We start from the raw sequence: 72089 nt of genomic DNA, 5'->3' as shown, positions 1-72089 counted from the left end.
GAGAAAGTATTTGACAAAACAAACCTTCATGATGAAAACTAAGCAAATTGAGTTCAGAAGGAACATTCTTCAGCACAATCAAGGCAATTTATGACAAACACATGGCCAACATTATATTGAATGGGGAAAAGTTGGAAGTATTCCCACGAAGCAAGAAAAAGAAATCAAAGGGATACAAATTGGGAATGAGGAAGTCAAACTATCACCATTTAAAGATGACATGATTCTATATATAGCAGATCCAAAAGAATCCATTAAGAGACTATTAGAACTCATAGTTTGGTAAAGTATCAGGATATAATGTCAACACACTAAAATCAACAGCCTTTGTATACAGATAATGCCATGGCTGAGAAAGATCTTCTAAGATCAATCCCATTCACAATAGCTACAAAAAATCAAATACCTTGGAATAAATTTATCCAAGGATATCAAAGATATCTATAATGATAATTATAAAACATTGAAGAAAGAAATAGAAAAATATACAAACAAATGGAAAAATCTTCCATATTCATGTATTGGATGAATCATCATCAAAATGTCCATTCTTCCTAAAACAATTTACAGATTCAACACAATGCCAACCAAAATACCAAAGATATTCTCAGATCTGGAAAAAATGATGGTGAAATTCATATGAAGGCTCTAGAGACCTTGAATAACTAAGGCAATCTTACCCAACAAAAATAAAAATAGAGGCACCACAATACCAGGTTTCAAGACATATTACAAGGCAGTTATTATCAAAACAGCCAGATACTGTTATAAAAACAGATGACTAGACCAATGGAACAGAAGAAAAACACCAGAAATCAATCCAATCATCTACAACCAACTCATTTTTGACAAAGGAGATAAAACCAATGCCTGGATCAAGGATAGTCTCTTCAATAAATGATGCTGGGAAAACTGGTTTTCCACATGTAGAAGTATGAATCAAGACCCCTACCTTACACCTTATACAAACTTTCACTCAACATGGATTAAAGATCTAAATCTTATACCTGGCACCATCAAAATAATTTACAACATTGAGGATAACCTACAAGACATTGTCACAGGCAGAGTTCTTGGAAAAGACCCCAGAGGCTTAGGCATAGGCCAAAATTTACAAATGTGACTACTTAAAATTAAGAAGCTTCTGTACTGCAAGATAAACAGTCAGGAAAGTGAAGAGGCAATCATGGAATGAGAGAAATTATTTGCAAACAATACAAGTGATAAAGGATTAAAAACCAGAATCTACAAAGAGATCAAGAAACCCCACAACAACAAAACAAACAACCCAGTTAAGAGATGGGCAAAGAACTTAAAAGACATTTTTCAAAAAAGGAAATCCAAATGGGCAACAGACACATTAAAAAAACGTTCAGGATCACTAGCTGTGAGGGGAATGCAAATCTAAACCACAATGAGATTTCACCTCATCCTAGTTAGAATGGCTCTTATACAGAAATCAACAACAAATGATGGCGAGGATGTGGGAGAAAAGGTATCCTAATCCACTGTTGGTAGGAATGCAAACTGGTAAAAACACTATGGAAGACAATATGGAGATGCATCAAAAATCTGAATATGGACTTACCATATGACCCAGCCATTCCACTCCTGGGAACTTACCCAAGGGAAATGAAACCTCCAGATTTATTGCAGCTCAATTCACAATAGCTAAGATGTGGAATAAACCTAAATGCCCATCAATAGAAGACTAAAGAAACTATGGGATATGTGCACTATGGAATATTATGCAGCATTAAAAAAAGAAATATGGTCATTTGTGACAAAATGGATCAATCTACAAAACTTCATACTTAGTGAAATAAGCCAGTCCAAAGGGACAAATATTATATTCTCTCCCTGATATATGAAAACTAATAGGACACCTAAAATGAAAGCTGTAGCTGTAGAAGTGAAATTGATACTTTGAAAAGCAATGACTTGAACAGCCCTCATCTTGACTGTCAAGGAACAAGTTTTTTTTTTTTTTTCTTTTCTTCATACTATGTGTTGAACTCTTTATATCAAAAAATTAATCATATGTATATAAAGTTAATTGAAAGTAGATCTCAGTAAAAAATAAGAGGAAGAATAAGAGAGGGAGGAGCTAAGTTTGTAATTATAAAGCTTTCTGGTTCTGCATACAGTCCTATAGACTTACTTCTAAGGGTACATTTTAAAAACTTGTCATGGGACTCCAAATCCCATAAAAATTTGTGGTAAAATGCTAGCTTAATTTCTAAAATGATCATATTAAGTTTTAAAGTGAGCACAGGATTAAGTGTTAAAAAGATCATATAAATAGTACCATGTACCTGGTTATAATAGACAAAATGAAAAAGCATCAAATGTCCAACATGTGAAGCAGTCCACACAGCAGACTCATAGAATGGCAATCTCTTTAAGTAACTCTGACCTCAGGATCAGTCCTTAGGCATTCGGATGCAGCTGAAAAATCTATGAGAGCATTTCAAGCATGGAAAGCCAAGATACTGTGGCAGAAGAATATCATACATCTCTGTGAGTGAGACTTCAGTGCAAAGAAGGAACAATCAAAAAAGGACGTACTTTTCTCTGAAGGGAGGAGAGAACTTCCACTTATCTTATGGCCTTGTCTAAATACTGATACAGTTTATGGTCACAAAAGGCTTCCACAACCTTAGCAGCTCATGACAAGAGCCTCAGGTGATCACTGATGTCATAAATAAAGGTGTAAAGGTGTTACTTGTTAAATTAACAACAGAATCACTGTGTCCTTTCTCCCATATAGGACCTCTGTCCTTAATGAGTTGTACTATGAGAATTAACTGCAAAACTTGTTCTCAAACAGTATTTTATATGTTGTGTGAGTGTGCGGGTACAAGCTGTTGAAATCTTTACATAGTACAGAGTTTGTCTTCTGAATATAAAGTTAATTAAAAATGAATCTTAATGAAGAATGGGATGGGAGAGTGAGTAGGAGGTAGGATGGGAGAAGAGGTGGGAGGTTAGGTATGGGGGAAAGAACCACTATATTCCTAAAGTTGTACCTATGAAATTGGCATTAATTAAATAAAAGCTTTAAAATAGATTAATTTTAAATGTGTCAAAAACATCAAACTACAAAATTTCAAACAAGATGAAGGGGAAAAATAAAATCAAAGAAATTGATTTCATAATTCAAAATGTTTTAAAATATACATTTCTAGATACAGATGGCTAATAAATTTGTGGAAAAATTATCTGTGAAATTAAGAAAGAATTACTCATACTTTTCAAAGCTTTACAATTTTAGTTCTCTGCTGATTTGCTCCCCGAATGTCCACATAAGATGGGTTGATCCAGGCAAAAATTAGGATCCAGGAACTCAAAATTCAATCTGGGTCTCCCAGGTGGATCCAATTTCTTGAGCTGTCACCTGCTGTCTTCCAGGATATGCATAATCAGGAAGCTAGAATTGGAATCTGAACTTGAATTCAAACCCGACACTCCAATATGATTTTCAGACATCTCAATGTGCATCTTTATTACCATACAAGATGCCCTCCTTGAATTATCACAAAATATTAACAACCTGTTCCAGGAAACCAAAAATCAGAGAATAATATCCAACCCATTTTAAAAGATTGGTATGACCCTGAAAAATAGCTCTTATAAATCTAAGTGCAAAACACTCAAGGGAATATTAGCACACAAAATCCAAAAATTGTCAATAATAATTATGCACTATTACCATGAGATTTATTTCCGATTTCAAGATTGTTGAATATTTGAAAGTCAAATAATGTTGTATGTTATCCATCACATCAAAAAGCTAAAAAAGGAAATTGTTCAGATTAAACTTCAAAAACCAAACTCACATAGGATAAAACTCTTAAAAGAGTAAAAATTGGGGTAAAGGGAGTCTCCAACTTGATAGGGTGTATCTACATAAAATCTTTAATATTATAATAAATGGTTAAAGACTCATTTATATCCTTATAAGATGCAGAACCAGGCTAGAATGTTTATCTTAAAACTCATATTCAGTGTAGTCTAAATGTTCTAACCAGTTTCAATAAAGCAATAAAAAATAAAATACCAATTGAAATGGGAAATTAAAGTATTGCTTATTTACAAATGTCATGTTAGAAAATTATTATAAGTCTATCAAAAGGAGAAAGATCAAATAAACCAACCACTTTTAGAATAATATGTAAGTTCATTAAGGTTACATGATTCAATATTAATATAAAAAATCAAACATATTTCTATAACGTAATATTCTTGTGTACTGCATGTATGGAGCATGTACATGAGTACAGAATATATATTTATGAAGAGATATGTACTCAGAAAATAGAATTGCCTTATGTGATCACTGCCATATTGGGAATCCAAACAGCAGGACAGAGTGCTCTGCGGGATACCAAAGAGCAGGACAGACTGCTCCGTGGGATACTGAAGAAATAAAAGTTGCTTCTATCTTTAGAGACATATTTTTCTTCTTAGGAAAACTTCAATATTGTTTTCAAGTATTTTAACTGATTGGATGATGCCTATTTTGGAGAGTAATTCACATTATTTAAAGTCAAATGACTGTAGATAAAACGCCTCCACATCACTATTTGCATTAATGTAAGACTAAGTAGTTAGGTACTGTAGCCTAATCAAATAGAGACACAAACAACTGCTTTCTCCCTTGGGCAACTTGGAATTTTACCACCGATTTATATTTCCTTAACAATATTTAGTTTCCAAATAAAAATAAAAATGTCATCTTTGCATGATACTCTGTAGGTGATGCTCACTTTAGTGTGTGTTACAATTCCCACAGAAGCAAAACCAATAGTGTGTGTGTAATATATATGTATATATAACATTATGTTACATATTATAATATATGTATATATACATATAAAATATCTATCAGTTCACAATTGATCACACTGATAGGTCTAAGAGTCAAAGGGATCACACAAACAAGACTAGTGCTGCTAATACTAACTGATAGAATCAAAAAGGGAGAGAACGATCCAACATGGGAAGTGGGATACATAGCAGACTCTTAGAATGGCAGATGTCCTAAACAGCACTCTGGCCTCAGAATCAGCCCTTAAGGCACTCGGACCTGGCTGAAGAGCCCATGAGAGTATTTTAGGCTAGGAAAGCCAAAACACTCTGAAAAAAAAAAAAAAAAAAAAAAAAAAAAACAAAACTAAATGAAAGGTCTCTGCGAGTGAGATCCCAGTGGAAAGAACCTGGCCATCAAAGCAGGAGGTACCTTTCTGTGAAGGGAGGAGAGAACTTCCACTTTACTATGACCTTGTCTAAATAAGATCGAAGCCAGCGAACTCAAGAGGCTTCCATAGCCTTGGAAACTCATGACTAGAGCCTAGGGAGATTTCTGACACCATAAACAAGAGTGTCAAATTGTTAAGTCAACAACAGGAGTCACTGTGTACTTACTCCTCATGTGGGATCTCTGTCCTTAACGTGTTGTCCAATGTGAATTAATGCTATAACTAGTACTGAAACAGTATTTTGCACTTTATGTTCTGTGTGGGTGCAAACTGATGAAATCTTTACTTAATATATACTAAATTGATCTTCTGTATATAAAGATAATTGAAAATGAATCGATGTGAATAGGAGAGGGAGTGGGAGATGGGAGGGGTGTGGGTGGGAGGGAATTTATGGGGGGAAAATGCCATTGTAATCCATAAACTGTACTTTGTTTTTTTTTTTTTATCTTTTATTTAAAGAATATAAATTTCCAAAGTACGACTCATGTGTTACAATGGCTTCCCCCCCATACCGTCCCTCCCACCCACAACCCTCCCCTTTCCCACTCCCTCTCCCCTTCCATTAACATCAAGATTCATTTTCGATTATCTTAATATACAGAAGATCAGCTTAGTATACCTTAAGTAAGTATTTCAACAGTTTGCTCCCACACAGAAACATAAAGTGAAAAATAATAGATGATTTTTTTTAAATGATGATGAAATCAGATCAGACCTATTGTCATGTTTAATCCCAGTGAGAGTCAAGTTGGGAATTGATAATTTCTTTTTTTTTTTACAGAAGATCAGTTTAGTGTACATTAAGTAAAGATTTCAGTCGTTTGCACCCCCATAGAAACACAAAGTGAAATATACTGTTTGAGTACTCGTTATAGCATTAAGCCTCAGTGTACAGCACGTTAAGGACAGAGATCCTACATGAGGAGTAAGTGCACAGTGACTCCTGTTGTTGACTTTACCAATTGACACTCCTGTCTATGGCATCAGTAATCTCCCTATGCACCAGTTATGAGTTTCCAAGGCTATGGAAGCCCCTTGAGTTCTCCGACTCTTATCTTGTTTAGACACGGTCATAGTCAAAGTGGAGGTTCTCTCCTCCCTTCAGAGAAAGGCACCTCCCTCTTTGAAGACCTGTTCTTTCCACTGGGATCTTACTCACAGAGATCTTTTTGCCAGAGTGTCTTGGCTTTCCATGCCTGAAATACTCTCATGGGCTTTTCAGCCAGATCCGAGTGCCTTTAGGGCTGATTCTGAGGCCAGAGTGCTATTTAGGACATCCGCCATTCTATGAGTCTGCTGAGTATCTCACTTCCCATGTTGGATCACTCTCCCCTTTATTTATTCTATCGGTTGGTGTTAGCAGATACTAGACTTGTTTATGTGCTCCCTTTGACTCTTAGTCCTTTCATTATGATCAATTGTGAACTGAAATTGATCACTTGGAGTAGTGAGATGGCATTGGCACATGCCACCTTGATGGGATTGAATTGGAATCCCCTGGTATGTTTCCAACTCTACCAATTGGGGCAAGTCAGCCCGAGCATGCCCCAAATTATACATCTCTTCCCTCTCTTATTCCCACTCTTATGTTTAACAGGGATCACATTTCAGTTAATTTTCAACACTTAAGAATAACTGTGTGATAATTACAGAATTAAACCAGTCATATTAAGTAGAACAGACAAAAAAAAATACTATGAGGGATAATGTATTAAGTTGTCCATTAGCAGTCAGGGCTATGCTGATCAAGTCACCATTTCTCATAGTGTCCATTTCACTTCAGGAGGTTTCCTTTTTGGTGTTCAGTCAGTTGTCACCGATCAGGGAGAACATATGGTATTTTTCCCTTTGGGACTGGCTTACTTCACTCAGCATGATGTGTTCCAGATTCCTCCATTTTGTTGCAAATGACTGGATTTCGTTGTTTCTTACTGCGGTATACTACTCTAAAGAATACATATCCCATAATTTCTTTATCCAGTCTACCGTTGATGGGCATTTAGGTTGGTTCCAGGTCTTGGCTATTGTGAATTGTGTGCAATAAACATTAGGGTGCAGACTGCTTTTTTGTTTATCAGTTTAAACTCCTTTGGGTAAATTCCAAGGAGTGGGATGACTGGGTTGAATGGTAGGTTTATATTCAGGTTTCTGAGGAATCTCCAGACTGATTTCCATAGTGGCTTGACCAGTTTGCATTCCCACCAACAGTGGGTTAGTGTCCCTTTTTCCCCACATCCTCGCCAGCATCTGTTGTTGGTAGATTTCTGTATGTGAGCCATTCTAACCGGGGTGAGGTGAAACCTCATTGTGCTTTTGATTTGCATTTCCCTGATTGCTAGTGACCTTGAACATTTTTTCATGTGCCTGTTGGCCATTTGGATTTCCTCTTTTGAAAAATGTCTATTGAAGTCCTTGGCCCATCTCTTAAGTTGGTTGTTGGTTTTGTTTTTGTGGAGTTTCTTGATCTCTTTGTAGATTCTGGTTATTAACCCTTTATCTGTTGCATAGTTTGTAAATATTTTTTCCCATTCTGTCGGTTGTCTCTTCACTCTCCTGACTGTTTCTTTTGCAGTACAGAAACTTCTCAATTTGATGCAATCCCAATAGTTGATTTTGGCTTTGACTGTCTGTGCCTCCCGGGTCTTTTCCAGAAATTCTTTGCCTGTGCCAATATCTTGAACGGTTTCTCCAATGTTCTCTAATAACTTAATGGTGTCAGGACGTAGATTTAGGTCTTTAATCCACGTTGAGTGGATTTTTGTGTAAGGTGTAAGGTAGGGGTCTTGCTTCATGCTTCTGCACGTGGAAATCCAGTTTTCCCAGCACCATTTATTGAATAGACTGTCCTTTCTCCAGGAATTAGTTTTAGATCCTTGATCAAATATAAGTTGGCTGTAGATGTTTGGGTTGATTTCTGGTGTTTCAATTCTGTTCCATTGGTCTATCCATCTGTTTCTGTACCAGTACCATGCTGTTTTGATTACAACTGCCCTGTAGTATGTCCTGAAGTCTGGTATTGTGATGCCTCCGGCTTTGTTTTTGTTGTACAAGATTGCTTTAGCTATTCGAGGTCTCCTGCGTCTCCATATGAATTTCAGCATCATTTTTTCTAGATCTGCGAAGAATGTCTTTGGTATCTTGATTGGGATTGCATTGAATCTATAAATTGCTTTTGGGAGAATGGACATTTTGATGATGTTGATTCTTCCAATCCATGAGCATGGAAGATTTTTCCATTTTTTGGTATCCTCTTCTATTTCTTTCTTTAAGGTTTTGTAATTTTCATCGTAGAGATCTTGAACGTCCTTGGTTAAGTTTATTCCAAGGTATTTGATTGTTTTTGTAGCTATTGTGAATGGGATTGATCTTAGCAGCTCTTTCTCAGTCATGGCATTGCTTGTGTATACAAAGGCTGTTGATTTTTGTGCATTGATTTTATATCCTGCCACTTTGCCAAACTCCTCTATGAGTTCCAATAGTCTCTTAGTAGAGTTCTTTGGATCCTCTAAGTACAGAATCATATCGTCTGCAAAGAGGGATAGTTTGACTTCTTCCTTCTTGATTTGTATTCCTTTGATTTCTTTTTCTTGTCTGATGGCTCTGGCTAAAACTTCCAGAACTATGTTAAATAGCAGTGGTGAGAGTGGGCATCCCTGCCTGGTGCCAGATTTCAGTGGAAATGCTTCCAACTTTTCAATTTCTGTTTGCTATGAAAGGTCTTTATTTCACCTTCATTCACAAATGAGAGCTTGGCAGGATATAATATTCTGGGCTGGCAATTTTTCTCTCTTAGCACCTGTGCTATGTCTCGCCATTCCCTCCTAGCTTGTAGGGTTTCTGATGAGAAGTCAGCTGTGAGTCTGATTGGAGATCCTCTGAGAGTAATCTGACGTTTCTCTCTTGCACATTTTAGGATCTTTTCTTTATGTTTCACTGTGGTAAGTTTAATTACCATGTGTCGTGGTGAGGAAAAATTATATTTACTAAATAAAAGTTTTTAAAAAATCTATCTGTATCTAAAACTCTCCTTATATATCTATAATATCTCACATGTAGACATGTAAGAAATATTATGTAAACTAGTTTGTGTTATAATGGAAGCTAGAGTGCTTGATATGCCATCTAGATAGAAAAGGATCAGGGAACCCAGTGGTGTAATGCCATTCAAGATCAAAGGCCTGAGAAACAGCAAAACCAATGATGTAAGTAAGTCTCAAGTCTAAGGTCTGAGAGCCAGAATAGGAAATGGAGAGGGTGATACTGGTATAAATTCCAGAGTTTGAAGGTCCAAGTACCAGGATATCTGACATGCAAAGGCAGAAAAAAAAAAATTCACCTGCTCAAAAAGGGGGAGAGAAAATTTGTTCCTCCTTTGCTTTTTTGTTCTATGCAGTCCCTCAATGAATTGAAGAGTACCCAGGCATATGGGAGAGAGATCATCTTTACTCAGTCTGATTCAGATGTTAATACCTTTCAGAAATTCCATTACAGCTATTTAAGAAAATAATGTTTTACCATCTAAGTTTATCCTAGGCCAATCAAGTTGATGTATAAAATTGACCATCAGACAATATGTGGGAAATCTGAGGACTTTCCATTCAATTTTGATGTAAATCAAGACTTATATATGCACATACATACACATATAATATATATATATAAGTGAATCACCAGGAGTAAAACCTACTGGTTCCATCCCTGTGAACATAGTCCCATTCCACACTTTATTTGCCATGAAATGAGTTCCTTTACCAAACTAACGCTGTGTGCATTACCATAATTAACAGGCATTCTACAAAAACACTGATGAGAGTTTAGGCAAAAGCCTTGAATGCATGACAGAAGTTGTCTGATATAATTTATCTGCCACAGAATTGCCAGATAATCAATCCAAGGAATTATGTTATACAAGAACCATATATATTTGTTGCCAGTATATTTGGCATTCAATAATGTCTGTAGCTAAATTGTCATTGACAACGTGATGTCCACATTGCTGAGCACATGCATTATCTCCATCCCCCATGATAGCTACTTGATTTATGATCTCATTCGTTGATGGCATATAGGGATGACTGGTGAAAAGACGTTCAATGGAATCCACAGAATGTATCCTACTATCCACTTGGTAATTGAAATTAGTTTTTGCTAAGGACACTCCATTTGGTGAGTTTTCATGTGAGACACAAATATTTTTGTCTATCCAGAGTTCTATCCACATACTTTTTCTTATATCCTTTTTTCTCCAGTTTTCTAATCATATCCTTTCCAAAACATGATACATTCAACTATATAACTGACTGTAACCTCTGAGTTCATATAGACTTGTATTTCTGGCTATTTCCATTCCAGCAAAATAAACCACATCTATTTCATGTTCTGTGTACTGGGAAGATTTCTTTTCACCACATCCTTCAGAAAAAGAAAGGGGCTATAGCTCCTCAGCCATCTACCTCAAAATAAGTTTACAAATGACATTACATGATTTGAAGGCACATACCCAAGTGTTTTCTACCTTAATCAGCCAATTTTAGTGAGTTCCAAATGAGGTCTTTAATTGTGGACTGGAAGAGAGCAGATAATGGAGCCAAAGCAGGCATGGACATTTGGACCAATTCCTTACATACTTCATTTGTGCTTTCAAAGTCTGTTATTGAACAAGCTCATTTTTACTGCTTCCATTTGACAATGCAATGATGCTGTACATCTCCAACTTCATGGCTTAGTGGGTCACACAACAAGTTTATGATGGATAGCTCAGCTACATGGTGGCCCATGATTAAGTGTTCAGTCTCTACTAAGACCCAATAACAAACAAAAAGCTTTTACTCAAAGGAGATTAGCTATCCAAAGAGGATGGTAGGGATTTACTCCAAAATTCTCAGAATCAACACTGCTAATGCCCCTCTAGGATTGGCCAGATGATCAAACAGCAACTTTCTCTTTCATTGACACTTCAAGCCCCCTTGAATATTCTGCATCATTTAGCCTTTGTGACAGAGGAGTTTGCACAGCAGCTTGGATCTATTGCAGGGACCTCTGTTAATGTGGACCTAAGTAAAGACCAACAGCTTTTTAAACCACTTGGTAAGCAAGCCAGAGTTACCTATCTAAATAAGGAATGTATTACCTCCAAAATAAAATAAGGTCACTAAATATAATGCCTCTTTATTTAGCAGAAAAAGATGCCAGCTGCATTACTTTATCTTAAAAGGAACATCTTTGTCGTGCCCCCACATAAGTAGATTCTAAGAAATTTCACTAAATTTCAAGGCCTCTGAATTTTTGTCATTTTTAATTCAAACAATCTGACAATATTGTTAGTAACTCTAGAATAATTGCTATTACTTGCTCCCTAGGTAGAATAAGCATAATTTAATGCCATGCATATGATAGACCAGTGTCGCTCCCCCTCTTCGTGGAGAAACGACACAGGACCCTGCGTTGTTCTTTCGTCTGCTCGGCCCTCCCCGGGTCTGCTGCTGGTTCTTCCCGGGTTGGCTACCGTCCCTTCCACCTCCGTGGAAGGGCAGTTCCCCCTGGCCGCTTTCCCCACTTCCGCGGGGGAGCAGCACACCGCTGGCCGGCTCTCTCGGGGGCTGCTCAGGTGTTCCTTCAGATAGATGTTCCTGGTGCATGTTGTCTCTCTCCTCCTTTATAGTCCTCTTCCACCAATCCCAACTCTGCTACCCACACGCCGAGTACACTGCTCTCCTCCAATCAGGAGCAGGTCCTGCTGTTTATTGGTTGAACTGGAGGCAGCTGTGTAGAAGCTGTTTCCTCCTCTCCCAGCGCCATATTGTGGGAGAGCAGATACATAGAATAAGTCTTAATTCGAGTAACAGTCTAGTCCGAGTTGCTCCCCACAGACCAGTATCATATCTTGTGAAATGGAAAGAAGAGATCAAATTTCCTGAAGACTAAATTATGACATAGAGCTGGATAGTTGATATGCAGTCAAAGAATGAAAATGTAGATGTTATGCAGGCTTTGAATTACTTCTAGTGGTGTTTATCAACAGCTATTGAGGAAAAAAATGGATACATTAGTAGTTATATACAAGATAGTAGGTGATGTGTTCATTTGCTTTAGCAATAAAACTACATCTGTGACAGTAGTTACAATGAGAGCTGGTCTGCAAGTTTAATTTATAGTTTCCCATGGTCATTCTCCAAGTTTCATATTTTCTATGGACAGGTAAAATAAGATGAATGTGGATAGACAGAATTCTGCTATGGTGACTCAAGTTGTATTTGCATTTGCTTTATGTGGAAATCTTGTTTGCAAATATAAAGTAAAAGTGTAGTAGACTGTCAACATATTTTTCTTCTTGGGACAACATGTTCAACTGGCCAAAGACTTAGGTCTCTGCAAGTGAGACCATTCTGATCACTGCTGACCTTCAGTCCATTACGGTAACAATACTACTTTGAATTTGCCAATCATAAACCATCACTTGTTCCTGTCAACCTAGAATCCAATTATATGCATTGATTTAACAAACTATTCTGCAGAAACATTTGCCATGGCAACTTCTAATCTACAGAAAAGATTTTAGGGCTGTCTGCAGAAATTTTTCTCACATGTGAAAGGTGAGAAATGTCCTTTAGATGCCACAAAATGGGTAACAAGGTTTTCCATGATAATTCCACTCAAACATTCCAATCCCTAATTCATTGGACCCCTTGTTTTATAGTGCATGAAGGCTGATTTGGCATTTCAACTTGGGTCCATGTTTCCCTCAACCAATTTACCAAATTAATAGAGGACCTTCTAACACTTCAAGCTGTACTATTGGATCAGGATTCTCTCCTTAGTGGTCTTATATCAATAAACTATCTTCAGCAACATTTTTCCCTGTAACTGATATATTACACCCTTAAAACCAATTCCCACACATATTCCTCAGATTTATGTCCATACACTTAGGAATCATCTTACGAATCTTCTAGTTTATGGTCCATATCACTGCCTAGGGTACAAACTTAATGCTCACCATTCTGATCCTGCTGGATCCTGAGTCTAGATACAGGTGTAGAAAAAGGAGGGGGGGCAGTAAGGATAAGTCTTTTGCAGAATTAGCCATCTTTCAAAGCAACGTTTTCAAAGCATGCAATTATGGCTTCTTCAGGCAAATTAGAGTTAAACTACCCTGAAGTGAATTAAGTTAGTCAGACAGGGATTTCATATTATTTTTTCAAAGAAGATTCAGCAGCATTTAGAGGGCTGATTTATGGGGATATACTCATTAAATCCCCATCCAAATATTTAGGACCCCATTTTTCCCAATCAGTTTAATAGAAGTCTGGCAAAGAGGCTAAGATTTCAGTTGGTGTTATTAATCAGTTACAACAGAATGAGAATCTAGGTTTAGTTATCAGACATCTCAGACTTACAACTGTAGGAGAGTAGTTTCTTTTAGGGAAGACCAGGAAGCTTTCAAACATTTACACCAAGTTTAGGCTGAACCTTGAATCTTGAGTTTGTCCTATTGGTTCCCTACTATTGCCTGAAGTCTGGAACAACCAGCCAGTATCATTAGATCCATTACTTAGCAAAAGAAATTTTCAAAGTTATACAATGCATAACCACTTAGCAGCTTGCCTTTTTGAATATCAAAGAAGATAAGCTGTGATATTTTGCACATCTCTACTGACACATCATACCATGTACCATCAGCAAACTTCTCACTGGATAAAGGTCATTACCTTTAAAATCTATTCAGATTACAGAGTTAAATTTAAAAAAAAAATCACCAATAATCAAGTTAGGATTTTTACCTTTTAAAATTCTTTCTATAGATCCAGTATAAGTACCAATATCCAATTAAGTCCTTGCTCTCCAGAGAAACCCAACTATTAGGGGATATTAGCATATTTATCTTAAGGAATTTGCTTTGTAACCAACAATGTAAGATTTAGGCAATAAGGAGCCCTGATAAACAAGCAGTTAATCTGCCAGTGTTTACACACTGGAGCTTCCTTTTCTGAGGATGTTCCAGAAAGCTTATCTCTGAATGCTGTACTTGGAGGAGACCAGGCCACAACTAAGACGGAAGGCTTAATACCATAAGCTACCAGTTTGAGTTGGAGTTTCAATATACCAAGTACAACTGAAACAAACTGAAGACACCCAACTGTCTGCTCCACATTTTCTATGTTCTGGTTACTACCCTTACTCTTTTATAAAAGCCCTGGCATGGGCAGCCCTGTGGCACAGTAGGCTAAGCCTGTGCCTATGGCACCGGCATCCCATATGGGCACCTACTCATCCTGGCTGTTCCTCTTCCATTACAGCTCCATACTAATGGCCAGGGAAAGCAGAATATGGCCCAAGTACTTGGGCCCTTGCACCCATGTTGCAGATCTGGATGAAGCTCCAGGCTTCTGGCTTCAGATTGGGCCAGCTACTGCCATTGCAGTCATTTGGGCAGTGAACCAGTGGAATGGAAGACCATTCTCTCTCTCTGACTGTAAATCTACTTTTCAAAATAAATATATGTTTTCAAAAATAAAATAAAAGCCTTGGCAAACTGCTTCTCAGGGAAACAGATTAGTTCCAATGAACTATAACTTCCCATTGTTCCCTTTCCTTGTCCCAGGTAAATACAAGTTTCCTCTGAGCAACTTACTGCTTGAGGCTGATTATTTGGTGTCACCCTAAGCAAACAGACCCTTATGTCCTCTCACAGCTTCAGGACTGTGGGAGGTGGCAATCCCAAATCAGTGGGTCAAGCTGGTTGGGTAGAGACTCTTAGGCAAGTTTTGAGGCTGCAATTTTGAGAGAATTTCCTTTTATAGAAGTCTTGGTTTTGTTTTAAGGCCTTTTAACTGATTGTACCAGGCATCCTCACATTTTTCAAGAACATTCTTTAGAACTACTGATTATACATATTACCCACATCTAAGGAATTCTGTGGCAGAGACCCTTCCAAAATAAAAGAAAATGACACATTAAACTGTCAAGGAGGACTGGCTAGGGGCAGATATGATAGGGAGCTTCCAGAATGGACTGTCCAGGAATGAGTGCAAAGGGGATTCTGAGAAAAACCATCTTGCAACCCAGGCTGTTTTGATATACACATATGCTGCCTTGTAACAATTATGTAAGCAGGACAATAGCTCTAAAATATCTAATCAAATATGTGTAATCAAATATGTAAAGAAAAACTTACAGTTATTTGTGCTAGGGTATATAAGACAAGTCCTGTTTTGTTTGGGGTCCAGACTTTGGACAAAACATGCTCTGGGCCTGCCAGCATAAAGAATAAAGCTGCTTCCTGTTAAAAGCTTTGGTTTCCAACTCTGAGAATCCTGTTTTAATATTGTCACAGTAAAATGCAGTTTGATGAAATAACTGGGTACAGTAAAAGTCAAGTTGACACATAAAACTAATTATCACGTCTTAGAACTCAAAAATTCTTGTCATGTACCCAACATATTTGGAATGTATATCCATACACAACTTTATGCATAAATATTCATATTATGTATAATAGCAAAAAAGTAGAAATAACTCCAATGTCTATCAACTGAGAGAATAAATATGGAATATTCAAATACAGTGGTGTATTATTTGGCCTTAAAAATGAATTAAGTACCAATACAAGCAGCATTTGGATAATCATTGAAAACGTAACACAGTTGAGTAAAGTGCTACATAGAAAGCCATGCATTATATAATTTTATTAATATGAAATGTTCAGAATATAGAGACCAAAAAAAGTGAATTATTACTCGCCAAAGAGTAACTGAGGTGGGAAAAGACAGTGACTGCCAATGAGTATAATATTTCTTTCACTATTTTTAAAAAATGTTCTGTAATTAGTAAGTGGTGGTTACTGAAAACTGACACTGAATTTTTATAAATAATCATAGAATAATCTAATAAATGGTTAGTGTACAATTACTTTTTTTCATGAAATAAAAGATGGTGAAATTTGAAAACTGACACCTTCAAATATCTTATTTTAGCCTACAAAATACAGATATATATTTGACAATTTTATGAAGATTGAATAGCTTTCTATTGATGGAAACTAATATCTTTTTTCCATAATCCTAATGTAGATGCTCTTCCTGATTATAAAATTTTTAAGGCAGAGCAAGTATCTAGAGATACTTGCTAATAATTTAGGCCATAATTCTGTGAAATTAGTTTTTCCCTAATTTGTTATATCATTTTCCAAACTAAAGACTATTACTATTATGGCTCATTTTCTTAAGTTCCTGTAAAAATGCTTAACTTGATTTTAATATAAATAACTATTTTTAATCATGTTTAATCAGTTTATATCCTAATGAATGAAGTTGTATAATTAAATTGCAAGTTCAAGTAGGCATAAAGAATGAACATATGCAAAAGTGGCAAGAGAAACCCAGGAGTATTAATCACTACTTGTTAAGATACAGAAAGTATATTTAACTTAGTGAACTGGTTAAAGTAAATCAGTTCAACAAATTCCACCATACACATTTCATTTATTTACTTAGCGTTGGTAATACATCTGATTCCAAGAAGTCAAAGATGACTAACATAACTGAATAGATTGGCAGTTCTTCTACTTTGAGTTCTAAAGTTAGACTGTTGAATTCTGTTCTTCCCCTTACCAGCTACATAATTTTCATAAACTTTGTTTCATTACTTATAAAATGGTGTAAATTACACACTCATATTTCTATGAGAATTAAATAATTCGGTATATGTGCTGCCAAAGCAAGCACGAGAATTAAATAATTTGGTAAGAAAATTACATAAAACATTTGATAAATCCCCAGAAATCCAGGGAAATTGAAGAAAAACAAGACAGAATCTCTGTTTTCAGGAGGTTCTAAATACTCAAATGGAGAACTGAAAAAGTACTTGAAGAGTAAATAAGGCCACAACCAGAGACAAAGTGAGAAAAACAAGGCCCTTGAGAATAGGAGATATCCTAATCTCTGTTTTACGTAATCCCCTGTTCAAGTTCCCCATAGGTACAGGCTCAAAGTACTCATTCAACGGCCATAGTCAAGCAGGATGCAATCAAACCCACCAATGCTATAACGTTTAAGGCATAATGCTGATAAACCTATAAATATTTTAAGAAACCTGGGTTCTAGGCTCAGTCTTGCCAAGTGATTCCACTGTGCCTGTAAATCTTATAAACTGCTTCTGATCCTAAACAGCCTTGGTGCCTTTTTGAACAAAGGGAATTTCTTCCCCAATCCAGTATCCTGTAACATACTGAGACTCTGCTCTACTTTTTAACAGTTTGTTCATTACCAAATTATATCACCAAGTAGGACCTTGTGGGGTAATCTAAAACATTGGTCATGACAAAGAAGTATATCTTGCTGATAATTTTTATTGCTAACTCATACAGACAAAACATGTAGTTCCCATTCACTCTTCTTAAACACTAAGGACTGCACTTCATCCACTGTGGTAAACATTATTGGTATAGCAAATGAATCACCAATTTGTTTCATAGAAACACTATCCTGCATAGTAGGGCACACTTCCAGTTGCATCTACCATAAACAATATGAAATATTTTTAGAATACACAAAGAAAATATATATTATGAAAATCTATGTAAAATTTTAAAGAGTTATACCACAATAAAGTTACATTTTAATTCTCCCCACAAACTTTTCAAAATATCCATATACACATAGTGTTCCTGCAGGTAAGACTAACACTCAACAAAGTGAAAAGGCCACCAATAGAATGGGAGAAAATATTTGTAGACTCTAACTGATAAATTATTAATATCCAGGGTCTATAAATAGCTCAAAAACTCAACAAAACCATCTAGTTAATAGGAACAGTATATGAATAGGCAGTTTTAAAAGGATAAAATTCAAATGGCCAACATAAACATGCAAAAGTACTCAGGATCTCTATCCATCAGGGAAATGCTAATCAAATCCACAATGAGGTTTCACCCCTCCCCAGTTAGAATGACTATTATCCAAAAATAAAAAAATAAAATAAGTGCTCACAATGATGTGAGAGAAAAGAATACACTGTTGGTTGCTGGGGATGTGAACTAGCGTAAACATTATGGAAGGTAGTATGGAGATTCCTCAGAAATCTGAAAATAGATCTACCAAATGACCCAGCCATTTCACTCCCGGTAATTTACCAAAAAGAATGAAATCAACCAATGAGAGAATTATCTTTATCCTGATGTTTATTGCAGCCCAACTCACAATAGCTAAGCTATGGAATCAATCCAGAAGTCCATCAGTGATGACTGGATAAAGAAATTCAGTACATATACACCATGTAATACTACTCAGCTATTATAAAAAATGAAATCCTGTCTTCTGCAACAAAATGGATGCAACTAGAAAGCCTTAGTGAAATAAGCCAGACCCAAAAATACAAATATATGTTTTCCCCGATTTGTGGTAACTAATATAGAGAGCATAAAAAAAAAGAAACATGTGAGCAAAACTGACCTTTGAGATTTCATTATTTTTATAGCCCTTGTCTATACTTTTGAGAAACAGTGGATTTTCTGCTCATTTCTTGTTGAACTCTTTATCTAATGGAGGTTTAAGGTTGTGATTATAAAATAAACTGAACATTGTCATTCCATACATTAAAAGAAAAATTAAGAAATGAAGGTGGACTGATGTTGGAAGTATGGATGGGAGGGATGGAAAGGATGTGAAGTATTATTATGCTCTTAAATTTGTATTTACAAAATATATGAAATTTGTTCACCTTATATAACTAAATTTAAAAAATTTAAGAACTCTAAATTGTTGCCAAAAATAGATTAGAACACTTAAAAATGAGAAAAAAGGCTGCCTTGCCTCCTGATTGTTCTCTAGATCCCAAGGCTCTTGAAGTAAATACTGTACTTACAATCCTTTCTATTTTACTTATTACTGATTCTCCCTTTTCCCTTAACACTGCTGAGATCAAATTTTGTTACCAACCAAAAGTCCTTATTAACCAAAAGTGCTTTGACCAAGAATAGTCCATTGTTTCACATACAGGAAGTGGTTAAGTTAGTAACTCCCATTGGCTAGGCCTCTTCCATCAAGTACAAAGGAAATGAAATTATTTGGAAAATTCCATCAAATTAACTAATTAGGCTACATACCAAATATAATCTTCTCAGAGGATCCCAATTCATAAAAATACCTGCAATCAGAAGCCATTAGAAGTATTGTGAAGTTTATTCTGTATTCAGAAAAGACCATGTTTGTAGTTAAGCAAAACTCTTCCTGATGATGAAAAAAATTTACAATCAATAAGACTGTATGGATACTCAGATAACTCACTAAAGAGTAGTTGATATTGACAGACATGTACCTTCCACCTCTGAGCCTTCAGTATTCCCCAGAATGCAAGAGGCACTCTATTACATATGGGTTCCTGTCACGTATTACTGAATCTACATTTCTCAAACCTACATTGGCTTTCTCAGGGATGGACAGTCCTGTCGCCAAATCCCTCAAATATCTTAGTGATCTTCCAAGTTCAAATACTGGTTTTGCTCCTTCTTACATCATGGATTTCTCAAGTACTCTTTTTTGTAAAGATTTATTTATTTGAGAGGCAGAGATTCAGAGAGGGGAGGTGGGGGACAGAAATAGAGGTCTTGTATTGGCTGGTTCACACCCCAAATGACCACAACAGCCAGAGCTGGAATGATCCGAAGCTAGGATCCAGGAGCCTCCTCCAGGTCTCCCACACTGGTGCAGGGGTCCAAGTACTTGGGCAATCCTCCACTGCTTTCCTAGGCCATAAGTAGAGAACTGGATCAGAAAAGGAGAAGCTGGGATGCAAACCAGTGCCCATATGCGATGCCAGGGCTGCAGACTGAAGCTTAACACACTATGCCACAGCATCGGCTCCTAAGTTCTCTTTCATTCATTCCACAATTATTTACTGAGCAACCTCCATGTGGCTACTTCAGAGCTAGGTCTCTAAGAGGCAGGTATGGTACAGAGTCTTGGCTCCAGGAGTTTGAGTCAAGGAAAGACAATAACTGCTATAAAATGTGATGATATATGCGAATTTGGGGGCGTTATCCAAAAAGATCATTTACCTCATCTTATGTTAGGTGGGGGAAAGAGACTGAAAGTTTCCTGGAAATGATCACATTTTGGTCTTTATGTTTGGATTGAGAACTCCTTCCCAAAAGAGTAAGCAACATGTGAGCCCTGCCATGGTTGGTGAACAAACACAGCATGGAGTTGTTGGCCTGGAACAGAGAAGGATTTGAAGGCAGGAATGAGGATCAGAAGGGGGTTATGAACATGCTGAAGAATTAAAGTTTGTGGGGTTGTCATTCTGGCATAGTGGGTAAAGATGTTGCCTGTGACAATGGCATCCCACATGGGCACCAGTTCATGCCTCAATTGCTCCATTTCCAATCCATGTCCACATTAAGGACCTAGGAAAAGTGGCAGAAAATGGCCCAGTGTGTGCACCCGTGCCACGCATGTTGGAAACATGAACTTGGGACTGGTCCCGTGCTGGTCATTGTGGCCATCTGGGGAGTAAATCAGGAGACTGAAGATCTGTCTCTTCCTTTCTCTAACTTTCAAAAGGCAGAGTTACAGAGAAGCACAGGCAGAGAGAAAGAGAGAGAAAGTATACCACCTGCTGGTTCACCCATAAATGGCTGCAACAGCTGGGACCGAGCAGATCTGAACCCAGGGACCCAGGAGATTCTATATGGTGCAGGGGACCACAAAGACCTGGGCCATCTTCTACCGCTTTCCTAGCCCATAGCAGAGAGCTGGGTCAGAAGTGGGGCAGCCAGGACTTAAACTGTCCCCCATATGGGATGCCTGCACTGCAGGCAGTGGTTTTACCTGCTACACCACACCACTATGACACAGGGCCACCCCCTAAATAAATCTTTTCAAAAAGAGAATTAATATTTTTGGAGGAAAGTCATTGAACATACAGCGAAGAGTGATAAGAGAAATTACATGCTCAGATCTCATATACAGTATGTGTTTATATTAATTATCAAAAATGGCTACCATTTATTGAACATCTAAAATTGATTAGTAGAGCCTATACAGAATAACTAATAACTAATAATTTGGGCAAGAAGGTATAGAAGTGTTAATTAACTTTTGCCAGAATGAACAGACAACATGTTTGGGAACCACAATTGAAATCTGTGTCTGCGTTTATGACATTCTCACATTATCTGCTAGACAAATCTGAATCCCGATTCAGTGGTGAAACTCCAGCATCCTTTTAATGTGTTATTCTTTAGTATTGCATCGTCACAGGCCTTTTGGCTAAGACAATACAGAAGGTCATTGCCTATTATCACCAAACGACTGATTAGGAGAAGGCCCTTTCAATATCATATTGGTATTCATGTATATCACCCTCATAAGAACTGTTTATGTGTCCCAATTATATAATCTTTTCCATTAAATTATATTTTTAGAGGGCAAGAAAATAGACTCTTTCCCTTTCATAACAAATATTCAAAATGTATTTATGATATAATAGGTGCTATTCTAGGTAGTTTACACTTCGCAAAAATTTAATTCTCAATTCAACTTTTTCAGTATTGGTCCCCTTTTAAAGATGAGAAAACTAAGGAATTAAGTGGTTCAGCATTATGTAAATTCACTTATCAACTGCTAGATTCAGGATTTGATTGCAGGCTACATGAATCTCTATTAAGTCATTATGCTTCTTTCATTATGCTTGGCAAATAAGCAATCAGTAATTATTTGTTGATAAATAAATGATCAAGTTAATAATTAATCCATCAAACTTTGAAAATAAACAGCTCTTAAGTAGTCATTCTTCAAAACAAAGTCATTTATCTGATTGCTGTAATACTAACACTCAAATGATTTAAATTTTGATAAAATCCATCTCAATGTATACACATAATATTGTATAAGGAATATGACTGTACATTTTCCCAAAATTATTGGGTCAAATTAATATTGTCTCCATTACCAACTTTGGCTTTTATGAGAAGCCTTCTACTTAGAAAGTCTTATACTCATTGGTCATGAAAGTGTGAACATGATCAGTTATTATCATTGGGAATTCTTAAGCTGCCTGTGGGTGTCTGCAAGCCTATACCAGGAATATGAAAACTCTGCTGCAGACAGGAATATCGTCTCGTGAGCCTTCCTATCTACACACACTTACACTGAAACCATTTTCTCTTTGCTCCCCTTTTGTTTTTGTGACCAAGCTTTATACACTCACAGGCTCTGTACCACACCAATAACTATTGTGAAAACTAGTACGACCTTAGATCTCAAAAGACCAGTGGGCAGGGACCAGTGTTCCTCTGGCCTCCATTTTCTTTCTTCCTTCCTTCCCTCCCTCCCTCCCTCCCTCCCTCCCTCCCTCCCTCCCTCTCTCTCTCTCTCTCTCTCTCTCTTTCTTTCTTTCTTTCTTTTTTGTAAGATTTTATTTAGTTGGGAGTTACAGTTACAGACAGTGAGAGGGAGAGACAGAGAGAAAGGTCTTCCTTCCATCGGTTCACTCCCCAAATGGCTGCAACGGACAGAGCTGCGCCGATCCGAAGCAGGAGCCAGGAGCCAGGAGCTTCTTCTGGGTCTCCCATGTGGGTGCAGGGGCCCAAGCACTTGGGCCATCTTGTACTGCTTTCTCAGGCCACAGCAGAGAGCTGAATTGGAAGAAGAGCAACCGGGACTAGAACCGGCGCCCATATTGGATGCTAGTGCTGCAGGCAGAGGATTAACCTACTATGCCACAGAGCTGGCCCCCTCCATTTTCAAAGCAGAGGGAAACTGTTTAGTTTGGTCTTTCTGATGTGCTCACTTTCTTTATCAATGTGTGATGAAAACTCATTTTTATAAAATATATTGCACAGAATCCCAATATCTGGTTTTAGGAATAACTTCACAACTGACTTGAATTCTGACTCAGATGACAATGTACATCTTTGATTCTATTAAAAGAGGTAAGCAATTCATGTCTTACACAGCCACAGGTACAGTTTGGTTAAAAGTGATGCGACATATGTGAGGTCACATAAAGATTCTAGAAAGAGTCTTCAAAAATTCAGAATATTCAAGTGTACTAATAATGGGGAAACATTTTTAGATTTGTCTTTTTGACATAAAAATGCTTAACTAATATATGTTGCAGTCTAGTAGAAATAAAATATTTTCCAATATAATATTTTCCATAAAATTTTTCCATAAAATATATTCAAAAGATTGAAAGAGACTCATTTTAAATTAAAAATCAACTTTTTTTCTTATAAGAGCCCTGAAACCAAACATTTGGTTTCTACTGATTGAAATTATTCTTAACATAGTAGGACATTGAGAATTGAAAACGACTTACCAGTTTTTCTTAGTTGATAGAAATAATGAATGTAACTTTATGTTAGCATGTATATACTTACAACTTTTGCTTTACTGTAGTGTAATTTACCTTTTTCTTTTCATTAAATGTAGAGCATTATTTAAAATGAGGTTATTATCAAGCCTAAGAATTCTAATAGCTAGAGTTCAAGTTTTACAGCTTAAACCTTAGTGGCTCAACACTTCGTAAATAAGCACCTCTCTGAGCCTTTTAAATAGTATTTGAGCCGAGTTAAGTTTACGAGTTAGCTATAAAATTATAATTTGGTTCTGAGGAAGAAACCTCATTTAGTGGCACTCAACAAACTAATATACTGACCCTAAATCCCAACCTGACTATTTAGTTATTATAACACACCACTATGAAGACTATTAACAGGACTAATTAGAACATCAATCACTTATCAGAACCTCAATAACCTCACAATAACTCTTTTTATGGTAGTTTAAGCAATTCACGCTAATGCACGATGCCATACACAAATGAATTGGATATTAGGGGCCATGATAACTCGAAGTCACTTGGCAAGCATTTCACAGGCTCACTGAGTAAGACAGCAGAGTATTTTCTAAGAAGCAAGGCATGCAGCTTGAGCCAGCATTACATAGGCCACCCTGTGGACAGGCTTTCTGAACAGTATGGTAACACTTTTTACCTGTTTTGTTAATGGACTCGACTTTCTCAACTTTAACTTTTCTTAAGCTTTTTAGTTAATTAGGTATAATCTATTAAGACAGATTCAAGGATAGGCTATTGTATAAGACAGATCACATACTTTAGGTACTTTATCTTACTATAGGTTTTAGATTTTTTTTACTTAATATTTTATTTATTTATATGAAAAGCAGACTTACAGAGAGAGAAAGGCACAGAGGGAGATAGATATTCCATCTGCCAGTTTACTCCCAAATGGCCACTACTGTTGGCTGAAGCCAGGAGGCTGGAACTCTACACAGAGTTCTCATGTGGGTGGCATGGGCCCAAGTACTTGAGCCATATCCTGCTGCTTTTCCAGGAACATTGCAGGGAGCTGGATCAGAAGTGGCACAGTTGTGATCAGAACCAGTGCCCACTTGGGATGCCAGTGTTGCAGGCAATACCTTAACCTGCTGTGCCAACACCTTGGGTCAGGTACTAGTATTTTCTAACTAATATGCAAACAAGGAGCTTCCATCAGTCTACAACATCCAGTAAAAGCATTCTGGAATAAATGGTTGAACTGGAAAAATACCAATGGCAAGATCTTTAGAGAACTCAAATTCTAAGACTAGGCAGGGGTGGAGTGAGGAGATGGGAGGATGATGGCAAGAGGATATGCTTGAGGAGTCAATGCCTAACCTGGCTCTACCAATTGATTGCTTGGATTAGGGCTCACTGTTTCCACTGCCAGATAGGAAGCACATCATGAGATGTCATCTGAGGGACTGCAAATCATCCCAACCTAGCTTAGCTTTGAAAAGTTAGTCACTGTTTTTTTTTTTTTTTCAGATTAATCATTTATTCAAATTAGTGAGTTGAAAGCTCCAAAGCTAAAGGTGTTAGATTTTAAACAGCAATTTTAAAAACATCACATTTAGGTATTTCCACATACTGGTGATTAAGTTCAATATTTTTTGAAGAAGAAAAGTCCATGAAGACATGAGACAGGAAAAGGCCAGCTTGGAAAGAGGAAATAGGTTGGGGCTATGCGGAGAGATACAGATAGGGAAGTAATATCGCTTTTTGGCCTTTTGGCTAAGATCAAGTATAGGGGAGATATGGAAGTATTGATCACAGGAACATAGGTGGGAATAGATTTAATGTCGAGAAGTGAAGAGTAGAATATGAGGCTTTCTAGGGACCACTCCAAATGACGTTGTCACTGAGACAAAAGGACATTAATGATCCTTTTTCTCCTTAATTAAGGTGATTTTGGCTGCAATAACCAACAAATCTTTAAAAACATAAAGGCAGTTAATCTCTTGCACACATTAATCCACAATGCCTGCTCTCAAGTGAAGGGGGTAGCTTTTTTGAGTCAATGATATACAGACTTTTATTCTATCATGGCTGCATTGTATTTTGAAACATGACTTCCAGGCTTACAAAGTCCAACTGCATCAAGTTGGTATGAAGGGAATGATGTACTGCCCACAGATTACTGCAAAGCAGTCTTGAACATGGGCCAATCTAAACACTGATATTTTCTTGAGGCCTGGTTATGACACTGTGTCCCACAGTTTCCAGCATGCTTAAATAAGTCACAATAAGACACAAAGGAATGTAGAAAATTAAAACAGAGAGGGTACACAAGGTGACAAGAGAAGGTATATTATTGCTGTTCAGTTTTGGTAAAAATAAAACAAAAATTCATTTTTGCCTGTGAGTATAAACAATAAAATGAGATTTGAGTAAAGTGGGCTGGCAGAACAAGACAGAAGTTTTGTGCTTGGCTGATATTTACATTATGCATGTTATTATGCATGATGTTAAGCCCACATAACCCTATTAAATGGGTAAAATAGGGGAAAATTGGCACCCCTGATCATCTACTTGTCCCCAGCTATGCTATTGACAGTAATGTAACTCACCCAATGTTTTTGCAGTCAAAACTCCAAAATTATTATCTGATTCTCCCTCAATCCAAAATATCTTGGGGGTTACTGCAGAATTCTTTAATTTACTTTTCAGTTTGGATACATAGGAATGATATAGAATTAATTGCATATTATACTTGCATTACTCCTTAAAAACTAAATAATCAAGAAATGTGATTCCTAAGGTACAGAAGGAGATAATGAAACTGACTTTCCTCCAAATTTTAAGAAAAATTCTGAGTTTACTGCAACCTCCACTTTATGCATTTGCTTCTAGGAAAACAATTTTTGAAAATTATCAAGTCTGATGTTGGGCCCTCAAAGATGAAACAGATCTGATACACACTCAGTATATTAAGGGCCAAAAGTCCCATGTATACAAGCTCCAGGTATTCCTAGGCTTAAGAGTGCCACCATCAGTGACATTACAAAATATCATTGCCCAATAAACAAAGCCATAGGGAAATTAATATTTTTCTGACAGTTAATTCCCTTTCCATATTAAACATTGCTTTTTGTTATTCTTGTTTTTCTTGAGCATTCAACCTCTATCTGGAATATTGTTACTACTGAGAAGTGTCGCATCAGTGTCTAATGTTGCATACCTAAATGCTTGTTGAAAATATTATTGTGAAGTAATCATTAGAGCTCAAGGATCATCATTAATTTTAAATTAAAACTATAAAGAGCATGAGATTTCCACAATGGTCAACTTAAAAATATGTGAAAATAATTATGCAGTTTGCCTATACTGACCTAGTCAATTAAAAAAATGTCGGTAGTTTTCTCACTCTTCTTCATAAGGGATGTGTCTATGCTCACAGCATATGGTGACTCATCACAACTTTGTCACAGTGAGTGGGCACAGGCATAAGCCAGAACTCCAGCATTATCCAACAGCTGTCATTTCCTTTTTAGGGACCAACTCATCCTCTCATGAACATGTCCTGGGTCAGGCTTTTATAAATTATTCACCTAATAATTTGGAAAATCAGAAAGGTATTTTCTCCAAAATAATCTTAAGAGTTAACTTGGTATAGTAAGCTTGCCTTTTAGCCTTCCTGAATAATGTTTGTCTTATTTATAGAACTAGTTTAGATTTTGAGGATTTGGTAATATCATCTCTTCTTTTAGATTATATAGAATGTTTTACATAAGCAATTGTTTGGTCTGAAATTAAATGCAGGATACAAATTTATAAGGCAATATACTTTACTGGCTATCATAAGGTGAAAAGAAAAGTGTTTATTCCTCCATGCCATCTCTCCAGGCTTGCTCATGGAGCAGTAGGCTTAAGTCTGTCATTTCTTCCTTCATGGAAGAGAGAGTCAGTTAGGAATTATATTAACATGCAGTGAACAAAAGTACCAACAGAGACACACACGAACATGTTAACCAGATTATGCAATTTATGTTTCCCTCTACTAATGACATGTCACAGGATGTACTGTTATCATGGCTTCATATCATTTTGACTTGGGCCACTAACTCTCACTAACTCTCAGTCTTTCTCATAGAATCATTGCTATGGCTGGAGCCATCACATCTGAATTTCAGGATAGTAGACATAAGAGGATGAATTATAAATGCTGGTAAGTTTTTAAATTGTGATATTCTTTCATAGAAACGTCCTGGAAACACTGAACAGCCCCCAGTTACCGTGAACAAGTCAGAAGTCTGTCCTATCAACTAAATACTTCAAATGGGATTGGTGAATATTGCTTCTGAACTGAGTACACTGTCATCCAAATAATGTCATTAAGAAGTGGGGGATGAGTATTAATAAGGAGCCAGTGATCTGATCTTTATCAAAGAAGTGTTGAAAAGAAATGACACACTCCTCCCTCCTCCCCTCCCTCTGTGACAATCCACTTTGAATCCTTTCTCCAAAGAGGTAGGATTGGCTACCTGGATACCCAGATATTGCAATTAATTAGGTCTTATGTTACTATGAGGTAGTATTACTGGTTTTAAAAACTGTCATTGAATTGTCTCGAGTGCTCTGTGCCAAACTAATAAATAGAACAGAAGAAGGATAAGCCATACTGTCTTAGATTCTGTGTCGATTCCTAAGTAAGTAAAACAACTGGGAAACATAACGTAGACAGTTTTCTCTGAAGAGAAATGGGACATGAAAGCCATTACAACCTATACAAGCAAAACACAAATTAAAGGTTATAGGCAATTAATCCAGATTCAAAAAGTGTGAAAATAGTCCCCACTAGCTTATAGCTATTGATATAGACATTGAATCAGTCAGAACTAAAGAGGAGGAAGAGGAATGAAATGCATCATGAACCAGTCCACAGTCCTTTGCCCCAGAGAAAGCAGCTATTATATAGGCTGAATCTTAACATTTCCATAGCTTAGAATATTTCCAACTTTGCAGTTTGCTTACCCTTTTCCCGCTTTCCTCATACCCTCTTGCTCTGTCTCCAGTCTTGTCATGATCTCTGTCATTTAGGAAGTTTTTCCACAGGAACTGTTTGGATAGCATGATTGGTCTCTTGCCTGTGGCAATCATGTCATAATTATTCACACATTTTCCTCCACTAAAAGAAGAGTTCCCTAAGAATGAAGATCATGGCATGATTCTTGAAGCTTCAAGGAGTAGCAAGATTGTCAGTACATAGTTCTGAATCAATGGTAATTGGGGTTATTATTTGATATAAGAATGAAAACTGGTAATGAGTCAAATGATGTAATCAGGTCACAAGAAACTTGGAAACTCATCAAAAATCAAAAATCTTTACCTGTAGCAGTGTTGTAAGAAGCTTAGAGAGTGGTATGACTGATTTTTGAAAGTGGTAAATATCATTTATATGATAGAGGTATGAATAACTTATGCTCAGTCCTGTGTTCAACAGATTCAGGCAATAGATTTGGGGTGATTGGGGATTATGAAAGGATTTTCCAGGAATTCAGCTTTGCAAATTACATTGATTGGGTCAATGAGCTATAAATCCACAAGTTTTCTTCTCCTACACCCTGTGAATAACTCCAGTGTGGTCTGCTTTAAATACACATAAGTTCTCAACCTTGGCTAGTAAAATCACCTGGGAAGTTTTCAAACTCCAGATGTATAGCCAACACCTGAGAGAATGAGATGGAAATCTTGGGGTAGGATCCCAAACAACAGTTATCTTCAAAGTTTTCTATGTTATTGAAATGAGGAGTCACAGTTGTGTCAATGACATATGGAAATAAGTAAACATTTTCATCCATTGCTATAAAACAGCAATAGCATAAAACATGAGCAAAAATTAAATGCCACACTAATATTTCAGTCATTAGCTTTTATACATGCCTGAATTTATACTATCTAAACACTGACTAGGTGCTAAGTCACTACTCCATTTCAGATGTCTCTTGCAGGCTTTCTCTTTTTGGGGGGATGTGTACCCAAGTCCCTGGTCTTTTAATTCATTTTCCTTGCTATGCACTCCAGCATTTGTGAAAACCTGCACTTTGTTGGTCTTACAAATATTTTGACCCACCATTTTCTATTATTTTTTAAAGAAATAATTATTTATTTGAAAGTAGAGTTGGTGGGGAGAAGAGAGCAAGAGAGCAAGAGATTGAAGCATCCTCTAGTTCACTCTCCAAATGGTTGCGATGGCTGGAGCTGGGTCAGGCCAAGGCCTGGAGCCTAAAACTCCTTCCCATACTCACACATGGGTGCAGGGACCCAATGACTTCAGCCATGTTATTTGGTTTTCCCAGGCACATTAGCAAGGGATTAAATCAGAAGTGAACAACTGAGATTCAAACCTGTGCCCATATGGACTGCTTGCATTGCATATGGCAGCATAACTTGCTGCACCACAACACCAGCCCTTTCCCCAACCCTTTCAATCCATCATCTCTGACAATGGCTTGCCTTTAACCCTGACACTTATCTAATTACTGGGACATTCCATCCTTACCATGTTCTGCTCTTTCTCAACATTTTTGGTGACTTGGTGTGTCACAGCATCACATTTAGAAGACTAGTCACCAAAAAATCTGTAAGAACTCAGCTAGATGGTAGTTAAGCATATGAAAATAGTGTGAATTTTAAGAGAACTGAAACCCATGCCGATTTTTAACATATCCTAGTCCTTTGTCACATAATGAGCCTAAACATCAATGATATTTGTGCCTCTGGATGTCTCATTTCCTTCTACTATCATATTGCCTGGGGCACTCCCTCTGAATTCTCAGGAATGCTTTCAATCAGTGGATATAAAACTTTAGTGGTTAAATAAATAAAGACTGAAATCTCCATGGCCCAGATCATACCTATGCTGTATGTTTTCTGTCTTGTTGCACATCTCACATCCACACTTTGTCTCCACTTTGTCATTCGATTCTCTATCCTTTTACAAAGTAGCTCAGCTCTCACCCTTGTGTTCTCTAATGCTTTCACAAACCTCTCAGAATAGACATGTCAAACACAACACCTTTTGTTTTTCACAATGTCCTTTGCATTCCTCTCAGGCTTTCCCTCTCTTTAACAAGGCTCTACCACCAAGCTTCAGCCTATAATTATATAGTACTGTCCCCTCCAAGAACACTATTTTATAATGCAATTACTCTGCTTAAACAGTTAATGGTAAACTCAACCAATGACCAACAATTGAGTCCTTCAGGACCCTATCCAAAATATCTACTGCTTGTATTACTCAGTTTTTCATTACTATCATGGAATGCTCAGAGAAGCTAACTATATAAACAGAAGAGACTTATCTAGCTCACAGTTTGATAGTTCCATTGATTTTGTGTCTGTAAGGGTGATGGATGGTAATGGCAGAGAATGTGAGAGGAAGGGTCATATGGTGATCCAGGAAGCTGACAGAGAGCAGCTGGCCCAATTTAAGATTTATAGCCAACTCAAGCAAGCTACCATCCATGGGCATCCTCCCAACAACTTCCCACTATGCCCACCACCTAAACATCATAAAATTTAATTGAGTTTCCACCTCTTAGCATCATCAACTTAGGACTTTGGATTTAAACATCTGCATAAGCTGGAGAGCCAAATTATTCTCAAATGACAGCACTGCCCTTCAAAGGGCCCCTACTTCTCCTCACAGGGAACATCATTGCCACCATACAATGTGGGATCTTTTTTTTTTTTTTTTTTTAATGAATATAAATTTCCAAAGTACAGCTTATGGATTACAATGACTTCCCCCCCATAACGTCCCTAATGTGGGATCTTCTAATTCCAAACCTATGTTTCAGTGGTTCTTGTCGGCTGTTGAACCCTCTGTGTAAATCCTGTTCCTTTGTTGCACTTTTATAGCATAGCATTTGGTGACGAAATCTATAATCATCACAGCTGAGCGGGTTCTTTCCTCTATGAATACAAAACATGTCCTTACATTCTTATGATACTTACTATTTTCTGTCTTCTGCTTTAAGTATGTACAACTTGTCTTCTTTAATAGTTTAGCCTTTCATTGATACCAGGAGCTTACCCATTTTTAGATCTCCAGCTGGCCAAAATCACTAGTTTACTGACCTTGTTCTTAGTAGGCTCTAGAAAATTATTTAAGTTCAATTGAGTAATTTAAAATCAGCTTTATGTTTGTTTTAAAAGCATACCTCTACAGTATGAGGTATTTCCTTCTCTTGTCTCTTTCCTCACAGAACTGTTTGAATACCGAATCCAGTGCTACACTCCTTGCAGAGAATCGCAAGGAAGCAATGGCATAAATTGAGGCTGTTTAAACATGCAAGTGCTAAAGAATCAAATTGAACTTTTATGCAATAGGAATTAGCTGGGAGATACATTTAAATATGAATGGAGTTAGAATGTTTGTGCAAGAGTAATGGAGATTGAATGTTGATTTCTAGACAGAATTAAATGGAAGTATTAAATGCAGCATATTAGAAAATGAAAGATGTATTTTTCAGGAACACTGGGACTCTGTTGTGAATATGAAATGTTGGGATCAGGTATTTTCCTAACAAAATGTGTTGTCTATGTTATAATGGATTACAGCTGGAAAAACATGGAACAAAATATACGTAGGTAATCACAGTAATATGAAGTATAGATATATAAAAATTGATAAAGTAGAAAATTCCATTTTTGAATAGCTTAAGACCTTATAGTAAAATAGATTGAAAAAGTGATTTTGCGTAAATCCATTGAAAAAAACACATCCACATATTCCCATCAAAAGAATCAAATATAAAAGGAATATAATTTACAATTTGTGGTATCCTTTAGTCAACTTCTATTTTTCAATCATACCTTCTTTTTATGTTGGTTTCATTTTCTTTGTGTAATGTACTTATTGGATATGTTTATATCAGTGAATCTTCACCTAAATTTATGGGAAGATATTTGCTTAATACCTGTTGCGATTTGGATATTCCAAAAGCCCAATTTCCATGTTCAGTTCGTTTCTTTTCTCTTACTACAAACAGTAGTTTAACATTAATTCTGGTCATACAATTCCTCAGAATTAAAAAAAAAATATTAAAAATTTTAGTACAAAGTTTTGTTTGAAAGGCAGAGTTACAGACTGAGGTGGAGGGGGTTGGGGAGAGAGATAGAGAGGTCTTCCAACTGCTGATTCACTTTCCAAATGGCTGCAGTGGCCAGGGCTGGGTCAGGCTGAAGCCAGGAGTCAGGAATTTCTTCCTGGTCTCCTGTGTGGGTGGCACTAGGTCTGGGACTTGGGCCATCTTATGCTGTTTTCCCAGGCACATTAGCAGGGAGGTAGATGGGGAGTGGAGCAGCCAGGACTCAAACCACCACCCATATGTGATGCCAGTGGTACAGGCAGTGGCTTTATCAGCTATGCTACAATGCCAGCCCCAGCATTATAAAATTTTAAAGCATTTTTATATAATATATCTTCTTTAGCTTTTATCATTCATTTCCAGTTCTTTTTATCTATATCATGTTAAACGATTTCCAGGAGAGATGACTTCTTTAAATCTGAATTTAAGCTTAAGCTCTTCCAAATGAATTACCTATTTCTGAACTTCAGGATGGTGAAATCCTATCATTGGGGAGAGATGTCAGGATCTGCTTCTTATCTATTTGAAATCCCATGACTACTGGCGAAATTAAGCAAAATTTTAAAAGAGTGAACTATATAGAACTCACTGCTACGGAAGAGTTCTTGTAGAGAAGTGTTTTCATATTTTTAATAGCTTTTTGAGTTATTATGAATTCCCTTGTTGTTTAAGGCTTAGAGAAAACATTGTGTATAATTTGTAAATAAAAACTAGGATACCTTAATATAGATTATTTGTCACCATAAAAATGTTTTCTGTAATGGAAATTTCATCGATTGATTCTTACAAGTCCTGTTGAGCTAAAAAGTGAATTTTGACAAATAGAAGACTGCCAAGACTGCCAATTATATCTTCTATTGAAACTGAGATAGTGAAAATATTCTAAAGCAAGGTATTGATGTTTATTTTAGGGAAAACACTTAGGGATATGAGGTAACGGTGTCAGGGTTAGACAGAAACATTAGATTACTCCAGTGAGAACAAACAAAATTTTAGCAGCTTAAAAAATTCCACATCCTTGCTATTGCAAGAGAATAAAAAAAAAAAAAAATCAACTTCCTTCTACCTATCTGGTTGCTCACTTGTCAATTAGTCTTGCTGTGTTACACACACAAACACACACACACATATAATCAAAAGTCTATTAACCCAAGCTTCTGCTTATATGCAAGAGCAAAAAACAATGAATAACTTGAATGAGTAGTTAGAATTCAGGCTGATACAACAGCTTAGCCAAAGAAAAGGATGTTTTGGGAAGTCGAAGAACAAAAGAATTTTCAGCTTCTAGTTTTGAAAATTGCAGAAAAGTAAATACGTGGGGAAACTATTGGTAGACAAAGACTGGTTAACAAAATTGGCTATGTATATTTTTGCAGTGCTAATATCTGGCATAATAAAGTTTGTCTCTAATAATTAAATTCTATCTCTGTAAGCATCACAGGGACTGGCCTTATAATTTGAAATGTTTTGTTGATGCTTCATAGCTATGCAGTATTATTTGAAGATGCTTGCAGAGGATGAAATTTTAAGTTTATTTTGGTGCAAAAATTTTTTAAATCCATGCAGCTTTTTGATTTTATCCTTTCTCCACAAATATATTGAAGATTCCTCATATAGAATTAAGTGAGAATGGTCTATTCCTAGATCAAAAAGTAGACTAGATTCATGCCCAGGTAGCCAAATTGGAACCAAGACATTTCTGTTTTTCAGGAGGCAGTAACTAGAAAAACGACAAAACGACATACTTAAAAATAGCAACCCCTGTTATTTTTTCTGATTTTCAAAGTAGCCTAATAAAGAAGCAAACACCCTCCTAAATATTTTCTTGTAACATTCTTTGTAGCCGTGAAGCTCTCAGCAAACTGAGAAAAAATTCCCAAATATGCAATGTAAACATCATTTAGTATTTATGTCTATATATTCATCATGGTTTTCCTATGAAGTGCCAAGTCATGTCCTAGAAGCAACAAAAGTCACTGTATCCTTTTGCAGATTCCAAAGACTGAGATAAGACAATTCCAAGATACACAATACTGGGGAATTTTTACACGTTAAAATTTTATTTTGGAAAAAGGCATTATCTACTGTGAGTTTTCACCACTGTATTATGAGAATTTCCTCCTTCAACCATGCCATCTAGGCAATAAGTCCTTTAGTATGAGAGAAGTAGCACTTTTTCCTTGAATTTGTGTCTAATTTTCCAAGAGAGGTACTAGATATCATGTGATCATTGAGCCCTTGAAACATGGCCAGTCCAAATGAGATATGATTGTAAATTATACAAATTTCAAAGGCTTGATACAGAGAAATATAAAATCTCATTAATGGGGGCCAGTGTCATGCTGCAGCATGTTAAGCTGCAATGCTGATATCATCCAACTTGTAGATAATTTCAAAATAAATAATCCTGTGGATTCTTGCCATTTATTCAGAGAAGAATTTTGAATACTGGCTCAAATAGACCAGGCAACATGGTAAGTTTTTAAGTGTTTTACTCAGTGAGAAAAATGCACAGGAAAGTGAGGGCTTTAATTAGGGGAGAGAGAGGTCTAGAAACTAAGGTGGGTCCATACCACGCAGAGAGCAGGCCAGGAGACATGTGCAGCAAGCATGCAGGCGGGAGAGCAGAGACAGGGCAGAGGCCATAAGGCCGCATGCCCACAGGAACTGGGCAACAAGGGCACCATAGGGTGTGCAACCCAAAACGGGAGGGCACCAGCATGCCCCAGGACTTTTATCTTCTCCGAAAGGGGAGTGGTTATGTAGTCTGATTGGCAGGTGGGCATCCAAGTGAGATCAAATAAGGGCATGAAATCACACAGTGGGCTGTTCTCCAGCTTGCAAATCTCATCAATTTGATCCTATCTGTCTGCCTATATCATTGCCAGCATCCTATATGAGTGCTAATTTGTATTGTGGCTGCTCACCTTCCAATAATGCTCCCTGCAAATGCACATTGGAAAACAGATGAAGAAGGGCCGCCCACAAGGAGACCAGGATGAATTTCCAGGATCCCGGTTTCAACATGACCCAGTCCTCATGCTCGTGATTACTCTCTCTCTCTCTGTCTCTCTCTCCCTCCCTCATTCTGTCTAACTCTGCCTTTCAAATAAGTATTTTTTAAAAAATCTTCATATTATTAAATCTTGAAATTTAAAACCTTACAAATATGTCAAGACAACAATTAAAATTGGAGACAGCATTTGGCATAACAATAAAGAAACCATGCTATATGCCCACATCTCAAATTGGAAGGCCTGCAATCAAATCTTAGCTCTACTTCCAATTTCCAACATCCTAGTAATGAACACCCTAGGAGGAAACAAATGATGGCTTTAATAGTTGGATCCTTGCCAGTCAGGTGAGAAACTAGGATTGATTTACCATTTGCTTACTTTAGCCTGGCCCAGCTCCAGATTTTGTAGGCATTTGGGGAGTAAGCCCATGGACAGGAGATTCTCTGTCTCTCTGCCTTTCAAATAAACAAAGTAACTTTTAATTATCGATTCCTTTTTAACTTTACAAGCAGAATATCTATGATCGCATATGTTCTCATAAATAAATCTGTCTTTTGAGCAAAATTTAGCTCAGGCTCCTTTGAGTCCTCTGCTTGAGTAGTTCCAACTTTGGGTTCCCTCAATGTCCTTGTGGAACCTAATTTGAGAAAGAATCCTTACAATTTAATAAAACTCCCCTGCGGTGTTGAGGTGGATTCGTTCCTGAGAGGAGGAGCGTGGCGGGGGCAAGAGACACAGAGTCATCACACAGACCCCGAGAGTCAGGTGAAAGCAGGCCAGAGGAGAGCAGCCCACAGACTCGTTTATTTCAGTTGGTACAGCAGCTTAAATAGCCAAGGCAGCCAATCTGGTCAAGGGGCAGTTTATGCCCTAACCAATCACAGTCTGTTGCCAGGCAGGCTCCATTGACAGGTGGGTTTCAAAGCCATTCCTGACTAACTGATGCTCGCTTGCCAGCGGCCATCTTGGCATGGCCTTCTCATTCCACCATACTGGGGCCAGTGCTATGGTGCAATGGGTTGAAACCCAGGCCTGAGGCGCCAGCATTCCACAGGGGCACTGGTTCTAGTCCCAGCTGCTCCTCTTCCAATCCAGCTCTCTGCTGTGGCCTGGGAAGGTGATGGAGGAAGACCCGGGTCCTTGGGCCCCTGTGCCTGCGTGGGTGACCCAGGGGAGGCTCCTGTCTTCAGATCAGCACAGCTCCAACTGTTATGGCCATCTGTGGAGTGGACCAGCAGATGCAAGACCTTTCTGTCTCTACCTCTCTGTAGCTCTTTCAAATGAATAAAATAGATCTTAAAAAAAAAGAAAAGAAAAAGAACAAATGCACAGACAGAAATATATTTTAAAAATAAATAAGACTGCCCCTAGCTTGAGATCTGACTACTCTTGATGTTACCACCTCAGCCTGCCCTCAGAAATAATCCTATCAACTGAACTTAATCATAAGTTTCTTATCCTTAATGTTTTCTCCTAGTAATTATCCACTCACCTACCCCCACTCAGTTTCTTACTTGAAAAACCCCACTGGCCCTTGGAGTGGAACCCAGTCTCTCTCCCCATCCCCATTTTCCTTTGTAGTGCTCCCTAAAGGATCATCAGGACCTCTGTTGAGTGAAATCTGCCTTATCTGTAACAAGCATCATAAAAATTTTTTTCCTTATCAGTAACTTGCATATTTCTATTGAATATTTCTCATTCTCAAATGAATGTACACAAGTATCTACAAATAACTGCTGATTGGAGATATCAACGAAAAGAGTTATGGTGAGGTATGGGTGGAATCAAAGTATGCATAATTTATTATTTCTATAAATTTTAACAGAAATCTCCATATATTTATAGTACCTAGAGTTCATTAATATTACTAAATTTCACACAATTTGCCAATTCTTTGTCTGAATTCAGAGTTGCTAAATTTTGTATCAACTTCAACATGAAGTACAGATAAAGACAAAGGAGAGGGAAAATTGTTATGCAGGGACTTCTTGGAGACTAACAGGTTCCTAAGGGAAACTGAGCCTCCAGCATTTGCCCATTTACATTCCATGAACTGTAGACAATATTCTCTTTTTTTTAAAAAAAAAATGTTTTGAAAGGCAGAGTTAGAGAGGGGCAGACAGAGAAAGAAAGAGAGAAAAAAATAACTTCCATTCTCTGGTTCACTCCTCCAATGTCCACAGCAGCCCACGCTAGGTCATGCTGAAGCCAGGAAGTTGAAACTCCATCCTAGTCTCCCACATGGTTGGCAGGGACCCTAGCAGTTGGACCAGCATCTACTGCTTTCTTAGGTGCCACTAGCAGTGAACTCGATTAGAAGAGCACTCAGGCCTCAAACTGGCACTTATATGGGAAGTCAGTACTACAGGCAGTGGCTTAAACAGCTGCACCACAACACCTTAGTTGCCAATATTTTTCTGAAATATGGTTTAAGTTTTCTTCATTATAAATCAGGCTTATGAATCAAATGATAATTAGGATACCAAAAGACTGAGAAAAATAATTACAGGGGACTTAAAGACTAAGTTCTGTTTTCTTGGGAATTCTACAGCCTGAAATGAGAGGAAGACAAAGGAAGAGAGAATGAATGAATTAGAAGAAAAAGAAAGGCCTAGGGCACCAGACCCCCTAGTTCAGCAATATCTTGGGAATGTGATCTCTGTCCTGTCCTAAATCTTACGTTGCCACTGACTCATCAGAGGCAGGGAATCAATAACATCGCACACTCAGGCAAAACTTAAATATTCCCAAGAATGGTTTAGCTTTCTTCAGTGTTAATTTCAGATTCCAAAATCTACAAACAAAACATTCATGGTAAAAAAGAGAATCTATTAGAATTTGAACCAGAAAAATTAATTCTTTATAGGAGGAAATGCTGTGTAAGGGCACTGTTAATTTTGAGGACACAGATGATATATTGCAATTGAAGTGGTCAGGTCTTCTAACATTTTTGCTTAAAGGATCTCAATGAGAAACCATGTAACTGGCAGCAAACCACTGAAAACAAATTCAAATCTGTTGTCCTTTGAGAACTGGGTTTATTTTCCTCCTGAAAGTCTTTTTGGAACTCTGAATGTCTCAGTAATGCTAGTGGGTATGGGACCAATATAATTTGGCAGATACAATTCTCTTCTTGCCTGGAATAATGTCCTATCAACTTCCCTGTGCATATTTTGGCTTTTTTTCCCCCAGTCCTGGCACCCACTGCTTGCTGTCTTCCTATAACAGAGCCCTGTGTTTATTGAAAAAGAGATGATCCAGTTTAGCAAGGAAGGTCCCAGAAGGAAGCAATAAGGAGCAGGTGTGTTTTATCTCAAGCCCACCAGGCTGTCTTCTACAGCAGACTCCTCTGGCAGCCAAGCCAGCTGTGCAGCACAGAAGGCGAGGAGGCCAGAGCTATGGCTCAGTACATGTGCCCATATTACTAACCATAACTACAGGCTACTGCACACAGTATTCTTTGCTTCTTGAAAATGGCTACAGAAGAATGTCTCGTTTTCTTATATCTACCCCAACACTTGAGGTCTCTCGTCTTTTCTACAAGAGAGGCTTCAGAGATCCATTCAGCCAACGAACTCATCAATTTGGGATAGTGTCTATGGAATGCAAGAGTTTAAGTCAGATATGTTGGCATTATATGAGAATATTTCAAAAAGTTCATGGAAGCATGTACTACTAAAACTTATGCTTGGATCTCAAAAAGAAATTTTGCACCAGAAATAAATTTACCTTTTAACTCCATTTCTCCATGATCTTTTTGAAGTACTTCCATATGGAATAATGTACTCAGTTAATTTTTATCTTAGTTGGAGCTCTTCAGTGGTAGACCTTGAGACACAGGATTCTTACAAGCAATTTATCTGAAAGGTAAAGGAATCACTTAGTAGGGGGTAGAAAATGAGACAAAGAAAGAAAGGCTCATTATCAAGCCAGCTGCCATTATATGTCAGTGAAACCTAATTCTGCTGAGGAAACCCTAGGAGGCAGAGTAAAGATCATGCCTCCAAGTTATCTCACACTGACAGAGGAGATAGGATGATGAAAAAATATCCCTAACAGTCATTGGTTAAGCACTGCTCCCAGGTAGTCCTAATTCCCCAGCCTAACTGGCCCCATGCTTAGGTTGCTGAGGCTTGCTCATTAGCTGGAGAAATACCTCAGGCAAAGAAACACAGTTTCTGGCAGTTGCAAGTAAGATAACCTTGCACAGAAGTGGTAAAGATAAGGGGGCATTAGTAGGCCAATTTAAGTTAAATTTTTGTTGAATATTGAGCAGTTGACTCTTTCAGGCAACAAAACCTCAGTACACACTAGGTCTAATTGCTATACCTTTTGGATCACCAATGTAAAGAGCTGAGCAATTTGGGGCAAGTTTATCTGATTTCACACTTCATCTCTGCATCCTCTTTATGGTTCACATAGGAAACACATGGGTTAGAAGTTTGTTCATTTTTTTTTATTTTATTTTTGACAGGCAGAGTGGATAGTGAAAGAGAGAGAAAGAGAGAAAGGTCTTCATTTTTGCTGTTGGTTCACCCTCCAATGGCCACCACAGCCGGCGCATCGCACTGATCCAAAGGCAGGAGCCAGGTGCTTCTCCTGGTCTCCCATCCGGGTGCAGGGCCCAAGGACTTGGGCCATCCTCGACTGCACTCCCGGGCCATAGCAGAGAGCTGGCCTGGAAAGGGGGCAACTGGGACAGAATCCGGCGCCCCGACCGGGACTAGAACCTGGTGTGCCGGTGCCGCATGTGGCTATAGCTCTTCAGCTTTCCCAGATTTAGTTAATTAGCCTTTCGCTTCTGTTAGAATCTGACTCAAAACTAAGCTTAAGGTTCTATTAATACTTTCAGCCAGAACTATAGTTTTAAAAATCTACCTGATAGCCCACATTTACCCATTCTTTTTCCTTTTCTTGACCCTAAAAATGCCCATATTTGGCTATGGCCATTCCCACAAAGTTTTCTTTCCCATAAATTATTTTTTTGGAACTTTAACACCCAAAAAAGCAAATTACATGCAAGACTTAATGATCTACAGATATTCCTGAAAGTCATTTATCTCATCAATAGTTGAAAATTTTTTCCTGGTGTGTGTAGGGGGTACACTTCAGTTAAACTGATATAGCGACCTATCTTGGGATTCAGGGAGTTTCTCCAGCATCTTTGATATTATGTGGTCTGTTTCACATTAGGGACACCAAAATATAATTCTTCAGTTCTCTTCTACTTGCCTGCATATACTCATGTGTTTTTTCAGTAGCTATTTCAAGGCACATATTTTATAACTCATATTTCTAAATAAGATTCTCACAAAATTAGATTTTAGATGCTGCTTCCTTTATATAAATATTTGGAGTTTTTGTATTCCTTTTTCAAAATGATTTATGGCTCAATTTTGGAAGCTTCACATTGAGTTAAGATTGAAATGGGTTGAAATGTGTATATTGTTTTGATATAGATTAAACAGTGAGAGAGCAACAAGGGAAATGCCACCATCTAATTTATTTCAGATTTAGGAGGCAAAAGAGGTGTCCACAGAAACAAAGCAATCACAATGTTTTAAACACCCTTTTCCAAGTTCTGAGACTCTTCCATTGAGCCATCGTAGGCAAGCAGAACTAAATGGAAGTGATAAAATCCTATAATCCAAACTTTTCTGTATTTTATTTGAGCTCAGAATAACAACATATTCTTGGTAAATCCTAAAGTAGAGTATATGTTAAATTTCATACCAAGCACTCTTCCCTGAGGTTCTTATTTGCAGCAGGATAATCACAGAAACTACAAGTTGAATCATATCTATGGCCAACATGGGATATTTATTAATCTGGTAACATGGGAAGAGGTTCTTATATTTAATTCAGCCTGAAGCACAAGCTCAAATATAAAATGCACAAACCTCATTAGGTAACATTATCCAAACTTCCTCAGTTATCTAGATATTAATAGACCATCCATCGTAATGAACAATTAAATTACCTTGATTTGCTCCCAGATATTCACACTGGTCTGTTTTGAAAAAAACAAATACATGAACAGCTCAAAAATGAACATTTTGTCTTCTAAGATAGAAATATGAAAAATACGACGTATCATTTTTTCCAGTTCTGTGTACAATGAGCTCAGATTTTGCCATTCGTCCTAGAAACTAAGAGCCAAATACACTGAAAAACCAACAACTGCACTTAGACCTGGAGAACCAAACTACCCCTTGAAACCACAAAGCTGGGCGAATACGGAGTATCGCAACATCCAACCTCCTCCAGAACCAGTGCTGGAGCAGGAACGTCAGTACTGCAACTGACGATTTACTGGCGACTCCATGGGAGCCACGCAGCCCGTCAAAATCCTCATGGGAAGCTAGTCATAGCAGACTCCCCAACGCTTTTCTCAGTTTTACTTCCAAGAGCTCGAAAAGTTCTATCATGAAATATAAGATAATCAAACCTTCCGCGTTTTCACCTTTGGAGAAGAGGAACCATTTTGACGTATACCACAGCGTTTGTCTCCTTAAGAAGGCGTAGCTCACCAGAAGCTCATTAACCTAAGCCTAACCTATGGGATTCAATCAGAGCCTAATTGACCTGGAAGGAGGAAATACCTAAATCAAGCCGGAGCTGGCCACCTGCCTCACCTGAGCGGCGAAAACAACTGAGAAACATGTGTAAATGCTCACAGTAGCACAGCCGCACCTAAAACACCTGAGTTCTAACTACAACTCTCTTCCCCCTACACCTTACCACCACAGTGCTAACTGCCCGTTTAAATACTTGCTTTACTCACTACATCCTGACTGGCTCTCAAGAAATAAATTGCAAAGCACACTAAAAAAAAAAAAAAAAAAAAAAGGCCGGCACAACACAATTAGAGATATTAGAGATGCAGCCAATATGAGAACCACACATGGCAGGGGTGTTGGAATTCCTGGATCCAGAGTTTAAAACAACAATGATTTTCATGTGCAGGTTCTAATGCATCGAGCAGACAGCTTGCAAGAGCAAATGGAATGTAAGCAGGGTGCTCTCATGGGCTTCTTAGAATAGGCATGGCTGAGGAAGGAATCTCTAAGCTTGACTGTCTTAATAGAAACCATCAAAAACTCAAAAGCAGAATATATTTGAAAACAGGACAATATATCCAAGAACATAATGGGAACAATGGAAGAAGTAGCAAAAAGAATAGAAATAAATGCTTGAAATAATTACTGAGAATTTCACTAAATTAATATCAAAAACCAAACCACAGAACCAGGGAACTCAGAGAACACCAAGCAGTACAAATCCCACGGCACCCCATACCCCAAAGAACACCTTACACCTGGGTGAATAAAATTAAAGCGAAAGAAAAAATCTTGAAAGAAGCTAGGTACAGAGATGCTTCTGCTGTAAAGGAAGAAATATGGAAATTGCACCCAATTTTTCCCCCCAAATCATGCAAGCAACGAGAAAATTAAGTGAAATATATGAAGTGCTTAGAAAAAAAATCAGCCTAGGCTTTTATACACTGAAACAATAATCTTGACTATTGAGGAACATTTTTTTTTTCCATACTATTTGTTGAACTCTTTACTTAGGGTTAATCTTATGAGTATAAATTTAATTGAAAATAGATCTTGGGCCCTGCGCTGTGGCATAGCGGGTTAACACCCTGGCCTGAAGCGCCCGCATCCCATATTGGGGGCACCGGTTCAAGACCCAGCTACTCCACTTCCGATCCAGCTCTCTGTTATGGCCTGGGAAAGTAGTAGAAGATGGCCCAAGTCCTTGGCCCCTGCACCCGTGTGGGAGACCTGGAGGAAGCTCCTGGCTTCTGGCTTCAGATCTGTACAGCTCCGTTCACTGCAGCCAACTGGGAAGTAAACTAACAGATGGAAGAACTTTCTCTCTCTTTCTCTCTCTCTCTACCTCTACCTCTGCCTCTGCCTCTGCCTCTCCTCTCTGTATAACTCTTTCAAATAAATAGATAAATGTTTTTAAAAAAGAAAATAGATCTTAGTAAGAAATAAGAATGGGAATAGGAGAGGGAAGAGGAAGAAGGTTGGGAAGCATCACTATGATCCTAAATTCGTATTTATGAAATGCATGAAGAATATCTAAAAAAGATTCCTATGGGGAAAAGAAAGTGAAGAGGAGGGGCTGACACTGTGGCATAGCAGGTAAAGCTGCCACCTGCAGTGCTGTGATCCCCTATAGACACCAGTTCAAATCCCAGCTACTCCACTTCTGATCTAGCTGCCTGCTACTGGTCTAGGAAACAAGCCACGGATGGCCCAAGTGATCTCTGTCTCTCCCACTTGCTCTGTAATTCTGATATAAATAAAGAAATCTTATAAAGCAATATTTGTCAAGCTAAAACTGATTTGAAGAATTAACTACAGACTGTTAATTTCAGACAGGGGAGATCCAAAAAGGAGAGTTATTAAGAATAAAAGGGGTATTATATAATGAAAAAGAAGCCTCCAAGAAAAGAATCCTTAACTTGTAACAGTGCAGCAACCCAACAACACAATATCAATACACATGAGAAAAATACTGTTGGAAATGCATGGAGAAATAGATGAATCCAGTGTTTTACTTGGAGACTTCATCACCTCTCCATCAGAAATGGAGAAATTCAGCAGGCAAAAGGTCAGTAAGAATTTCCCTCTACTGAAATTCATACACTGAAATCCCTATTTCCAAGGTGATGGTATTAGGAAGTGGGACTTTTGTGAGATGAATACCATGTGAAGACACAGAAAGAAAATGAACCTAAGAGGATCAGTTTCCTTACAAAAAGGACTTTATCACATTAGGACACAATGGGAAGAGCCATCCTTTCCTAGAAAGTGAATACACACTAGAGACTGTGTCTCACAGAGCCTTGAACTTGGACTTCGTGGCGAACAGAATTGAGAGAAATAAGTATCTATTATTTATAAGTCACCAAGTCTATGCATTTTGCTAGAGCAGTCTGAACAGACTAAGAAAAAACTCAACATCATCAATCAGTCAATCAACAGGATATAACTGGCATATGTCAACTCTTTTATCCCATAACAGCAAAATATACATTTTTTTCTGGAGCTCACATGGAACATTCACCAAGATGAAATACTTTCTGGGCTATAAAACACACCTTAAAATTTTGGAAGTGTAAGAGTCATGTAATGTCTGCTTTCAGGACACAGTGGAATTTACAGCAGAAAGAAAACTGGAAAATTCCAACATACATGGAAATTGAATAATATACTTCCAAACAGCACACAAGGCAAAGAGGAAGTCTCAAAAGAAGATTTAAACGTATATTGAACTAAGTTAAAATGAAAACACAACTTGTCAAGATTTGCAGGATATAGTAAGGCCGCACTTAGATGAAAATTTACAGCACTGAATATATAAATATATATGAAAGAAAAAAATCTAAAATCAATCATATAAGTTTCCACCTTAAGGATTTAAAAAAGAAAAGCAAATTAAATACAAAGTAAGCAAAAGAACATAAATAATACAAGCTAGAGCAAAAATCAATGACAATGAAAAGAGGAAATCAATATAAAAAATTAATGAAACCAAAATCTTTTTCTATAATTGGTAAGCCTCTAGCCATGCTAAGAAAAAGAGGAGCGGAGCTATTAGTATCAGAAATGAAAAAGGCAATATCACTATAGATACTATGGACATTAAAAAGATATTAAAGGAATAGTATAAAGAACTCTAGTTTCAAATTTTGATAACCTAGATGAAGTGGATCAGTTTCTCCAAAGGGACAATCTGCCAAAAGTATGTGGCAGAAAGAGACAATATGAAGAGGACCATGTCTACTAAAGAAATTTAATCAGTAACTAACAATCTTCTGAACCAGAATGGACTATTCCCAAGTGGGTTCACTGATTAATTCTATCAAACATTTAAAAAATATATTGTACTTTTCTGGCCGGCGCTGCGGCTCACTAGGCTAATCCTCCACCTTGCAGCGCCAGCACACTGGGTTCTAGTCCTGGTCGGGGTGCCGGATTCTGTCCCGGTTGCCCCTCTTCCAGGCCAGCTCTCTGCTGTGGCCAGGGAGTGCAGTGGAGGATGGCCCAAGTGCTTGGGCCCTGCACCCCATGGGAGACCAGGATGAGTACCTGGCTTCTGCCATCGGATCAGCGCGGTGCACCGGCCGCGGCGGCCATTGGAGGGTGAACCAATGGCAAAAGGAAGACCTTTCTCTCTGCCTCTCTCTCACTGTCCACTCTGCCTGTCAAAAAATATATATATATATATTGTACTATTCTCTGCAATCTCTCTCAGAAGACAAACAAATGATGCTGAGATAACTCTATTTCAAAGATAAAAATCAATCTCTGCATAGATATTATAGCCTTCACAAAATTAACTCAAAATGGATCATAAAAAGTAGTAAAACACAAAATATAAAATCCCTAGAAAATAACATGAGAAAAACTAGATGACTTTGGTAGGGTGATGACTTTTTCATATATGAGAGCAAGGACATTATCTGGAAACCTGTAAAAGAATATATTTTTGACACTGATGTCATTAAAATTAAATACAGCTGCTTGCCATTAAACAATTAAGTGAATGAAAAGACAAGCCATAAACTAGGGGGAAATGTATGCAAGAGCATATCTGATAAGGGCTCTGTCTTAGTCTGTTTGTGCTGCTATTAATTGGATAATTTATATGCATCAGAAATATATTTCATATCCTTCGGAGGCTAAGAATTCCAGGATGACAGCACCAGCAGGTTTGGTGGCTACTGAGCTCCCAGTTCTTCATTTCCAAGATGGTGCCCGATTGCCATGTCTTCCAAATGCAATGTTATTACATGGAAGAAGGGAAAGGACAGAGAGGGTCAGTTCTCTCTTTTATAAGGGTCATAATTTATTTGTACGTGCAGAGTTCTTATGACTGAATCACTTCCAAAGAGGCTGTACCTTTTAATACTAGCACTTTAGACATTGTTTCTGTACAATTTTTTGAGGGGATACAACATTCCAACCACAACATACAATGCATGTCCCCCCAGTTCATGTGTTTCTCAAATACAAAATGTATTTATTGCATCCTAATAACCTCAAATGATTTAACTCATTCCAGTATCTACTTTAAGGCGTAGATATAAAGTCTCATTTAAATATGTAAATCAAATATGGGTGAGAATCATGATATGGTGTATCATGACATTGTTCCCTGGTTTTGAGCCTGCAAATTCAAACAAGTTATCAGCTTCCAAAATATAACAGTGAGAAAGATATAGAATAGGTATTATCATCCCAAAAGGGAGCAATGGGCTAGATGAAACAGTAAGAGATTCCAAGTCCAAAATGCCACAGGACAAACAACTATAGATTCTAAGCCTAGAGAATAATCTTTGCATGTTTGCCATCCAAATATATTGGGGTAGCATTTTTATCCCCAACATTCCACGGCCTTATTGTGCACAACATATGCCAAACTCTCATGGTTTGCAGTTAGAGTCCTGCAGCTCTCCAAGAATAGAATTGCATGCTAGCGGTCCTACAGATATGGGATCTCAGGAGTGGCCCTGCCACCATGTTTCTACTAAGCATTACCCCAGTTGGGACTCCAGTGGTAACTTCACCCCTGTGGCTCCTCTCTGAATCAGAAGGTGCTCTGATGTAACATTGAAATCTAAGTGAAGCTAACGATGCCTCAACAGCTCACAAACTCATTTTGCCTACAGAGCTAGCACCATGCAGACACTGCCAAGTCCTAGGGACTATAACTTCAGGTGACTGAGTCACATCTGGGCCGACTTCACAGCGGAAGTCTCTAAAGAGCACTATAACAAAAATATGGGGAGTAGAAAAATGATGTAGTCTTGGGAGGGAAGCCTCAAGTTCCCACAGTATCCTGGGCCCTTTCTTAAAGCAGTTTTGTTATCAAGGGTATGGTACTATAGAAATGTAACGCACATGGTAGCACTGATGACTTCTAAAATGCTTTTGGTAATTTGCACTCATTGTTTTGATGAGTACCATCTGGCTTCCTTCACTCACACTAATCTCTTTGGTTTTCTCTCACAAACATGCTTTTTCATTTTGTACATGACCAGCCTGAGAATTTCTGAAATCGTTACATTCTGCATCTTAATAATAAATTTTAACTTCACATCATTTTTCTCTTCTTTGCATTTTACTATAAGCAGTTGAAAGGAGTCATGCATCACCTTGAACAGTTTGCTGCTTACAGGTTCCTTTGCTCTTCAGTTCTGCCTTCCACAAAGTCCTAGGACACAGACATAATTCAGCCAAGCTCTTTGTCACCTTGTAACTAGGACAGCTTTCCTGTAGTTCCCAGCACTTTTTCTCATGTCTATTTGAAACTTCATCAGAAAAGTCTTCATTATTCATATTTCTATCAATATTATGCCATAACCACTTTGATAATTGAAAATATTTACTCAGTAAAACACCAAGACTTTGAAAAGGCACACCATGGACTATGTAACATATTTGCAATAGATGTATCTGATAAAGAACTTTTACTCAAAATATACAAAGAACTCTTAAAAATTCAACAATAGAGAATTAGCTTTTTAAAATGAGATAAATGCCTTACAAGATATCCAACCAAAATAGACAAAAAGGTGGCAAATAAACATATGAAAAGACATGCCACATCATATGTTAATAGGGAAATGCAAATGTAAACAATGGTGAGATGTCACTAGGAAACAATTAGAATGACCAAAATCCAGAATACTGAAAGCACCAAATGTTAGTGAGGATATGAAACAATGGGGATTTTCATTCATTGCTGGTGGGAATATATAATGGCATCACTATTTTGGAATACAGTTTGCAGTTTCTTATAATACTAAGCATACTTACATCTATCATTCAGAATTCTTATACTTTGCTCTGTACCTACATGGGCTGAAAACTAGCAGATCTGGGGCCAGTGCTGTGGTGTAGTGGGTTAAGCCACTGTCTACAGCGCTGGCATTACATATAGGTATTCCCTTTGAGTCCTGGCTGCTCCACTTCCAATCCAGCTCCCTACCAATGCACCTGGGAAAAGAGCAGAAGATGGCCCAAGTGTTTGGTCCCTGCACCCATGTGAGAGACTCAGATGAAGTTCCTGGCTTCTAGCTTTAGATCGGTCCAGCCCTGGCATTTGCAGCCACCTAGGGAATGAAGGAGCAGATGGAAGATTTCTCTGTCTCTGCCTCTTTCTCTGTAATTATGACTTTGAAATAATAAGTCAATCTTTTTTAAAAAGAAAACTAGCATATTTATTCATAATTGATTCATATTTTCAAAAGCTTGGAAGCAACCAATATGTTCTGCAATGGGTGAATAAACTGTGGTACATTCAGACAATGTACTGTTATCCAGCACTAAGAAGATATGAGCTTCTCCTCTATGACTTATATGAGAAATCATAGAGGAGACTGGACTACACATTACTCATTGAAAGGAGCAAATCTGCAAAGACTAGTTATGACTAGTGTGATTCCCAATAGATGGCAAAAACATGTGGATAGGATAAAGATCTGTATTTTCCTGGGATCAGGTGTAAGGTGGGCTCACCATGCAAAGCATACTGAACTTTTAAGGCAATGAAACTATTTTTATGACACTATAGTTATAGATATATGCAAACATATATTTATCCAAACTCACAGAATATACATTAAGATTGAACCTTAATGTAAACCATGTTTTTGGGTAATAATGCTGTGTCAATATTTTCATTAACAGTAACAAATAGACTTCTCTGGTGGTTGACACTGATAATAGAGTAGGCTATTCATATGCGGGAGCAAGGGGCATATATTAATCATATGTCTACATTTCTTCAATTTTTCTAGGTATCCAAAATTGTTCTATAAAAATAGTAACCTTCGGCCGGCGCAATGGCTCACTAGGCTAATCCTCCGCCTTGCGGCGCCAGCACACCGGGTTCTAGTCCCAGTCGGGGTGCCGGATTCTGTCCCGGTTGCCCCTCTTCCAGGCTAGCTCTCTGCTGTGGCCCGGGAGTGCAGTGGAGGATGGCCCAAGTGCTTGGGCCCTGTACCCCATGGGAGACCAGGATAAGTACCTGGCTCCTGCCATCGGATCAGCATGGTGCGCCGGCTGCGGCGGCCATTGGAGGATGAACCAACGGCAAAGGAAGACCTTTCTCTCTGTCTCTCTCTCTCACTGTCCACTCTGCCTGTCAAAAAATAAATAAATAAATACAAATAAAAATAGTAACCTAGGAGATATATGAAATTATACGTATGAAGTATGTATATATAATTAATTTGATGATTTTATATATAGTGACATGTTCATAATACATATACATGATATACAATTTATATGAAAGACTTATTTCGAGCTTAATTTCTGTGAGCTGTTTTATGTCCATGATCAGAAATGTCAGTGCTGAACTCTAGCTCAGTCCTCTGATCCTGGTAAACATCAGTGGTTAAGAAAACTGCCCATCTCTTAGGTGCTATAGAAAATGTCTTCTTAAAGAACTACCCTCCCATAAAACTTAGATAAGACTCACGGATGTCCCCTTGTTTACCCATGATATGTCTAGCTACAGACCCTCCAAATTTCCATTTATGCCTAACACAAGTTAAACTGAATTGTTTTGCCCATACTAATTTATCAGAACAATTGCTCTGAAACCAGTGGTCAAGTCACATATGAAAACAATGATTCTCAACCTATGGTAACCTTCCTAAGAAAGCAACACTTTATTCTCAACACATAATCCAGCAAGCCAGTCTTCTGTAAACTGGCCTTTTGGAAAAACTCATTACTGTCTCTAGTGACACTCCAGAACACTAAACAATAATTTTTGTTGCACTCCACCCAAAACGATCAGGTCTTAATAATTGTTCTTACTCTCAAAACAGGACTAAGCAGAGAAAGCCAACTGTGCACCTTGATTAATCCTATAGGATGCTACCACTTCCAATTGTCTCCCTGCACCCTCCCAGCCAAATGCCCATCATTGAGGCACACCAGTCTTCATTGTTTTTATTATAAAGCTTCCTTCTTCTCTGTCTACCCTAGTGTTTCTGCCAAAATTTAAGTGGTAGCAATTGATTCACTTGTTTTAGCAAACCCTGCCAAAGACTTTGCTTTTCTCCTTTGATCCATTTGCTTTGTTTCCACAGTTTGTTGTCCATTCTTTGGTTAAGATGCCTGAACTTTGACCCAAACTCAGTTTTAACCAGCACATACACCCTTCATTTTTCTTTAATTTTTTATTTATATAAGGTGAACACATTTCATATTTTTCATATATAGATTTTTTTTAAACTTTTATTTAATGCATATAAATTTCCAAAGTACGACTTATGGATTACAATGGCTTCCCCCCCATACCGTCCCTCCCACCCACAACCCTCCCCTTTCCCACTCCCTCTCCCCTTCCATTCACATCAAGATTCATTTTTGATTATCTTAATATACAGAAGATCAGCTTAGTATACATCAAGTATGGATTTCAACAGTTTGCTCCCACACAGAAACATAAAGTGAAAAATAATAGATGATTTTTTTAAATGATGATGAAATCAGAGCAGACCTATTGTCATGTTTGATCCCAGTGAGAGTCAAGTTGGGAATTGATAATTTCTTTTTTTTTTTTTTTTTTTTTTTTTTTTTTTTTTTTACAGAGGATCAGTTTAGTATGCATTAAGTAAGGATTTCAACAGTTTGCACCCACATAGAAACACAAAGTGAAATATATTGTTTGAGTACTCGTTATAGCATTAAATCTCAATGTACAGCACATTAAGGATAGAGATCCTACATGAGGAGTAAGTGCACAGTGACTCCTGTTGTTGACTTTACCAATTGACACTCCTGTCTATGGCATCAGTAATCTCCCTATGCTCCAGTCATGAGTTTCCAAGGCTATGGAAGCCCTCTGAGTTCTCCGACTCTTATCTTGTTTAGACAAGGTCATAGTCAAAGTGGAGGTTCTCTCCTCCCTTCAGAGAAAGGTACCTCCTTCTTTGATGACCTGTTCTTTCCACTGGGATCTCACTCGCAGAGATCTTTTGCCAGAGTGTCTTGGCTTTCCATGCCTGAAATACTCTCATGAGCTTTTCAGCCAGCTCCGAATGCCTTTAGGGCTGACTCTGAGGCCAGAGTGCTATTTAGGACATCTGCCATTCTATGAGTCTGCTGAGTATCTCACTTCCCATGTTGGATCACTCTCCCCTTTATTTACTCCATCGGTTAGCGTTAGCAGGTACTAGACTTGTCTATGTGCTCCCTTTGACTCCCAGTCCCTCCACCATGACCAACTGTGAACTGAAACTGATCACCTGGAACAGTGAGATGGCATTGGTACATGCCACCTTGATGGGATTGAATTGGAATCCCCTGGTATGCTTCCAACTCCACCACTTGGGGCAAGTCAGCCTGAGCATGTCCCAAATTATACATCTCTTCCCTCTCCCATTCCCACCACCATGTTCAACAGGGATCACATTTCAGTTAATTTTCAACACATATATAGATTTAAGAGCTTAATGATACTTCCCACCTGTTGTCCCTCCTGCCCAGGCTCCCATCCTCTCTCATCCTTTCTTATTTTTTTCTTTTAATTTTCACAGTGGCATACACCCTTTCTAATAGAGCTTTCTGTGAATAGGCTAGATTCAGAATAAAATGTTCTCTTTCATTTCATTTGCATGCCCCCAGTCTTTTCTAGCCCTTTTCACTTATTTCTATATTTAAAAAGAAAAAAAAAACCCACATTTTTGTGAAAGGTTTTAGGGGTTTTCAGATTCTATGGTAGAAGAATTATCCCCCTTTTGTTACAATAAAACCTTCCCTCTTGCAATAATTCTTTTCTATAAGAGCGCATCAAGACAGATTTGTTTTTCATTTGACAGAGGATATGTGAAGAAGTTGCTTAACTAAATGTATATATTAGTTCTGTTTAAAATCTCATTTTTAATGAGAAGACTAAAATACTTTCTGTACAACTTTTGGCAGAGATTGTGAAGTGACCTACCAAAAAAAAAAAATCAATGATTGCAGAGAAAAAGTGTGTGATTTACCATCCTAGGAAAGCAATAGATTTCAAAAAATGAGGAAAACACAAGAATAACAAGAACAATAATTTTACTGAGCTGTCTTTGCTTTGTTTTAGGTGTAAAGAACTAGAACTAGGTATCATCAACATATATAAAAGCGTGGGTTATTTTCCCAAGAAAATATTAGGATTACAGATGAGTGGGGCTTTCACACAGTGACTCTTAGGTATGAGTTAATCCAGTTATCTAAAGAGAATAAGCTAAAGGATCAGGGAGAAAATCTTTGATAGGAGGTAATCAATTAAATTCTTAATATTTTTCTTCAAATCTATTGAGACCAAAGAAGTGTGTGCTGTGACCTGAATATCCATTAGAAAGACAGGGGGAAAAGTTTGACCTGTCAGAGATTATCAGCTTCTATTTTAAAGATCTCTTAAATAGAATATCCTTTGGGGTAGGGAAGAACTGGAAATGAAATCCACTAAAGCGTTATCTGAAATGCAGCAGAGTTCTACTGACCCTCATTCAATCACTCTATAATTTGAGTTTCATTTTTAAAAAGGCAATCTACTTTGGCCATAGATAATGCCGGTTTAAGTACTGATAACTGCAAAACTATGACATAACATTTACTTATGGCTTACGATCTGCTAGGCACTATTTCAAAAGCTTTTGTGTTATGTTTCATTTAATTGTCACAACTTCTTTATGATGCAGCTGTTGCTATTGCCAACTATATTTTACTTACGAGGAAATTGAGACATGGAAACCATAAAAACCATACACAAGGTCACTCAGGCAAGAAATGTTAGAATTGTGCTCATTCTGAATGATTTCACAAATATCCCACACAATCATTTTGCTAAACTGTTTAGATTACAGAGGTTCCCTGAATAAAATAGTCACCACTGTATCTTCAACTAAAATGTTATTCTACTTAACACATTGCACCCATTACAAAATCTGTTTTCTTCATGCAATTCTATTTATTTATTTATTTATTTTTGACAGGCAGAGTGGACAGTGAGAGAGAGAGAGAGAGACAGAGAGAAAGGTCTTCCTTTTGCCGTTGGTTCACCCTCCAATGGCCGCCGCAGCTGGCGCGCTGCGGCCGGCACACCGCGCTGATCTGATGGCAGGAGCCAGGTGCTTCTCCTGGTCTCCCATGTGGTGCAGGGCCCAAGCACTTGGGCCATCCTCCACTGCACTCCCTGGCCACAGCAGAGAGCTAGCCTGGAAGAGGGGCAACCGGGACAGAATCCAGCGCCCCGACTGGGACTAGAAACCGGTGTGCCGGCGCCGCAAGGCGGAGGATTAGCCTAGTGAGCCACGGCGCTGGCCCATGCAATTCTATTTCACATCTACTCCTGAATCCTACTAGGTCTTAGTATCTATGTATTCATTTGGCACATGTCAAACACTTCTCTTCAGCATTTTAAGTCTCTTCATAGTCATAGTCTTTCTTTTCTCATTTTTATTTCATTTTAAAACTTATTTGCTCATTGGGAAAATTCAACTAATTTGAAGTTCATTTAAAAAAAAAGTTGTCACCCTTCAAAACAAAATGATATAAACTTTTTCTTCTATATAAAACTAGTGAGCTAAAATCTCTGTGTATGATCAAATCAGTATTTAAACATTTTATTTCATAAACAGCATTGACCATTATCTATTATTTTTATTCTGTTTCATCTTTCCCATTCAAAAATATCTTAGACATATTTCTATTTTTACAAATATTGATCTTCTAATTCCTCTCAATAATTGCAGGGATTTCTGTTGTATGTATAAAACAAATTTTGTTTACACAATGACACACTAATAGGAATTTAAATTATTTTTACATTTTTATATTGAAAAAAATGTTGCAAAAACCTTTTTACATAAATTTCCTGACATTGCTTGACAGTGCATCCAGTAAATAAACTGTCTCCACATATCTGAAAGATGCATATATTGTACAATAGATAGAGACCAATTGCTCTCCAAGTGACTTAGCAATTTACACTTTCATTGGCCATTTGAATGAATGACAGGTTCTCTAGAAATTTTATACCAGATGCTAACTGTTTTTGACACATAGATGAGAAGTGTTACCCCATCATGTTTTTTGTTTGCATTTTCCAGATGATTTTCTTTTTGGCAGTATTGGTAGCAGAAGTGAGCTAGCTGAGGTAATATGGATGCAATAGAAAATTATATCATAGCAAGTCTGTTCCCACTGGGAAGACCCAAGAATTGTAGGTAAAATTGATCTGGGATCTATTGACAAGAAGCAAAATAGAGTCTTCGCTGAGAACTATTGCTAACTCTCTTGTCGGGTGGACCTTAAAATGTTTGCCCAAAAAGATACAAAAGTGTTATAAATGAGTTTTTTAAGTACTTCTCTTGTTCCTTTCTAAGTGGGACTGTCATTGAAGACCTCTTCTCTCCTTTTTATCTGGGATGCTGGGGACAGACAGCTTGATTTTTACATCATAGGCTTCCAAAACAAAAAGACCTACATACCATCATGATTCCATGCCTGAGATTCTAAATCTGAAATTCGTGCAGTTATTGGATGACATTTCTGTGTCTTGTTTGGGGTGATGATTTCACATACAGGAGTGAAGTAAATGCCTGTGAACAAGCAGAGCAACTGTGCTAATAGGATTATTCTTTCCAAAGTTTACTTGACACCTCTAACAGGCTAATACATTTACAGATTTCCTGTGCTCTTGGCAGCACATCCTGGAGAAATATGCACAGTGTACATGCTTGTTCAACTGACTTTGGCATAATCATATTTTTTTTCAATGAAAGAACATTAGTGGATGTAACACACACAAGGGCTTTAATGGTACCTAGTTACAGGCAGATATTTTGGGACAGCCAGCTTAACTGCTGCTCTTGTGATGTGAGCATCCCATATCAGAGTGCAAAGTTGAGTCCTGGCACTTCTAATCCCAATCCAGCTTTCTGCTATCGTATTCCAAGAAGCAGGGGGTGATTGCTCAAGGGTTGGGTTCCTGCCACCGCCTGGGACACATGAATGGAATTCCAGGTTCCTGGTTTCTGCCTGACCCAGCCTTGGCTATTGTATGTAGTTGTGCAGTGAACTACAAAGTGGACATGTCTCTCTCTCTCTCTCTCCCAGCCTCTTTCTCCCTCTTTCTCTCTTTCTCTCTCCAAGTAGATGGAAACAAATAAATGAACAGTATTTATAGTAAATTTTTTATTTAGCAGGTCTTTTGGGTTTGACACATCTACCATGAGTAGTTACAGGTTCTTAGGTGAAAGAGTTTTTCAAGATGATGGCATAGGGAGAGAGCTTACTTCTCTAGTCTAGGGGAAGATAGTTTAAAAAAAATGTGGATAAAATGCAATCTCAGGAAAGGGTTAGGGATAAAATGGCAGGTGAAACTCCACACAAATTTGGTGGACACTGTGAACCTACGTGGGGGGTATGGATGTGCACAGCTCAGGATTCCAGCAGCTGAGAGCCTCGGCACCAGCTTTGGCATGCAGTGAGAGCAGACTGCAGCACCCCAAGTCACTGGCTATAAAGCTGCGGGAAGAGCCTGTCATGGGCCCAGCTTAGAACTGTGTAGTGGAAAGTATACCTGCCAATCTAGAGGGAAAAAAGAGGGTATATTTCTCTCTCCATGCCCACCCAGCACTGGCACCCTGTAATGAGCAAAAAGAGGGCTGGCACCATTTTAGACATATGTAACAGCTGTGCCAGCAACCAGCTAAGAGGAGACACCTGAGTCTGGCTGGGAAACTTGAGAGGGCTGGTTGCTTGTAATTGTGGGATCCTTCCTTGTATGCTGGCACTGGGAAAACACCATGGCTCTGTGGGAGGGTGAAAGGTGTACCTGGGACATTGGGCAATCACTCTGGGTGGCTCCCTGATTGCCTGGTGAGGATCATTGTTGCAGGATCCATATTCACACCATGGAGTGCACAGATCCTTTGTGTTTTTATTGGCAGCATGGCTGAAAATTGTACCCACTGGGGATAGCACCCAGACATTGGTGTCTTTTGAGGAGAGCAGGTGAGAGTGACAATACACCAACAGAGCAGAACAAACTCCTCTCTGAGCAGGGAGGAGGAGGAAGAGGAGGAGATGATTTACCACACTCCCTTTACCCTGGAGCACTGACCAGAGCTTCCTGACCACACCCAGCATGTACCTCTGGGTATTCACTGAAAGGGCAGACACTCCACTGAGCCACCGAGGCACAGTCCAAAGAAAAAAAGCCATTACAGGGGAAAAATTTATCACCACAAATTCCTAGTAATAAATGCAGCAATTCAAGAAACATGAATAAGGAAGAAAACAGAACATTCCTAAAAGAATACAACACTTCAATACTAGAATGTGAAGATGAAGAGATTGATGAAATGCCAGAAACGGAATTCAAAAAAATTGACTGTAGGATTAGTTATAAGTAATCAGAAGCAAATTCATCAACTAAAGAAATCCAAACATAACATGATTAAAAAGTTTTCCTAGAAAACTGAGATTTTAAAGAGAAATCAAAATGAAATCTTGGAAATGAAGAGTTCTATAGAACACATAAAAATGTAGTAGAAAGCCTTAACAATAGATGCCATACTCGATACCATCAAATAATCAGAGAACATTGGGGGAAATTGTTAGGGTCTGAAAAAGCCCACCGCCCGAGGAACGACTCCAAGAGACTTATTCTCTCATGCAACCAGCAAAGGGTTAAATTTATTGATCCAACATGTTGGGGCCCTCTGACAAGGACAGAGGAGCAGTTAGGAACTACAGCATAGGGTTTATAAAGGCAAAAACCGCAAAATCGGGAGGGGGGAGAGAATACACGGTTGCTAAGCTGTTGCTAAAATCTTACAATCAGCAATTATGATATTAAGACATAGACAAATCACATCTTCATTATTAGTCCAGGTAACCCAGGTACAACCTTTCTACTTTTAAGCTTGAGCAATCATGCTAGGGGGTTTTTGTGTGTTGCCAAGGGTGATGTAGTGCACTGCTATTGTCCGACTATTTGAGATCATAGTTTCAGACCAGAGTCTCACGGTGGGGGGGTGCTTTCCCAGAATGGAGTCTCAAGTGCTCCAAAATGGATTCCCTACTGTCAAGGTGCTACTTCACTCTGTTTTATTTTTACAGTTGCACCAGGAAGGTTTAAATCTGTAAGCTTAAGCTTAACTTTTTACACCCGCACATATACAATTTTAACTCTTCAAAATCATACAAGACACTGAGATAGGCAAAGAGTTCTTGGGAAAAAAAAAAACAAACAAACAAACAGAGGAATATACAATTAAAGCCAAAATTGACAAATGGGATTACATCAAATTGAAAAGCTTCTACACTGCAAAAGAGACACTCAGCAAAGAAGATACAACTGACAGAATGGGAGAAATTATTTTCAAACCATGCAACTGGTAAAGGATTAATAACCAGAATATGAAGAGATCAAGAAACTCAACAATAACAAAATGAACAACCCAGTTAAGGAATTTACAAAGGACTTAAACATTCATCTTTCAAAAGAGGAAATCCAAATAGACACATGAAAAATGCTCAGGATCACTAGTTGTCAGGGAAATCCAAATCAAAATGACAATGAGGTTTCACCTCAACCCTGTAGAATGGCTTTCATACAAAATTCAACAAAAAATGAATGCTGGAGAGGATGTGGGGAGAAATGAAAAATCTATGCTAATCTATTGAACTGGTAAAGCCACATTTGAAGACAGTATGGGCCGGCGCCATGGCTCAATAGGCTAATCCTCCACCTAGTGGCACCAGCACACCAGGTTCTAGTCCCGGTCAGGGTGCCAGATTCTGTCCCGGTTGCCCCTCTTCCAGGCCAGCTCTCTGCTGTGGCCCAGGAGTGCAGTGGAGGATGGCCCAAGTGCTTGGACCCTGCACCCCATGGGAGACCAGGAGAAGCACCTGGCTCCTGGCTTCGGATAGGCGCAGGGCACCGGCCGCAGTGCGCCAGCCATGGTAGCCATTGGAGGGTGAACCAACGGCAAAGGAAGACCTTTCTCTCTGTCTCTCTCTCTCTATCCACTCTGCCTGTCAAAAAAAGACAGTATGGAGACCCCTCAAAATCTGAATATACACCTACTATAATCCAGCCATCCCACTCCTGGGAATTTACACAAGGGAAATGAAATCAGTGCATGAAATAGTTATCTATACCCCTAAGTTTATTGCAGTTCAATTCACAATAGCAAAGTTATGGAATCAACCCAAATGCCCATCAACTGAAGACTGAATAAAGCGGGATATGTATACCATGGAATACTACACAGCAGTAAAAAATGAAAAATGAAATCCTGGTATTTGCAACAAAATGGATGAAACTGGACATCATAATTAATGAAATAAGCCAGTCCCAAAAGGACAAATCCAATGTGTTCTCCCTGATCTGTGATAACTTTAGTAGAATACCTAAAAGGTAATCTATAGAAGTGAAATTAACACTTTCAAATGTAATGACTGAACAGCTCTTGTCTTTGCTTTTGAGGAACAGTTTTTTTTTTTTTACACACAATTTTTGGAACTCTTCCCTTAGTATAGAGATAATCGTATGCATAAAAAGTTCATTGAAAATAGATCTTAGTAAAAAATAAGAATGGGAACAGGAGAGGGAGGAGGAAGAGGGGTGGGAGTGTTGTTGGCAGGGCGGGTACAAGGGGAAGAGCCACTATATTCCTAAAGTTGTATTTATGAAAAAAATTACATTGTTATATATTCAAGAAAATAAACAAAATAAAGTGAAAGACATAGAGCTTACATGAACCTGAAGCATACATTATAGAGATATCTCTGAAAACTTCCAGAGCTTTCATCAACATGTAAATAATGAGATTCTTTGTTACACAGTGCTATGATGGCAGATTTCTGATTAATATAATTTAAATGTCACATCAACCATATACTATTATTATTATTTAAATAAAGATTAGATGCATTTAAGTGATCAAACCAAGATGATGTATTAATAGAGGTGATTAGGACATATATCCACATCTGAACACAAAGACAGGAAAATGAATTTTTGTATTATATATTACTGTTTCCCTAAAATGACTAGTAATTGAACACAATAGAGTGAGGGCAGGGTCATAGAGAAAATCAAGGAGGTAGGTAATGAGTGATTTAAATAGAAAACAAAATGGTTAGAATTAAAGAAGGCCAAATGAATGCAGTTGTACATATGTATTAGAGCAATATAGGATATGTGGGTTCGAAATATCTCCAAGACGTTTCTTTCATAGTGCTAAGTCAAGTGTGATAAACCCTTACAGGAAGGTTAAGAAGTGTCCATCAGTGTGGTAAATAAGGCAAAAATCTTCTTCTTTCAAACAACTTCTACTGATTTCCTTTCTCTTTTTTTGACAGGCAGAGTTAGATAGTGAGAGAGAGAGACAGAGAGAAAAGTCTTCCTTTTGCCATTGGTTCACCCCTCAAAGTGGCCACTACAGCTGGTGCGTTGTGGCCTATGCGCTGCGCCGATCCGAAGTCAGGAGCCAGGGGCTTCTTCCTGGTCTCCCATGTGGGTACAGGGCCCAAGCACTTGGGCCATCCTCCACTGCACTCCTGGGCCACAGCAGAGAGCTGGCCTGGAAGAGAAGCAACCGGGACAGAATCCGGCACCCCAACTGGGACTAGAACCCGGGGTGCCAGCGCCACAGGTGGAGGATTAGCCTAGTAAACCACAGCACTGGCCATCTACTCATTTTCTAAAATACTTCCAAGCATTTAAGTTCAATTGCTTACTGCGTGTCTACTCTATGTGAAGTACAATGAAATTCCCATTGTGGTAAAAAATACAAAAAGTGGTATATTTAAACATACATAAAATAACAGGTGTATTTAACAGTAGTCAGAAAAAAATCAACATATTTCCTTTTTCCTTCATGTACTTGATAGAGGTAAAATTATATAAGTGCAGCAGACTACATTAATGTTTAAAGAAATTAAAGAGCCAATGAGTTTGTCTTAGGCTACAAATGTGTACACACTGGGGCCAGAGTCATGGCACAGCAGATAAAGGTGCCACCTGTAATGCTAGCAGCCCATAAAGGACAGCTGGTTCATGTCTGGGCTGCTACATTTCTAATCCAACTCCCTGCTAATGTGCCTGGGAAAGCGGCTGAAGATCGCCCAATTACGTGTACCCCTATTATATGTGTGAAAGACCAGGATGGAATCCCTGGCTGCTGACTTTGCCTTGGGCCAGCCCTGATCTTTTCAGCTGTTTGGGGAGTGACCTGTGGATGAAATCTCTCTCTGTCTCTCTGTCTCTCTCTCTTTCTCTGTCACTCGAACTTTCACATAAATTTTTAAAAGATTTAAAGTGCATACATCATATATAAACACACACATTTGTCTTTTCACATTTTGAATAAATTTTCTTGGCTACACATATTGAATGTTTTATTTGCTCACATCAATGGTATAAATTCTCAATTTAAATATTTGAATTCTTACCAAGCAGTACCATAGAAAATTGTTTGTTCCCCTAGTCTCCACTAATAAAACAATTTGATTCATGCTATCACATTTAGATTTCTTATTTCTACACTTTTAGGTTATTGTGTGTGTGTGTGTGAAAGAGAGAGAGAGAGAGAGATTCTAATCAGATGATGTAAACTATATGGAGAATTTGAAAGAGGAAAATAATAAAATTGTTAATTTGGCAATAGAAGATTAAAGGGTAATTATAGGATGTAAGGAAGCAGTAAATGTGTAGGTATATCAAATACTTCTATCCCTAAAGGCAGGGGAATGTGAACAAAGAAAGAATTAAATTAAAATCCATCTTAATTTCAATGAATGAGCAAAACAGTCTTCTAGTAATGAAGGGACTGTCCAGAGGGGACAGTCCAGAGCCTGTATGCAGGAGTGACTTGTCCAGCAGCAAGAGTGGTCTATTTGGTGAAATAATCTCACTGAATGATGAGGACCACAGCTAGTCTATGAAGGCTCCTGGAAAGGAATAGTGTTAATCCTCCAATCTGCTGAAATTTTGGCTCGCATGCCCTCATAAAAAACAGGCTAGAAACGATAAACCCTCTGTCCCTTAGTGTCCTTCTTTGACAAAGCCTAACATTGGAGACAGATGCAAAGGATAAATTTCTTCAGAATGTAGCTTCAGTATTTGGAACGAAGAAGCAATAAATCAACAATTGGCACAGCATGCATCATGTAGATCAGACATGCACTGTGGTGTACTTCCCTGCTTCATTCTGAATGTTTTCCTCTTTTAGAACAGAGTCCAAAATAGCTTCTTATTATTCCACTGTCACATTTTCTACAAGTTAAAATGCATGGGAAGACAGAGAAGAAAATATCTTACCAAAACTTTGCTCCAACACATGCCTGGCTCAATGATTTATTCACTACTGCTTATAGCACTCAAATATGAATGTCTTCTGATATAGTGGATTGTTAGCTTAATTAATCCCATAAGTGTTCATGATGTTATCAGAGTGATGAGATGACATAAATGTCTTACTTAGTCACATGTTTCTGGAAGAAGTTGGACTTCCAGTTAGATTTATTTATGCAAATGCCTTTATAAAGAAATAAGATGAATGGAGATGGAGTGCATGCCAACATTCTTCAGCCTGTATTCATGGAGTACAGAGTATTTTACATAATTTAATGTTAGATTAACTTTCTTTTTGCTTCATTTCTGTATGATTGATTATATAACTCTATATGTCCACAATTTATTCAACATATCATGCCATGAGACTCAATGCAGATATCCAGCTAATCTAGGTAGCAAACATTCTTTTTTTAAAGATTTATTTATTTATTTTAAAGAGAGTTACACACAGAAAGAAGGAGAGGCAGAGAGAGAGAAGTCTTCCATCGGCTGGTTCACTCCTCATTGGCTGCAATGGCTGGAGTTGCACTGATCCCAAGCCAGGAGCCAGGAGCTTTCTCCTGGTCTTCCCATGTGGGTGCAGGTGCCCAAGGATCATCCGGATTTGAACCAGCACTCATATGGGATGCCAGCACTGCAGGCGGCAGCTTTACCCAATATGCCACAGTGCTGGCCCCATAAACATTCTTTCTTCATGTAGATTTTTGTATGTTTCTCAAAGTCTAATAAGTTCCAGAATTGATTTTTTCAAATTAATAAACTTTGTTTTGTAGAGCAGTTTTAGGTTTATGGAAACACTGAATGGACAGTATAGAATCTACATGTACCCTCTGTCCTCAGATACACTAAAAACCTCCATTACTATTGGCATGCTTCATCACAATGGTATATTTGTTACACTAGATGAGCCTACATTGATGCATCATTATTTCATAAAGTTCATAGAACACATTAAGGTTCACTCTTGGTATGTATACTGTATGGGGTTTGACAAATGTGAAATGACATATAGCTGTCATTGTCCTACCATACAAAATCATGTTTTAAAAAGATCTAGTTATTTTATTGAAAGTGAAGAGGGCCAGAAAGAACCAAAGAAAGAGATCTTCCATCTGTTGCTTCATTCCCAAAGGTCCACCCAAGCTTGGGCTGGATCCAGCTGAAGGCAGAAGCTTAGAACTATCCCTGGGTTTCCTAATTAGGTGACAGGGGTCCAAGTATTTGATTTATCTTGCATTGCTTTCCTGGGCACATTAGCAGGGAGCTGGATTGGAATTGGAGTAACTAGGATTCTACCTGGCACTCAGATGTGGAATTTAGGCTTTGTGAGCAGTAGCTTAATTCACTCCACTGCAATGCTGTCTCCTAATACAAAATAGATTTGTTGCCCTCAAATGTCTCAGTGCTTCTGACATTCATCCCCACTAGCCTGTGACAACCACCGATTCATTCTCTATGGTTTTGTCCTTTCCAGAAAGTCAGACATTGACATGTATATGGTATGTAGCCTTTTTTTGGATTAGCTTCTGTCACACAGTGATATGCATTTGATTTCTCCATGTGTTTCCTGGATTCAGAGCTCATTTCTCTTCAGTGCTGAATAGTATTCTTTGGACTGAATGTATCACTTTTATGTATCCATTCACAGACTGAAAAACCTTGCTTGTTTCCAAGGTTCTTTTTTTTTCTTTTTAATTTTTTTTGTTTTTCTTTTAGCTTTAAATTTTAGTGATTTTTAGCATTTTTCCACATTTACTTTATATGTAGACATTATATATATATATACCTATATACTATTTTACAGAGATGTTAATATCACAAAGTGAGGCATTCATGATAATGGTCATAACATGAGAAAAGAAGGGTATACCATCATGTACATGTTGTGATTCAGTGAAGGAATATTTATAACAACATGGCAAATGAAATGACATTCACACAGTTTTTTACTCTATATGACTCTATATTAACTTCTACAAAAAGAGAAAGCACATGATATTTGTCTTTCTGTGTCTGGCTTTTTTTCTTAGCATAATGATCTCTAGTTATACCCATTTTGTTGTAAATGTCAGTATTTCATTTGTTTTTATGGCTGAGTAACATTCCACAGTTATGGTAAAGTAACACAATTATGGTAAAGTTACCATAAACAACCACTTGCAGATTTTTGTGTAGAAAATAAGGTTTCAATTTGTTTGAATAAACAGATCAGAGCATGATTACTCAATGGTATGCTGAGAGTAATTTTAATACTGGGAGAAACTGGTAAACTCTCTTCCAAAGAAGATTATCATGTTGCATTCCCACAAAGAATGAATGTGAATACCAATTGTTCAGCATCCTCACCAGCATTAGGTGTTGTCAGTGTTCTGAATCTTAGCTCTTCTAACTGGTGTGTACTGATATAACATTGCTATTTCAATATGCAATTTTTTAATATGATGAGAATAACTTTGCACATACTTAGGTATCATTTGTATATAACATCGTTGGTGGAGAGTCTATTCAAATATTTTGCCCATTTTTAATCAGGTTATACATTTTCTTGCTGTTGAGTCTTATTGATCAAAGTTATTTTGTATAATTAAATAACTGTCTATTTAATTCTACAAGAGTCTACTTTCCTCTTTATCCATCTTGCTTTAACAAATGGATACAGGAAATGAAAAATATAAGAAATATCTGATGGTTAAGTAGATAGTATATCAGATCAAATAACCAACCCAAACCCTCATACTAATATTTCAATGGTATTTTAGCAACTTGCAACAGGAAAATGATTACTAATAACAATAATACCACCACCACTACTATCAATAATATTTGTAGCTGTTACCATTTGTTGAATGGTTGTCTCAGGTAAAAGATCATTTTGGCTGTTTCTCATATACTATATCACAAGGTCGTAGTATCTAAATATTACTATTCCTAGTTAATATAAAGAAAACAAAGATTGAGAAATTGTATTATTTCCTCAATAATACAATTTATATTTAGAGAGCAGAACTTAGGTTGTGGTATGCTTTTTCCTAACTTCAAAAACATGTATGTTCACTGTGCTAAACTGCATAGTCAAATGTTGCATTCTCCTGTGTAGATTACATATGACTCACCAGTGAAGAAAAGAGCTTATAGCAGCCACATTTGCTCCCTGCCTCTAATTATTCATGGAATCATTTGAAAAAGGCACAAAATCCATTTTCTCAAATCAACTCATAAGCTCACCGCTATTACCTGTTTGCACTTATACCTGTCTCTCTCCATTCTCACAGTTCTATCTTATTTTTCATTTTCTATTTAAGTATTCTACTCAAGATTTCACTGTGATGCATGCCTTCATATTCCCTTTGGTATTTATGGCAGTAGCAATGATACCCAGTGACAGTTTTCAGCTAAACATTTAGTCTATCAGGTAAGAAACCACTACCCATAATGTATTTATCCTCAGGCCTAGGTTTCCAATCTGAAATGGCAAAGGTCTTTGCACTGGAGTTAATATCCTGCTCTTTCTCTTCTTTATATGAACCGTATACTCACATAACTGTTTTATAGATAAAGAAAGAAGAAGACTTTTCAGACCTTTAAACAAATTCTGCTCTATTCATATAATGCTCCTATATACCAGCCTTCCTTACTCAGAGGAAACTTTATAAATTGTTTGCTAATTATTTATTATATTTTCTTTCCAATTTTCCAACTATCAGTGAATTCCTAAAATTAACATTTTTCTTTTGCTTTCTTTTGAACTGGATGTAAATAGAAAATAATATATTTACATATATATGTATATATATTCACTTGTCATATATTTATAAAACACTTTACTTTTGTGATCCTCATTTGTGTAATTCCTCAAAACTGGTCTTCAATTTAGATGGAATTCATTTATTTATTCATTCCACAATTGATTGGAATTTAAATTATCTACTTGACTTTTTGCTAATTATTAACTGGTTATTGAAATTCTTTTTTACTCAAATTTGAGATTTTATTGGCATGAAAAATCAGTACAGTAATATTTGAACCTGTATACAATTCTTAATATTCATATTGAAAATCGAAAATTGATTCTATTGTCATTCTTTTTAAAACTCATTGCAGAGGCCAGTGTTGTGGTGTAGTGGGTAGAGCCGCCACCTGCAGTGCCAGCATCCCTTATGGGTCCCAGTCTGAGTCCCAGCTGCTCCTTGTTCTACCAATCTCTCTGCTATGGCCTGAGAAAGCAATAGAAGTCCTTGGGCGCCTGCACCCACGTGGGAGACCTGAAAGAAGCTCCTAGTTCCTGACCTCAGATCGGCTTGCATTCACAGGAATGCAAAAATCAATAAACATCACAAGTCGCGTCAATAGAATGAAGAACAAAAACCATAAGGTCATCTCAATAGATGCAGAGAAAGCACTTGATAAGATTTAACAAACTTTCATGATAAAAACTCCCCACCAATTAGGTTTAGAACAAGCATTCCTCAAAATTATAAAGGCTATATATCACAAACCAACAGCCAACATCATATGCAATGAGAAAATGGGAAATGAAAGCATTTCCCCTCAGATCTAGAACCAGACAAGGATATAAACTTTTACCACTCTTATTCAATATAGTCTTGGAAGTTCTAGCAAGAGCAATTAGGGAAAAGAGAGAAATAAAGGGCATCAAAATTGGAAAAGAGGAAGTGAAAGTATTCATGCTTGCATATTACAAAATCTTGTACAGGGAAAATCTAAAAACACACCACAAAGCTGTTAGCATTGATAAACTGAATAAAGTTACACAAATTACAAAATAAACATACAAAAACAGTAATTTTTTGTATGCTAATGATAAACTCACTGAAAGAGAACTAAGGAAAGAAATGCCATTTACAATAGCCACAAAAAATCAAACATTTAGGAGTAAAATTACCAAAGAAGTGAAATATCACTAAAAGGAAAAATATAAATCACTGATGAAAGAAATCATCAGATACCACAAAAATGTAAGGATTTTCCTTCCTCGTGGATTGGAAGAATAAGTATCATTAAAATGTTTATAATACGTAAGCTAATCTACAGAGTCAATGAAATCCCAAAACAAATATCAATTCTTTACAGAATTAGAAAAGCATTATCCTGAAATATACGTGGTATCACAACATCAGTCAAAATGATTTTGAGGAAGAAGAGTCAAGCTAGAGGGATCCTATCTCTGACCTCATTCTACAAAGTTACAGTAATTAAAATGACATGGTACTGGCATAAAGCTAATACATTGATCAATGGAACAGAATAGAGAGCCCAGATAGTAATCCGCTTACATAAAGCTAACTGACTTTTGACAAAAGTGCTCAGACCATGCAGTTGAGTAAGAATAATCTCTTCAACAAATAGTGCTAGCAAGACTTACTGTATATATGTAGAAGAATGAAATTAGATTCATACATCTCATCATATACAAAAATCAACTCAGGGGACTGGTGCTGTGGCATAGTGGGTTAGGTCTCCACCTTCAGTGCTGGCATCCCATATGGTACTGGTTCAAGTCTCAGCTGCTCCACTTCTGATCTAGCTCTCTGCTATGGCCTAGGAAGGCAGTGTAAGATGAACCAAGTCCTTGAGGCATTGCACACCCATGTTAGAGACCTGGAAGAAGCTTCTGGCTCTTGGTTTCAGACTATCCCAACTCCAGCTGTCCGGCCTTTTGGGAAGTGAACCACTGGATGGAACACCTTTCTCTCTCTCTCTGCCTCTGCCTCTCTGTAACTCTGCCTTTCAAATAAATAACTATATCTTTAAAAAATCAACTCAAGATGGATCAAACACCTAAATTTAAGATCTGAGACTATGAAGTTGCTATGAGAAAACATAGGAGGAACACTCCAAGGCACTGGTGTAGGGAATAAATTCTTAGACAAGACCACCAAAGCACGAGCAACAAAAGCAAAACTTTACAAATGGGACTATGTCAAGCTCAGAAGTTTTCCACAGTAAAGGAAATGATCAATACAGTGAAGAGACATACAACAGAATGGGAAAATATTTACAAGCTACTTAGCCAACAAAGGATTAAAATCCAGAATATATCAGCAACTTAAAAAAAATCAACAAAAAAAGTCCTGTTAAGAAATGGGAAAAGGACCTCAACTAGACAGTTCTCAAAAGAAGAAACACAAATTGCCAACAAATATATATATATATATACATATATATATATAAAAGAAAAAGCTCTACATAGCTAACCATCAGGGAAATGCACATCCAAACCACAATGAGATATCATTTCACCCCTGTCAAATGGTGAAAATCTAATACACAGATATTAACAAATGCTGGTGAGGAGGTAGAGAAAGGGGAAGACTTATACATTGTTGATGGCAATATAAATTGGTGCCTACTCTGTGGAACAGAATGTGGATATTTCTTCAAAAACTAGAAACAGTCTTGCCATGTGATCTTATTACTGAGCATATACCCAGAATACATGAGCACATTGTATCAAAGAGATACCTGCACCACCATATTCATAACAGCATTGTTTACAGTAGCAAAATCTGGAATTAAGCAAGGTATCCATCATCACATGAATGGTTATATAAAATGTGGTGTACACACACATACACTTTCACACAATGGAATATTACTCAGCTATAAAAATGAATGAAATTCTACCATTTGTAGCAAAATGGATGCAGTTAGAGCAATCATGCTAAGTGAAATAAAACATTCACAGGAAGACAAATACCGGATATTCCCCTTTGTATTTGGGATCTAAAATTTTAAAAGAGAAACAAACAAACAAAAAAACCCAAAAGCAAACAAAGTAGAAATGTCTTTCTGAATCAGTATTGTTGCAAATATAGCTTTCTGAATATCTCTTTTATATATTTATCAAACCAATGGTTAAAAATGTTATACTACTTTTTAATGATCTGTGATTACCTTAAAGTTTACTGTATATGAGTGAAATGGTCATTTTTCCATTCAACTATTGTTTATATCTGGTTTCTGTATTCACACTAGAGTCTTCATGTTCTTTATTTGTTTAACTGCTTTCTTATTCAGTGCAGTATTAAGCTTTTTAAAAAATATTATCCCAAAACGAAAGAAAGAAAGAAAGAAAGAAAGAAAGAAAGAAAGAAAGAAAGAAAGGAAGGAAGGAAGGAAGGAAGGAAGGAAGGAAGGAAGGAAGGAAGGAAGGAATAAGGAAGAATAGAGGATGGATGGAGGAAAGAACGGAGTATCATCATGTTCTTATAATTTTATCTACAAACTATATTGAATCTGTTAAAAACTAAAAGTAAAATAAAAAATAAAAACAGAAAAAAAGAGAAATCATGAAGTTCATTTTCTCAAGTAGATCATTTTAGTCACAAAACACAAATATAGAAAGGAAAATGGATGTCTACTGACACTGAGGGAACAGCTAAAACCCCATCCCCTACTTATAATTACGTTGCTTACACCAGACTGAGACACGTTCACTTTTTGTAGTGAAAGAGAGACTGGATGCTGAGTGTGTGATGGAAAGTCATTGGCAAAGCTGCATGTAACACAGACATCATGAATCTCTTTGTACTTAGATGCTATTTCATTCCAAAAAAATACTTAATCAACAGAAACAAATGCAGCTAAGTGGCAAGAAAATCACATGAAAATACATCCTTAATGAGGATTAAAACACTGGCAGCAGTATTATGAGTTTCAGTATAATCTTAGGAGAATGATGGGGAGAGGACCAAGAATCTTGTTAGATCTACTCTTTTCATTGTTTTTCTCTGGGGTGGGTGGTGAATGATGCTCAGTTTCTTAATGCTTTTGAGTAAGTAGAAATTTGGAAAAGATCATACAAAAATGAATGGGAATACAAAGGGACCCTGGCCTAAGTTGTTTCAACTGAAGTATTTTTGGCTTTATAATGGTATAAAAGCATACACAATTCAACCATCCTTTTACTTTCAGTATTCAATAAATTGCTTAATCTATTCAACACTCTATTATAAAATGGGCTTTTTGTTAAAATATAATGCAAAACGCAGGTCCATGTAAGTTTGAGATAAGCTCAGCTTAAGTATGATGTCTGGTTTCTAAGTATACCTAAACACATTTTCAACTTATAATAGTTTCAACTTCTGAGAGGTTTATTGGGACATAACTCAAGTTGAGTAATATCTACAGATAAGAAATTATGTTGATTGAAAGTTGAAGGAAAACACTCCATAAACACAATCTATCATTATAGTGTATGCTGCTATACCATTAAATATTCAGCAAAAGACCACGGTGCATGTGTGAAGCCTATATTAATTATAACAACTGGAATGCAACTGACTACAAACAGCATAACACCTGATAAAGGAGGCTTAATGGAAACAACAAAAAAAAAAATACAGCCACCATTGATATTTATTGAGTACTTGTATATAGAAAGCATTTTTTCTAAGTGTTTTCCACCACCTTTAATTTTAGCCATTTCACAGTAACTTCCTAAGGTAGATACTATTGTTATCCCAAATTTACCAATGAGAAAACTGAGGCCAGGAAGATGTCTGTATTATAAGAAATCCAAGAAACTAAAATATACACACAATAAATCCAAAAATACACAGTCAAGGGTTGGTTAATTCAGTAATTAAATGATTTCAAGGTCAGTTTCACTGCAATTATATTAGATTCCCTCCCATAATAAAAAATGGGTGTTACAATTCAAATAATTAAGTTATATATATATATATATATATATATATAAACAGGGGCCATGAAATATGTTGAATGTCAATGGAATAGGGCTACTCTACACATTCTTTATGATTTTATTAATTTATTTTCATTTGTATTTGAAAGTTAAAGTGAGTGAGAGAGCGAGCGAGTGAGTTATTTCATCTACTGTTCTTCCCTCACACCCCATTAGGCCAATGCTAGAGTCCTAGAACTCAATCTGCGTCTCCTACATGACTCCCAATTATTTGTGCCATCATCTGCTTCCTCCCACCATTAGTAGGATGTTAATTAGTAGGAAGCTCTACTGGAAACAATATAGCCAGGACTGTAACAAGGCACCCTGATATGTTACACAGGCATCCAAAGCAACAAATTAAATTCTGCACTAAACACCAACCCTGACAAGTTTATTTATTTAAATCAAGTTGTTTTTGTTTGTCTGTTTGTTTTTGCCTAGAACATACTGAATCTTTCCCCTTTTTCACCTTGTTTAGAAAACTGGTTCATATGACAGTCCCTAGAACTCACTGGCAAAATAGAATTGGATCACCAGAATTGATTTGTTTTAATCATAATACATCCCCTGGGAATATTCACTTTATTTAATGATTCATGACCATATCTAGTGTATTTCAGTAACGAAAAAAGATAGGGCATATGTTGGTTTCCCAACCAACACACCTGTCATACTTGTCATGCATAAACATATTTAACTGGAGAAATTAAATAAATATATCAATGAGATTAACTTGTCATTAACAATTTTGAAAATAACCACCCAAAAATATTTTGCCTAAATGCAATTAAAGAAAGCAGAATTATAATAAAATCAAATTTAAAATGCTTAGCTTGATAAAGATAGTCCTGTCTTCTGCTGTTTGTAACTTCATAAATCTGTATAAAAATTTCAGAATGGTATGAAATGCCATACTAATATGTAGCTTTTACAATATCTCCTTAAGATAGATTTGATATATAGAAAAAGAAATATATGAATTAACAATTGTTTGATATAAACCAAGGCTTAATATATTAGGGAATGAATTATCACATGGAAAAATTAAACTTAATTTATTAAGGAAGAAATTATTGCACTTGTGAGGAAGAAAGCATTATGAAAGTAATAAAAAATTCTGAACTTCTAATTTTATACTTGATGGAGTTATGGTACCACTTTTCAGTCTTTCAGCTGATTAGAAGACCCCTACAGTCACCAAAGCAGTCATACCTCGGTGGACAAACACCATGACTGCAATCTCTAGTTAACATTATCATCTCAG

General features: G+C 37.4%; 1 long non-coding RNA gene across 9 annotated transcripts; it reads right to left on the bottom strand.

Annotated features, from left to right (window-relative positions):
- Positions 1-11969: 11969 nt before the first annotated feature.
- LOC149127465 (uncharacterized) lies at positions 11970-42470 on the bottom strand. 9 transcript variants are annotated; one of them, XR_016231608.1, is made up of 6 exons: positions 42164-42470; positions 41696-41725; positions 39445-39575; positions 28578-28747; positions 20317-20472; positions 19800-20004 (listed from the first exon to the last, which is right to left on the bottom strand). It is a non-coding gene; the product is annotated as an uncharacterized LOC149127465 (long non-coding RNA). The 9 variants fall into 9 exon arrangements; XR_016231611.1 differs by lacking the exons at positions 19800-20004; positions 20317-20472 and adding an exon at positions 11970-12285 and having other exon boundaries at positions 42164-42461; XR_016231606.1 differs by lacking the exons at positions 19800-20004; positions 20317-20472; positions 28578-28747 and adding exons at positions 11970-12285; positions 19366-19406 and having other exon boundaries at positions 42164-42444.
- Positions 42471-72089: the final 29619 nt, after the last annotated feature.

The sequence above is a fragment of the Oryctolagus cuniculus genome, chromosome 3 (assembly GCF_051225735.1).
Source record: "Oryctolagus cuniculus isolate XC-2025 breed Fujian yellow rabbit chromosome 3, ASM5122573v1, whole genome shotgun sequence".
Classification (NCBI taxonomy): domain Eukaryota; kingdom Metazoa; phylum Chordata; class Mammalia; order Lagomorpha; family Leporidae; genus Oryctolagus; species Oryctolagus cuniculus.
This window is presented reverse-complemented; position numbering and strand designations above follow the sequence as displayed.